General features: G+C 44.5%; 4 protein-coding genes across 8 annotated transcripts in view; 3 read left to right on the top strand and 1 right to left on the bottom strand.

Annotated features, from left to right (window-relative positions):
- Positions 1–19,495, top strand: part of grid2ipa (glutamate receptor, ionotropic, delta 2 (Grid2) interacting protein, a) — a gene marked incomplete at both ends in the record, with an annotated part of 30,110 nt that extends 10,615 nt beyond the window's left edge. Inside the window, 19 exons of the mRNA XM_079747098.1 lie at positions 3,833–4,114; positions 5,140–5,225; positions 5,683–5,752; positions 10,334–10,666; positions 11,137–11,291; positions 11,431–11,586; positions 12,120–12,226; positions 12,558–12,705; positions 12,885–13,216; positions 13,489–15,972; positions 16,082–16,181; positions 16,273–16,362; positions 16,470–16,666; positions 17,044–17,199; positions 17,556–17,642; positions 18,004–18,133; positions 18,295–18,413; positions 19,016–19,180; positions 19,415–19,495. Of these exons, the coding sequence (XP_079603224.1) occupies positions 3,833–4,114; positions 5,140–5,225; positions 5,683–5,752; positions 10,334–10,666; positions 11,137–11,291; positions 11,431–11,586; positions 12,120–12,226; positions 12,558–12,705; positions 12,885–13,216; positions 13,489–15,972; positions 16,082–16,181; positions 16,273–16,362; positions 16,470–16,666; positions 17,044–17,199; positions 17,556–17,642; positions 18,004–18,133; positions 18,295–18,413; positions 19,016–19,180; positions 19,415–19,495 (5,278 nt within the window). The remainder of the gene's footprint in view (positions 1–3,832; positions 4,115–5,139; positions 5,226–5,682; positions 5,753–10,333; positions 10,667–11,136; positions 11,292–11,430; positions 11,587–12,119; positions 12,227–12,557; positions 12,706–12,884; positions 13,217–13,488; positions 15,973–16,081; positions 16,182–16,272; positions 16,363–16,469; positions 16,667–17,043; positions 17,200–17,555; positions 17,643–18,003; positions 18,134–18,294; positions 18,414–19,015; positions 19,181–19,414) is intronic.
- A 2,609-nt stretch (positions 19,496–22,104) lies between these two features.
- slc5a11 (solute carrier family 5 member 11) lies at positions 22,105–31,345 on the top strand (the record flags this gene model as incomplete). The annotated part of the gene is made up of 15 exons (XM_079745965.1): positions 22,105–22,227; positions 22,631–22,702; positions 22,882–22,986; positions 23,375–23,434; positions 23,663–23,767; positions 23,919–24,024; positions 24,331–24,411; positions 24,890–25,095; positions 25,483–25,618; positions 25,892–25,999; positions 26,312–26,462; positions 27,851–28,019; positions 28,877–29,092; positions 30,020–30,200; positions 31,104–31,345. 15 exons carry the CDS (start codon positions 22,105–22,107, stop codon positions 31,343–31,345), a joined length of 2,061 nt encoding a protein of 686 aa, XP_079602091.1.
- A 1,602-nt stretch (positions 31,346–32,947) lies between these two features.
- arhgap17b (Rho GTPase activating protein 17b) lies at positions 32,948–61,017 on the bottom strand. 5 transcript variants are annotated; one of them, XM_079745810.1, is made up of 21 exons: positions 60,620–61,017; positions 56,987–57,026; positions 49,937–50,041; positions 49,150–49,226; positions 47,499–47,610; positions 47,118–47,194; positions 46,641–46,743; positions 46,107–46,175; positions 45,924–46,005; positions 44,810–44,937; positions 42,636–42,747; positions 41,707–41,788; positions 41,450–41,530; positions 40,688–40,801; positions 40,236–40,327; positions 39,797–39,938; positions 38,559–38,864; positions 37,586–37,710; positions 36,319–36,756; positions 35,296–35,330; positions 34,025–34,165 (listed from the first exon to the last, which is right to left on the bottom strand). In XM_079745810.1, the coding sequence occupies exons 1-20, from the start codon at positions 60,670–60,672 to the stop codon at positions 35,323–35,325; spliced, it is 2,346 nt and encodes a 781-aa protein (XP_079601936.1). In that variant the 5' UTR covers positions 60,673–61,017; the 3' UTR covers positions 34,025–34,165; positions 35,296–35,322. The 5 variants fall into 5 exon arrangements, with proteins under 5 accessions (XP_079601935.1, XP_079601939.1, XP_079601936.1 ...); XM_079745812.1 differs by having other exon boundaries at positions 36,361–36,756; XM_079745809.1 differs by lacking the exon at positions 35,296–35,330 and having other exon boundaries at positions 32,948–34,165.
- Positions 61,018–64,554: 3,537 nt separating this feature from the next.
- Positions 64,555–68,129, top strand: LOC307082921 (aquaporin-8-like; the record flags this gene model as incomplete). The annotated part of the gene is made up of 5 exons (XM_079746667.1): positions 64,555–64,835; positions 65,358–65,484; positions 66,180–66,394; positions 67,206–67,340; positions 68,087–68,129. The coding sequence occupies 5 exons, from the start codon at positions 64,555–64,557 to the stop codon at positions 68,127–68,129; spliced, it is 801 nt and encodes a 266-aa protein (XP_079602793.1).
- Between the last annotated feature and the right edge of the window lie 3,655 nt (positions 68,130–71,784).

Raw genomic sequence — 71,784 nt, 5'->3', positions numbered from 1 at the left:
GAAATTTCAATCAATATCAATTGAGCTTTTCAAGACTATCCCTAAATTCTGCTTGTGTCTTCTATGTGAACGAAAGTACATTGAAGCTCTTATTTAGCTCTTCTCTCCCTGCTTTCCTTTTAATTATAACACACTTCCTGTTCATAACAACTGTAATCTAGCATCATGGTTATAGCTGGCATTTCGCAGCTGATGTTGGGACTTCTAACGTTCTTCTAACGAGAATGTTGGCTCCTTTAACGAGTTTCCAGGCTGTACCAACGAGAATGATGGTTCCTTTAATGAGTTTTGTTGTTATTCAGGCCTCTCTGTGTGTCGTGTCCCTGATCCAGCCCTGCTCCTCCCTTGAATCTAATTATAGCATCCTACCGGCCTCCTTCTAATCGAGGTCACCCCAAGTCCTACATCCTACATTCAACAAAGTTTCTTGGTTGAATCGACTTTCTTTTTTGCTCATTCATGTTTGCCGAGAGCCGGTCATGGTGACCAGACGTTCAAGGGTCTTGGTGAATGCAGGATACAATGACATTGAAAAGAGCAAATGTTTGGAATGTAATCGAAGCTCGTCGCTGACGTCCTGTAAATATTGATGAATAAATAAGAAATAAAGCAAATGTAAGTATTTCATTTTGAGAAATTGTTCATCTTCTACTGAGCTAAGCGGAACAGCTGTGGTGGGAATTGAGGGTACATTTAAAAGTGCTGTGGCCTACATTGAACTCAAATCAGCCAAATATCTTCGTAATATCTTTACACTTGGTATGTGACCCTGGCCTAGAAAGATTTCTAGTTCAAACCCTCTATCTCTCTTGTTATTCATCTGGTTCTTTCCTCTTTTATGGCTCTATTTTTTTCACCCTTTGTACAGTCTCTCTCTCTCTCGCTGTCTTTATCATTATTGATGTACCTTTCAGTAAATTCATTCATTCACACTCACCATTATGCCCCTAATGTTTCAATACGTAGTAAGCTAGATATGCAGCTTGTAATTGCTGTATAGTGTTTGTCCTGTGGGTGGCAACGTAGAGCAGACCCTTATATCTTTTATGAATTATTATTATTATTATTATTATTATTATTATTAATATTATTATTAATAATAATAATAATAATAATAATAATAATAATAATATTAATAATAAATAAAATATCAGGTTTTTTCTGAGGTTTACTAAAAGAAAAGTACCTTAGATGATTAAATATCATAGCCGGAAGGAATGTACATAAGGGTGCAATACAGATCATGTATAATAATAGTACATATCAATTTTATATGATAACATTGAAGTATGAATGTCCTTATTCTTGTAAATACAGATTCAGGTTCATACACATTGCTCTGCGACTAAGAGAGTAGTATCTTCTTGCTTAAGTATTTGTACGTATATATGTGTTTGAGACACAATACCCTTAAGCTAAGAGCACATTTTCTGCATTGATTATAAGTGTGTAAGCCAAGGCCTCCATTTGCTTACTAAATTCTGAAGAACCACTCCCAAGGTAGCTGCTGAGCGACAGTTCTCTTTGAATAACTGGTTCTCTTGATAACTCTTTTTGACAAGTTTCAATCGGTTTCCTGTCTTTTAAAATGGGATTTGAATCGGTACCTACTAATTGACAGCACCAGAAGATTACCACAAGTACAACTATTGCATTCCAACTATGTAAAAGTCTGTAAAACATTATGGGAATAGTTCATGGGAATAGTTCACGTATTACTACAGGCCACCATGAGTCTGTGCACATATTCAGTATGCACCAATGTTTGCAACTCGCCCAAACCCATGAAAACATGGGAATGCAAATAAAGACAAGGAAACAGCTTTAGAGACAGCCTCATAATTCCTATCTTAATTAGAATCCTCTCCGTTATGAATCCTGATGAGAAAGATCTTGTGATTTAGTGCTCAGTAGTAGCATTGGAGCAGGCTTCAAGTCAAGCCGTTTTACAGGCATCAGTGTCAGTCATCCATAATCACCTGCACAGCCCCTGTATCACTGCCAGAGTTTTTCAGCCAGCCAGCCGGTGTGAAGTCATACTCCCACCGGTGAGGATATGAGCTGAGCCTCTACATCAGAGGGATGATGAAACAGCCCAAGAGATATTGTCTCAGAAAAACAGATGAAAAGAAAGACAGAGGGTGGTGCAGAAAATATGTGATTGTCGCATTGTTTTGAGGGGAAAAGCACTCTTGCCGATATGTTGGAGGAATATATGCAAGATAATGGAACAGTGTAGGGTTTAAAGGACAGCATTAAAGACCATTAAATGACAGCATTGAAGACAGTCATTGCATTTTGAAACAACCACTTTGTCCCTGCATTTCTGTCACTCACAATGATAACAACAACAACATTTTCCCATCCTAACAGAGAATATTCTCTCATGTGTGCATGTGTGAGCGTGTGTATGTTCGTTTGTGTGTGTATTTGTGTTTGTGTGTGTGTGTGTGTTTGTGTGCGTGCAGGCATGTGTGTGAGACACACACCTGCATGAGAGAGAAACCGTGCATGTGTGTGACAGAAAGAGATAATGGTGCACTGGGTGCGTGCATGGATTTCTGTACAGAGAACAATGAGTAAGATATGTAACTAGAAGTAGTGTCCTATATTAAGGGAAGAGAAGCTGGGAGCTGGGAGGGGAGAGAAGGACGGAGGGAGGTGGGAGGGACGGAGGGATGCAGGAAGAGAGAGGGAGAGAGGAATATAGTAGAGAGTGAGGAAGGAGTGATCATACGAGAGATAGTTTACGTAGGAGGGGTTGGGCACTGATGTTTTCTCCAAGTGGTGGCAGAAGGACTGTGTGCTTTCCTGGCTGTGAGGATCCGGACCTTTACCTTTACATGGACAACAGAATTCTACTCATCTGATGACAAGCTCCTCAGATCTCACACACGCATGCACGCACACACACACTGAGACACCGCGAAGGTGCACAGAGCACTGAAATATTCACACACATGCATGCTTACGTACTCCAAGGCACATGCCTACGCCCAACACACACACACACATGTGCTTGTCACCACACACACCACGCACACACACTTGCAAACAAGGCCTTGTGTGGCGATCCCATGAGGATATCATGAACAGGAGCTATTTTTGAACCAATGATGTGGATTTTACAGCTGGACAAAGACGCACTGTGAAAATGGAAGAAGCTTTTATTTTTCATCTTTATTCTTAAGAAGACAAGAACACTCTCAGAGATTAGTTCAGTTACCGGATTTGGGATTGGCACCGGACAATTGGGAAGGATTGTTTCTAAAATATTTTTTCCAGTTCAGTATTGTTTTCATTTTCTGGTCAATAGTGTCAATTGCACAACCATCAGGTTTGAATTAGCTGCTAATATTTGTTGGTAATATAAGTTGTAAAATTAGCTGATAATAATAGCTGGTGATATTGACTGGTGATAAAGGTTGGTAATATTGGTTGGTAACATTTGTTGGTAATGTTGGTCGGTTATATTAGTAAGAGACAACTTTGAGAGAGTATTATTGAGTGGCTCCACCCAGGCTCCTGTGCTGCACGGTGCAGTGGACCTGATTTGTTTCATAATCGGCCTGACAGGAATTCTTTCCAAGCAGGATGTATGCGTTACTTACATCTTCTTGTCAGGATTGTCGCAGTGCAAGAGACCTCACTCAGGAATTAGTTGGTCAATATTGAGAAGAGCCCCCTTCTCTTCGAGCCTCTCTCCTACACCCTGAACCTCTGAGCTGCTCCTGGGTTGATCTGACCTCTTCCCCGCGCGGGGTCAAGGGGTCGAGACCTTCACTGTCCTCACTGTGTGACACTTAGCGTCCATGTCCGCTATGTTCGCCAGGATCTTCATTCCCAAGAAGCACCGGGAGCGCTTCGACGACGTCGTGTCCCAGAGTCTGATGAGCCGCATCAAGGGGCGGAGCTTCAGCGACCCCAGCCGCAACCGCCTTCGCCGCAGCCGCAGCGAAGACCACCCGGAGCGCCTGCTGGTGTCCACGCGTGCCAGCTCTGTGCCACGCACACACGCCGAGGAAGGAGTCTTGCCCACCCGCGGCATGCGGAAGACCACCTCGCTCATCGCCGGGCATTCCGCCGGGGGCCCCATGGCGACCACCAGCTGCAGGTCAGTGACCTCCGACCGATAATTGATTGGATTGGGGTTGTTGAGAGATACTTCAAGTTTCTTGATTCTGTGTTTGTGTGTGTGTGTGTGTGCATGGGCTTGCGTGCGTGTGTGTGTGCGTGGGCGTGTGTTTGTGTGCGTGGGTGTTTATTTGTGTGACTTCTTGTATATGTGTATCACTGTTAACACAAAACCCTCCCTCCCCCATACACATATATACAGCACAAGTTAATTATATAAAGACAAAAAAAACTAAAAGTTCATCAGATGTGTCAACTCTGTGGTGTTTATAGGAATAAAAATGTAAAAAATTAGCAACAAACAACAAATGGCAAAAATAACCTACTTGTAAGGTGTCCAAAAACATATTGAAGTGCGGTAGTTGAGGTGAACCTTCCATGGTCCAAGTCAACTCTCCTACCAATTTCTTTGAAATTGGCTTTAGTTCGCTTGAGTTGCTAATGAGTGGCCTCATGTCTTTATGAATAAGTAGAGTAAGGATATATTGCCTTCTGGGGATAAGCTGGCCATATTTAAAAAGGGCTCTCTGCATGCAGAATTGGGGTTTTAAAGTCATCTGCACAACAGGGCATACCGTCTGTGGTCTGCAAATTGGAGTCCCGTTGTTTCGGGAAGGTCTGGTAAAGCTTCCTAATAAAGCAAATAGATCCCTGTTAGCTTATGTAATTACCGAACTAAAAGCATATAGAAATCATGGTGTAAAATATCTCCTCCTTATCATACCACCACTCTCACTAGTCCAACAAGGGTGCAAACTTGTGCAAAGTGTCAGCAAATCTGAGAACGGTATTGACTTTCTATGGTAACCACATTCCGCCCATCATTTTATGACTTGCAGAGGTATAGTATAAATATATAAATGATCCTTGCTATACACTCAATATTACAAGCATTAATAAGTGTTAAGTGCTCTCTCTCTATATATATATTTCTCTCTCTCTCCCTCTCACTCACTCGCTGTCTCTCACTCAATCTCCTCCTCCCCCCCACCCCCCCACCCCCAGGACAGTGAGGGTGTGCAAGGGCAACATGAGCTTTGGCTTTACACTCCGAGGCCATGCTCCTGTCTGGATTGACTCAGTCATCCCCGGTAAGCTAACGGTAATAGTGACCCCGTAGCAATACATTTGTGTGGCCAGAAAGGAGCACGGCTTTGCTCTAACTATGTGTGTTGTTGCGCTGTCGTCATGCAATAGATTGATGATGTGATGGGACAACAGGAGGAGTCTTATCATTATGCAAGTGGCTTAGAGAAAGCAAATGACCTGGTATCTGTAGCTGGCAACTGGGCAAGGAGGTAGGGGATAGGATAGTCCAGTTGTGTTTGGGGTGTATCACTCCTAGCCGAAAGGTCCTAGGAAGTCGTTTTGGATAAAAGCATATGCTCTATAGTTAATAGATAACGTGAGTCAATTAGTGGCTAGGCTTTTCCAATCCTAGCTGAACGATACCGGGTTCGATCCCCCATATCTGCAGCCTCACCTGTAGGTGTCGTTCAGCAAGATAACCCCTATTCTCTCTCTCTCTCTCTCTCTCTCTCTCTGCAGGCAGCCCAGCTGACAAGGCGGGTCTCAAACCGGGGGACCGCATTCTGTTTCTGAACGGACTGGACATGAGGTGGGGCTGCTCTCCTAACCCTCAATAAACAACAACCCCCTTTAGGCATCCTTGAGCAAGATGCCTAGCCCCTTCCTGCTTCTTGACATGTAGCTGTAATTAGTGTAGGACACATTTGAAAGAAGTGTCTGCGTAAACGGATAAACACGCACACACACATACAAACATATTCAGCCACTTATCTGGGGTCGGGTAACGGGGGCAGCATCTCTAGCAGGAGACCCCCGACTTCCCTTTCCCGGGTCACATTGACCAGCTTTGACGGGGAATCCCGAGGCGTTCCTAGGCCAGGCTGGAGACATAATCTCTCCACCTAGACCACCATAACAGACTCCTGTCTAGGCAAAGGAGCAGCAGCTCTACTCTGAGTTCCTCACTGATGGCTGAGCTTCTCACCCTATCTCTCAAAGCTTGGCCTTCCGGCTCAGTTCTCTTTTCTTCCCGATGGTGCAGAAAAGCGATTGCAATACTGCCCCTGCTACTCAGATTCTCATGCTAATCTCACATCCCATCGCAGCCCGACTCGTGAACAAGACCCAGAGGTACTTGAACTCCTTCACTTCGGGTAAAGAGTCATTCCCTACCCGGAGTAGGCAATTCACCGGTTTCCGGCTGAGAGTCATGGCCTTAGAATTAGAGATGCTAATCCTCATCCCAGCCGCCTAACACTTGGCTGCGAACCAATCCAGTGAGTGCTGAAGGTCACAGGCCGATGCTGCCATCAGGACCACATCATCTGCAAAAAGCAGTGATGAGATCTCCAGCACATCAAACTGCCCCTCCCCACCATGACTACGCCTCGATATCATGTCCATGAATATCACAAATGGGATTGCTGACAAAGCGCAGCCCTGGTGGAGGAGTAAATAGACTTACTGCCGAGAACGTGTACCCCCTGCAGCGCTCGCTTTGGGGGTACAGAGATTGGATGGCCCTGAGAAGTGACCGCCTCACCCCATACACCCACAGTATCTCATGGGGGACCCAGTCATGCGCCTTCTCCAAATCCACAATACTCATGTAGACTTGATGGGCATACTCCCGGGCCCCCTTGCGAGAGTGAAGAGCCGGTCCGTGGTTCCACATCCGGGGCGGAATCCGCATTGTTCCTCTTCAATCTGACGTTCGACTATCGGCCGAACCCTCCTTTCCACCACCTTGGAGTAGGCTTTTTCCAGGGAGACTGAGTAGTGTGATACCCCTATAATTGGCACACACACTCTGGTTTACCTTTTTGAACACGGGAGCGACCACCCCGGTTTGCCACGCCTTTGGCACTGTCCCAGACTCTCATGCAATGTCGAAGAGTCGTGTCAACCAAGACAGTCCCTTCACACCCAGAGCTTTCAGCATTTCTGTCCGGACCTCATCAATCCTTGGGGCTTTGCCGTTGTGGAGTTGTTTGACTACAGTGACTTCCCCCAGGGGAATTGAGGAAGAACCCCAGATCTGATTCTACAATAGAGGGCGTGTTAGTCGGATTACCTCCTCCACCGCCCGACTACCTCCTCAGTTGAGGTCAACAAGTCCCATCCTTACTATACACAGCTGGGATGGCTCCCCGTTTCCCCCCCCTGAGGGGCTAAACAGTTTTCCAGAAGCACCCGCTGCTTTGCCTCAGGAGCCTCAAGAGTCCTCTGGACTCTGGAGTCAACTTCCCCCATCCCCTGATCCAACCGACCACCAGATGGTGGTCGGTTGGATCAGGACACTATTCACCCGTTTTGGACACTATTCACCCGAGTGTCCAAAACATGCAGCCTCAGATCGGATGATACGATCACGAAATCCATCATCGATCTTGGTCCTAGGGTGCTCTGGTACCAGGTACACTTATGAGCATCCTTATGTTCGAACATGGTGTTTGTTATAGACAATCAATGACAAGCACCGAAGTCCAATAACAAACTACGCTTTTGTCGGGCTGTGCCCAGCCGGGCTCCGTGGCAAACCCGGCCACCAGGTGTTCGCCGAAGAGCCCTCGGTCCGGGCCTGGCTCCGGACGCGGGCCCCGGGCTTCCTCCGGGCAGGGTTTTTTTGGATCTTCCATGGGGTCTTTGTGAACCATTCTTAGTCTGGCCCCTCACCTGAGACCACTCTGCCATTGTAGACCCCACCAGGAGCACCAGGCTCCAGACAACACAGGCCTCAGGTTCACAGGGACACACAAACCTCTCCACCACGATAACGTGATGGTTTCCGGAGAGGCGGATAAACACTAACATAGCAAATAGTCCCAGCAGAGACAATGTTGGAATAGAGCACAATTTGTACCATTTGCACCTGTGTGCTACATATCTTACTTTTGAGATCCATCTCAAACAATGGCTCATGGCGAAGCAGAACTTGGTAACACCAAGTAAGGTACTTCTAATAAAGGTTCATTAATTAACCATGAATTAACATTCGTCAATGCAGCAATAAGCATTATTATATAACAGTAGCATAGGGGTTAAGTTTAGGGTAAGTGGGAAACAGAGGCAGCTGGTGGTTTTTAAAGCGAGGGAGGAAGGACTGCGCACTTGGTTGCCATTGGCCTGCTTGCACTTTTAGTGGCGTATGTTGGCATAAGTATGTGAGACTCAAGTTTCAGTGTGTTTTGGTCAACTACAAAATAGCAGGGAGGAATAATTTGTGAATAAAATGTATACAAATCCACCAGTGGTTGTGTATTGTGTATTGCATTGTACTTTGAAAGCTGGTGGGCAACATGTCTTGGACTACAAGGGCAGAAGGAGAGGATGCAAAGCCAATTAGTCAAATCAGGCATACTCTTGATTTGTAAAACTAAATAAAAACATCTGGGCCTACCATAGGGCCTTTTTTTGCCCTCAATGACTGAAGCTATTGGTTGTAATTTGGCTATGTTTGACACAAGACCAAGATATTTATAAAGTGATTTCAGAATAACGACACGTGTAGCTCCACGTTTTCGCCACCCTTTCAGACGGCTTGGTAACCCAAGGGAGGAGTGTCAAAAAAATATGTAGGCTAAGCGCGTTTATTTCGGGACCTTGCCCAACTTTTGGCGTTTGAAACGCCAATATAATGGCGCGTTTCCAGTGGAGGGTGCGGGTCGGTTCAGTTCGCAAAGGTGCGGCACGGATCGCGTTTCCACCGCCAAAAGTGGGCGTGACCAGAACTGAGCCGTATTGAGCCGTACTCGTCTCGCAGTACTCCTCCGTTGGGGTACTGAGACGCCTGAAAGGGTGCCGGCAAATTCGAGCTACGCAAGCCGTCCGTTGATTGGTCGACAGAATCGCACTTCCGTGTGACAGGGGAATAATAACAAACAAACACATTACCTGCAAGGTATTTCTGGACAACGGCTAAAGCTTAGTTTATTGAAGAAAATGTTACGCAGAAGTTTGCCGTCCTTCTAGGACGGCCTAAATTGTTGCTATTTGTTCATTGTGCGTGTTCTTCTTTTTCCTTGGATTTTTTAGCAAGCTACACTGTTTCAGGCTGCTATGAGATCAAAATCCCGCCCTAGGATAAGGGTACTGTCGCCGGTGGAAATGCGAGCCGTAACTGAGTTGGGCTTTACTGCACCCTCACTACTGGGCTGAGGCGTGCTGGGTCCGAAGCGTACCCGCCGGTGGAAAAGCGACATAAGCGAACCGAGCTGCACCAAACTGCACCGCTCGGCGGAAATGGAACAGAGCCGCACTGTACCGCAACGAACAGTAGCGCACCGCTCGGTGGAAACGAGGCATATACGACTGAGCGCTGGGTTCCTTGGTTCTCGTAGCCTAGACTTGAGGGGATAACCCCTCCCTCCGGGCTGCTCCAAAGCCAGGGCTCCTGCTTATTGGTTCATTTCGCCGGCAGGGCTCCAGCCTATTCTTGAATAGCGATGACGCGATCCAGATCCCTTAGCCAGTCACACCCACTCTCTTCCATTGAATCCCATGTTATTCACCAGCCTCCAACACTTTTGTTATTCTCAACAATGTTAAGGAGGATCTTCCTCTCTCTCCTCACTGGAGAAGCCTCCACTGGTGGGATATGGTTAGGGTTAGGATTAGGGTTAGGGGTTAACCCACTAGCACTATTATATAATGATTACATTTAAACCTTTGTTATCATGAACACTATTACCTTAGTTAACATGAACACCATAAGTCATCATGAACACCATGTTTGTGTTTTTACCCTCATTGAAAAGTGGTAAGATGATCTGTGATCACTTCTATCCTGATAATTTGTGCAATGTTTTAGTTCTTTCTACTTATGTATTTCTATATTGGTATTTGCACATTGTCACTGTTGATGTTTCTGTTTTTGTTTTTAACGCATATACTGAGATGATTCATGTAATTTCACAGGTGATGTTGAGTCTCAGAGAAGGCAGTGTGTGAGAGCATCTGAGTGTATGCGTGGGTACATGTCTGTTTGGGCGTCTTTGAGCGTGGACCAAAGTATGCATATTCAAGGGTTGGTCTCCTTGCTTGTTCTCGTGTACATATACAAAAGTGGGTTAAAAACAAATGACCTGGCTTTGTATGTCCCTGCATGTGTGTGTGTGTGTGTGTGTGCGTGGGCGTGCGTGCGTGCGTGCGTGTGTTGTGTCCCTTGTAGGACGTGTTCCCACGAGAAGGTGGTGTCCATGCTGCAGGGCAGTGGGGCCATGCCGTCGCTGGTAGTGGAGGACGGCCCGGCCTCCTTCTCCCTGGTAGAGCAGCAGGAGCTGGTGGGAGGAGGAGGAGGAGGAGGAGGAGGAATCAGTGGGGGGGGTCCACCCATGGAGGGCTCCCGCTCCCCGGTGTTGAGCTCCCTGCAGTGGGTTGCTGACATTCTGCCTCCCAGCATCAGAGTCCACGGGCGCACCTTTGGCCAGCAGTTGGAGCACCTGCTGACCATCCAGGAGAGGTACACTATCTGCAAGGCCCTGGAGAACTTCTTCCAGCACAGGTGAGACCCGGCGGCAGGCGCTGGGGGATTGGGTGTAGAAATGTTTAGATGGAAACGGTGTTGACTGCTGCCTGTAGCTAAGAGACGTCACCATCGCAGCTACATTGAAGAGGCCAAGATTGGCTTGTTGACAAAGTGAGTGGTATAACATTAACAATTCCCCAATCAAGCAATTCTGCAGTTTTCGTCAAGGGCTCATTTACGTTGAGTAAAAAAAAGTATAATAATAATGATAAGATTCATATGAATGTAAAAGTGACGCAAAGAGAAAATGCAAAAACAAAAAGGGTCCTGATCTTAAGTCAAGATGAAAACATTGTTAGCATTCGATATGTCCTAGTTATTCCACTATCTTTCCTATCGGCTCTTTCCCTGTATTAGTTTATTTATGTATCTATCTATCTAGTCTCTTTCCGATATTTGTAATTCATGACATTGTTGTCCTCTTCCTGCTGTTTCCCCGTCAGCAGGAACGTTGACACCCTGATCGTGGACGTGTTCCCGGTGCTGGACACCCCGGCCAAACAGGTGATCTGGCAGTTCATCTACCAGCTGCTGACCTACGAGGAGCAGGAGCACTGCCAGAGCAAGATCACGCGCTTCCTCGGGTTCAAAGCCTCCGCAGGTGTGTGTGTGTGTGTGCATGTGTGCGTATGTGTATGTGCATAGACTTGACCTGACTTGACAACATCTTCAGTTTGACTGGCCTTGTTCACTTTGGGTTTCACCAACACCCCCCCCCCCCCCCCCAATGTGTTTTCCAGTTCCCCCTCCACCGCCCCCCCCTCCCCTAGAGCATGATGGGGCCCCTGAGCCCCACCGGCGGAGCAGCTCCATGAGGGTGACCGGCACCACGTACCGCAGCAGCGTCAGGGGCCGCAGCTCTGACGACCTGGTCATAGGCACCCATCTGGGGATGGGTACGAGAGCCTTGAGGGCCGGGACCAGTTGGGGACGTTATCTTTGATGTTCAGCATCTTCTTCATTTTCATCATCATCATCATCATCATCATCATCATCATCATCATCATCATCATCATCATCACCATCATCATCATCATTATAATTGTTGCCGTCATTGTCTTCATGATTGTCATTCTCACAATTGTTTCACAAATCCCCACAGTTAAAGTTATGTATTATGTATTGCTTTAACTCTTATTAATTAACGTTGTGAGCTTTTGTTATTTTGATTGGTTATTGATGTTTGTCCCTGAATTGGATTAAAACTGAATTGTTAGGCTTTTATCAAATCCCATTACATGGGCATTTATTACCACTAGAAAGGAGGTTACCAATGTTTGATTGCATTACAAGCTTATATTGAATATGAAACATTTCTTCGATTCCTGCTTTTCACTAGTTCTTATCAATTAGCCACTTAGTCCCTTAAACACAGATCATTTGGATCATTATCACGGGTGACTGACTAAGATGTGGTTGTATGTCCAAGGTTACCGTGGAGAGCCAGTGCTGGAGACGGGGATGAGGCTGGCTCCGGGGGAGAGACAGTCAGGGGACGGCACCTCCCTGCCTGAGACCCCCAACAACCTCACCAATGTACTTCCCAAGAAAAAAAGGCCATTAACAAAGAAACGCAAAAAATACGTAGATAGACAGACTAGAAGACGTAACCTTTTTAAACACTCCTGTAACCATAAGAGGGCAGAATCGTGTAGTGGCTTGGGTGTTCGACTCCCATCCGAAAGGAACTGGGTTCGATCCCCAAGTTTGACAAGCTACTTGTAAGCTTCCTTGACCAAGATGGCTCACCCCCTACCTGCTCCTTATCGCCTGTATCTGAATTTACTGTAAGACATTTCTCGTTTAAAAGCATCTGCTTACTGAATTAATAATAAAGCGGTACACTTTTCCCCATTGCTCTGCAAAGCTGTCAGCAGTGTACGCAGAGCTGGAGAACATGTATTCGTCCAAGAGGTCCAAGTCCCTGAAGAACCGCCCTCCCCCAGCCCAGGACAGCCTTCTCGAGGTGGAGCCCATCTCGCGCACCACCTCCCCCACCATGCTCGCCAGCACAGGTGGACAACTCACACCTCACCCGTCCATACACCTGGACTGTGACATTTCAGTGTTTCAGGAAAGGGGCAATGGCTCATAAGACGGACTACATTTAAAGTGATGTCACTTTGTGAATCACAAGTTCAAACTCCTATTATTAATCCCTATTAATCATCCCTATCATTTTGTTTCTTTGCAGGCGGTCGTAAGGGACCCCCACCGCCCACGTCATGGCCAGAACCAATGCCCAGTCCCCCGGATGCACCGTTCTACAGCTCCGGGCTGCCCGCCCAGATCAGTGCTGAGTCGAACCCTTACGTCAGCCTGGACAGCCCCCTGCCCTCGCCGCCCAACCCCCCAGATTACCCCCCAAGCCCTGTGGGGCATCGCAGCAGCAAGCGGCGCTACACCTTCTCCAAGCCGCCCCGGTCGGAAGACACCGATCGCTTCCTGGACGCCCTCAGCGAGCAGCTGGGACAGAGGGTGGCCATCGTCGACGACTTCCTGAGTCCTGAGAATGACTACGAAGAGGTAGGCTGGCATGGCCCTGGAGCAACCCATCCAAATGCTAGTTGAGCTTAGTTTTTTTGCTTCGGAAGATGACAGACTCACTGATCATCAATTGACGTAAGTAAGTAGTGTCACGATTATTAATACAAAGATGTGTGCAATCCTTCCTGTAAAGATGGTAACCATGATACAGCATAGTTCCTAAATTGCTTTCGGAGTATGTCACGTGTTATGTTTTGGAATGAGGCTATCTGCGGTGTAGCTGATAATAATCTGATTGTTGGTAATGCCAGGATGTTGTCCAGATGAGCTTTCCGGACGAAGAGGACGAAGAGGACGATGAAGATGACCTGGGAGAGGACGACGAGGAGAGCGGGGGCTTTGTGGCCCCGGAGCTCAGCAGCGCGAGTGACGTGCAGAGCAGCAGTGCAGAGGAGGAGAACGCCTCCTCCCTCACCTATTCCTCCTCCTCCGACCACATCCCGCCTCCGCCCATGACCCCTCCCCCCCCTCCGCCCATCCAGTTCAATGACACACCACCTCCGGCGCCTCCCTCTGCCCCGACTGCAGCCCGGCCACCTCCTCCGCCTCCTCCTCCTCCGCCTCCTCCTCCGCAGCAGCAGCAGCAGCAGCAGCTATTGATCTACAGCCCCGATCACTCCCCCAGAGTCTATGTGCCCATGCGCCGCAAGTCTGGGCCCCCTCCTCCACCTCCACCCAGGAGCAATCTGCCACCCAAGCGGCAGTCCCTTCACAAAGTCCTGCCTGCCAGAGAAGACGTACAGGTCCGTGCCACCATACAGGAGCTCAAGGCCTTCCAGGAACAGCAGGCCTACCGGGAGAGACAGGCCTACGAGGAGCAGCAAGCGACCCAGGAGCGAGAGGCCTACAAGGAACAGAAAGCCTATGAGGAGCAACAACTGTACCAGGAACAGCAGGCCTACCAGGAGAGGCAGGCCTACCAGGAGAGACAGGCTTACAAAGAGAGACAGGCCTACGAAGAGCAAAAGGCCTATGAGGAGCAGAAGGCCTACGAAGAGCAGAAGGCCTACGAAGAGCAGAAGGCCTACGAAGAGCAGAAGGCCTACGAAGAGCAGAAAGTCTATGAAGAGCAACAGGCCTATGAGGAGCAGAAGGCCTACGATGAACAGAGGGCTTACGAAGAGCAGAAAGCCCTCCAAGCCAAACAGATCTATCAGGAGCTCCAAGAACGACAGGCGTACGAGGAGCAGAAGGCCTACCAGGAGCAGAAAGCTTTCAAGGAGCGCCAGGCCTACCATGAGCAGCAAGCCTACCAACAAGAGCAGCAGCAACTGCAGCAAATCTATCAGAGCCACCAGTCGCTCCCTGCCCAGCATTCACCCCACTCGCCACATCCCCTCCAGCAGCTTCACCAATCCCTGCCCCCTCTTCCTTCTCCCGACTCCAACCGAACCCGCGCTAATCACCCTCTGTACCAGATGCAACAGGCACAGCAGCAGCAACAGCACCAGCACCAGCAGCAGCAACAAGCCCAGCAGAGCCACCCCCACCGGCGCCAGTCCCGGTCAGCGCCATCACCCCACCAGCCCTCATCCCAACAAACGGCCCACCCAGGTCAACAGGGTCACTACATCGAAGGCGTCTACCAAAGCCGCAAAAGTCTAAAGGCCCAGGCCCACCATGCGTCGGCTGAGATGCTCAACCAGATGCACCAAGCCCAGGCTCAAGCCCTCCACTCGTCCGCTGAAATGATCCACCACATGCAGCAGGCGCAAACGCGCCACGCCTCCAACGAGATGCTGAATCAAATGCACAAGGCCCAGGCCCACCTCTCTTCGTCTGAGTTCCTTCACCACCAAGCCCACCAGATGCACCAGGAGCAGCCTCACCACTCATCTACGGAGCTCCTCAGCCAGGTTCACCGACTGAGTCAGAGGCAGCCGCACCATGCCTCAAGCGAGCTGCTTCATCAGCTGCACAAAGTCCAAGCACATCATTCCTCCACAGAGCTGCTCCACCAGGCCCATCAGATGCAGCAAGCCAAGCCCCACCACTCCTCTGCTGAACTGCTGCATCAAACCCAGCATGACCCTGCCTCCCTGCCGGTCCAGTTCACCCGAGAGAGCTCGTCTCACCAGAGCCGAAGGAGCCTAAAGGGGCACCATCAGGTCCAGGCGTCGCCCCAAGGCAGACACCCGGAGCATCAAATCCATCACCCGCAGCCCAGCAAACCCTCTCCCCAGAGACCCCACTCCATCCAGCAGACCCACCACCATTCCCCTTCCCCTCAGATCCACCACATCCATCACATGACCCCTCAGCCCCCTCCCCAGGACTACCAGCCCCAGATCCACCTGATCCACCCCCCACAAGGTCAGCCGGCCCACAGGCCCCAGCCACTCCTCTCCACCTTCCAGCCGCTACAGCCTCACCAGACCACACCCTCTACCTTCCAGGCCTTGCCCCAGCACCCTCAACCCCAACAGGCCCAACCTCCAAGCCAAGCTACCCGCCCGCAGTCCCAGCCCGCCCACCACCTGCTCCAGTGTCAGCCCCCATTGCAGCCCCACCACAAGCAGTCCCAGGGCCAGGTCCAGCCACAATCCCTGCCACACTCTCTGTCGGACCCGCCGAAACACCCGGAGCCTCCTCTGCCGCCGCCTCCTCTGCCTCCACCCTGCTCACCTCCTCCCCTGCCCAGGCCTCCCTTGTCCAGGATGGACTCTCATCACATGAGCGTGAAGAGGCTGCGCTGGGAGCAGGTGGAGAACTCAGAGGGCACTATCTGGGGAGAGGTGAGGAGGGGGATGGGGGGGATGAGGGGGATGGGGGGGATGTGACTGAGGAAAACAAAATCGGAAAAAGGAATAGATCAGATTCGATTTTGCATTTGTTTTTTTCTAGTTTGGGGCCAATTCGGACTACGACAAGCTGAATGACATGGTGAAATACCTGGATTTAGAATTGCATTTTGGGACGCAAAAGAGCCAAGGTTCGTGCCACTGTACGTGAGTTTGTGCACAGAATCCTTTAAATGCAATGCAGTGCGCTAGCCCATTTGATTACACTGTTCCCACTGTTTTCCATGTGTTTAGTGTCGGTTCCAGAGCCATTGCTTCAACCAGAGACGTTCAAAAAGAAAGACGTTATTGAAATCCTCTCCCATAAAAAAGCCCACAATGCCTGTAAGCAGCGCGCATTAACAAAGGCACCACCTATTGTCCAAATCTCCTTGTATTGTTCAAGAAAATGTTGTACTTGTGCGTGACCTTTGACCTTACCTGTCCTCCAGCCATCCTTATAGCTCACCTGAAGCTGTCACCGGGGGAGCTTCGTAAGGTGCTCATGACCATGGCCTCTGACAGGCTGGAGTCTGCGCACATCAAGCAGCTGCTGCTGTACGCCCCAGACGCCGGGGAGGTGAAGCAGTATGAGCAGTACCACCAGGACCCCAGCAAGCTCAGCGAGCCTGACCAGTTCGTATTGCAGGTAGAGATCATATCGTAACATGTGATTTGTTTGTAATGCTAGTGTAGTGGCTAGGGCCAACGTGTTCAATTCCCTGCAAAAAATTGTCCAAAATGTTGTAATTACACACAAATGCAGGTACAGGCAGATCGTTTAAGAGTAGTACGCTTTGTGGAACATGTTATCTGAGGGTTTTTTTATGTGTTGACTGATTGGAATGCCTGATAACTGTTGGTCTGTGAGCTAACCATTGAGATAAGTGTTGGGATAACTGTTGAGCTAACTGTTGGGCTAACAAGCTAAATGTTTAGCTCACTGTTGGCTAACTTTTGGGATAAACGTTAGGCTATCCCCTTGGATAACTGTTAAGCTAAGTGTTTGCTAATCTCCTCCTCCAGATGTTGTTGGTTCCCGAGTATAAGACGCGTCTCCAGAGCCTCCACTTCAAGTGTTCCCTGCAGGAGAAGACAGATGAGCTTCGAGGAGGCTTTGACTGTATCTACAAGGCCTCGCTGGAGCTCAAGACTAGCAAGAAGCTAGCCAAGATACTGGAGGTCTGTTAGTGTTTTGAGATAAACTATTGCATTTAGCGTTGGGAATTGATGCGGAAAGGTATTTCCGCAATAAAGCAGATTTTACGACATGATGCAGTTAAGATAAGATAGGAAAATGCTGACAATGTGCTTGTCAGCAAACCTGTGTCTAAACATATATAATCAGTCTGATATTCTTCCATTTTAAGTCCCATTCCTTCATTGAATTACCCCAACTTCAACAGCCACTCTAAGTAGAAAATAAGTCATTCTTATAGTCTAAAAATAAAAGTCTAATAATATTCACTATGAATGTCATTTGTATTCAGCTTAATTCCAGACTCACAAATTTCTTCTTCCCTCCTGTGCTTTTATAGTTTGTGTTGGCAATGGGCAACTACTTGAACAATGGTCAACCAAAGACCAACAAGACCACAGGCTTCAAGATCAACTTCCTCACAGAGGTGCAATATAAGCCATCCATTACTCAAATGAATTACTAAATATTGTTTTGTTATATATCAACAGGGTGCGATTTGCCGGTGGGGATGGTGGGGATTATCCCCCCCTCTGGTTTACACGTCCTACCCTCTGCTCAATTATTTTTATCCTCGGTGGGGATAAAAATTATCCCCCCCACCCAAAGTATTTTCACCATTACATCGTAATAATTAACAACCAAAATACACAGGGTCCGTCTTCATTTTGAAACATTTTAAAATGTTTCTCAAAATTATCCCCCCCTCTGCTTTTTTCACAAATCGCACCCTGTATATCAAAATATATGAAATATACTAACTTGAGTATTAACCATGTCCTTTGTAGCTTAGCACCACCAAAACAGTTGATGGGAAGTCAACATTTCTGCACATCCTGGTCAGGTCTCTGTGCCAACATTTTCCTGACGTGCTGGACTTCTCCAAAGACCTAACCATGATTCCACTGGCAGCCAAAGGTACATTAGGGATAGGATTTTATCACCTATATCATTGCACATTTCACACACACACACACACACACACACACACACACACACACACACACACACACACACACACACACACACACACACACACACACACAAACATGATATCACGCCCAAGTGTTTGTCCACAGTGAACCAGAGGGCAATCACGTCGGATATGAACGACCTCCACACAACCATACAGGAGACCAGAGCCGCCTGCCAGAAGATGCCTGCTACTTCTGAGGACCGCTTTGCCGTCGTCATGAGTGTATCCTTTAAATAGAAGAGAAACAGAATTATCTGGATCCTTATTATATGAGGATGGTTGTTTAAGCATATTTATTACATCTGAACCAATGAACAGATATCCTCTTCTTTAGCGGAAGCATACATAAACACTATACACTTTCTGCTGTAGTCACTTTTTAATATGCTTTATTGTAAGTGATTTACAGTGCATTATTCTTTAGCAGTCTGAAGCATACATGAACACCATAGACTTTCTGCTATTCATATTAATTTAATATGCAATCAAAAGCGATTTACAGTTAATTTTTTCATTAATTAAGGGACAGGCAGGGGGATACAGTCATCTAGCCTGGATCAGGATGAGGTAGGTAGGCTATGGACATTCAAATGCATAACCTTTTGGCCATTATTCTAACCATTGAAATATCCACTAGTGTCACTAGAGGCAAGATAGCTCCGTGTAACAAATCCTCATCAGGTTCGCTTTAAAACCACAGCAGGGATACAGAAAAAGGATATCTAACTCAGACATCAATAACTGTAAAAAGAAAAAAAACACAACACAAAGAAATAAAGCAAAAGAAATGTCCAAACGGGGCGATCCTTGACTGGAGCGTGCAGAACTTCCTGGAGAACAGCCACCCGGCCATGCAGTCTCTGGAGTCTCTGCAGCAGAGGTCCATGGAGGAGTTCGCCCGCACCTCCTCCTACTTTGGGGAGGACAGCAAGGCCACCAACACAGAGGTCTTCTTTGGCATCTTCAGCGAGTTCCTGAGCAAGTTTGAGGTGAATCCAATGAAAAAACTGAAAATATATTTTTCTTATTATAAAAAAATCTGGTAAAAAAACTTCTATATTGCCATTTATTAATTTATTCATTCTTGTAGGTTTAGTTATCATCATTGGGGAACTGCTTCATTCATTCTTTCATTCATTCGTTTGTGTAGTGCTGAGCTGCTTTGCTTTTAGGGATATTTGGATAATGGCTGAATAACAAACCTGTCAATGTTCTTTCCACAGAGAGCTTTAAGTGATCAACAGACCGGGGAAATCCCGAAGAGTCCCAGAAGCCCACGGATGGCCTCGCCGTTGGCCTGGTAACATGTACACACACACACACACACACACACACATATAAATACATGAACAAATTACTGCACACTAACACACAGAAATGTGCATGCACAAACACACAGACACACATACGCACACATTAAACATACGCATACACACAAACACACACACACACACACACACACACACACGCAAACACATTTATATACACACACACACACACACACACACACACACACACACACACACACACACACACACACAAATGTAAATGCACAGCTACACATAAACACGCTCAAATAAATACACACACGTTTGTACATGCGGCTGTAAGTCACCTTTATGAACTTTGGAGTGAAGTGGCTGGATGAAATCGGAATGACTCAAACTGTGTTGTTTCATAGAATATAATATGGAATTGTGTTCTCTATGCTTACAGTGTTTTTCCTTCAAAACAAAGCCTTGGTTGAAGACGATTTGCTAACTAGAGTATAAGATACCTAAAAAGGTATCTTGTTTATTATGTGACTGTGTCTGTATTTTTATACAGTGTCAATCTTTTTTTTCTGTCTTTGCTTTGCCACCAAAACATTTGGTGATTGACCTTCTATTTGGTAATAGAAACATTGTCAAAGAAATTCATGAACATCTATTACATAGAGATATGAAGCATAGTTGTTTTTGTGAAATTATTCAAAAAATGTATCAATTAATATATATTGCTATAAGAAATGTAATATAACCAAGTTAGTTAATGTTTCTTTGAAAGAAACCACAAACGGCCATATTTCTTAAAGTAAGTAAGGCGCCCACCACACTGAATGTAATAACATTTATTTATTAAGAGTGTATTTTCAATATATTTATGGTCAACACCTGATGGCAGCTTTCTGAAAGAAAATGCCACTGTGTCTTTATGTTGCCATTTTCCATATGAAGACCTTTCAGGCCATTTGTGTAAGGCACTTACTAGAAGCCTGTACAAACGCTTTCACTACCAGATCTCTTAAGCTCTGTACATATAATGATGTGAAGAGCCAAACAAATCAAAATCATTTCAGAGATTTGCGGCTTGTATAAAACCTGTACAATATTTTGAGGACTCCTCGAGAGAGGTTTTTTTTAGACCTTAGGAAGGGCATTGTGCAATGTTTTGCTCTGTAAGATGTTGAATGTGCAATATACAAATGTTTGAAAGCTGTCTGTGCTGAGGAAATGTTTTCTTATACAGTGTAACTCATTGTATAGTATTGAAATCCTTGACATAAGTACACTTTGTTATCATGGAGTAAATATCAACATGCCAAGACTTTTTAATCCAGCCAAATATTGTCAGTTGATAATTTAGTCTCATTGAAATAAGTAACATTAGTCTTTTAACTCAGTGTGACAAATGCTGTAAGCTAAATAACTTCTATACGTTAGTAGATTCTGAATACTTTAGGAGAACACTTTGAGCACTTATTTTTCACAAACTTTAAATGCTGTACAATCAGTTGAAAGCAACAATAAAATACAGAGAAAAAAAAAGTATGGCACATGTCCTACAGTACATTACATGGATCGCTTCTGCCTATGTCCCCTAATTGTTAAGAACAATTTATATGAACTACTTTGATAATTAGCATAATAATACAACTTCATTGTCTTATAATTAACTCCATAAAGATTAAGGATGTATTTTGTATTGGGGGAAAGCTGAAAACATATAACAACATGCAAAGGGCAATGAATTAAACTTGTTGTCTGCCTAACTCTTTGGTATTGATTGTTTGTTTGTATTTTGTAAAAATTCCGGCGCTTGTCAACCATGGACTTTTCTGCTGGCTTTACTTTTCATGTATTCATCAACAATCAGCAACATATAGTAAGTAAAAACAAAATGTGGATGAATGCGCACAGAACCCAACATGAGGGATGTGTGACAGATCTCTAAATGGGTATGTTATTCAGTACACAACGTCGCCGCATTGTTTTAGTCAGGTTCATAAGAGGGCCAACACAGCGTTGATGTCACCAACGCTTGAGTTAACCAATATTACTTTTCATCTTCAACACATGTTAATGAGTCTCCTACATTTCAACCAGATAGTGTCACGTTATCTAGCAAGACAGAAGTGGAGTTTGCTCCCTGAGCCGGCTGGCGCTCACCCTTCAGAAGGGCACGACAACCCTACGGTTAAAGGTGGACATTGTTTGTGTCGGGGGCGGTCGTGCGCACCATACTCTGGTCATATGATACTCTTGAATCGGTCTGAGGTGAGAACCCACTGATGGCCACCGTGACAAACTCTAGGATTCATACGAGGATCACCAGGACACACAAGAACATAACCAGGACACAATGGCGCTGAAATCCGGTGTGCTTGCGGTAGGTTGGTTCTCATTGTTCTTGAGTCGGGAATGTATGTCAATGATAAATTTCTGTTATGGATTCACGTTTAGTTTGATGAACTTTAGATGTTTATTTCCCATGTCGTTTTATTCTTCCATCAGGGTCCCATGTGTGTGTGGAGTGTATGCTATCAATGATGTATTGTAATGTTTTCATTCAAGTTCAAGTTAATGGCTTCTGTTTAGATTTCTACCCAACAATCCTATTCACATACCTTGATGTTACTTTGACCTTTTAGCAGATGGAGAAGACGTTTCGGACCAGCATGGCACCCCCGTTGCCAGGAGACCAGGCCACACTGGAGACGGCAGACGTAGTGGTACTGGTGCTCTACTTTGTGTTGGTGATGGCCGTAGGACTTTGGGTTAGTATGGTATTTAATTAAAGTTATCTTGCGTCGCATCACTCATTTAATTAGTATGAAGCAGTCCCACATGGCAGAATTTATATAACGATATATATATATTGTAAGTTTGAAGTCTGAGATTAGACAAGCTAAAATATGTAATAACATTAACGAACCGCATGGAACCGGTGGCATAACGGAGACTTATCAGAAGGGCTTTCTCAACTGCTTTCCATCTCATATCGAAGAGATGACTCTGTGGTTACAGGCTGTCCCGTAGCATTAGAACATATGAAGTACATGTTTTCACAGGTCCTTACATTGCTTATCACATTTGTAATTGCACTGTAACAAGGACACTGTTATTGGGTTACCAATGTTATAGTAGTTTGATTCAGACGTGTTTCTTTGTTATCTCCAGTCCATGTGGAGGACCAAACGCAGTACAGTGGATGGGTACTTCCTCGCAGGGAAGAACATGACATGGTGGCCTGTAAGTCTATTGCACTATTTGTTCATCCACTATTCATGTGGGGTTTAAAACCAGCTATATAAGTACATGAGCACCCCTCTGGAACAGCATGGGGGCCGAACCGGGGCCGAACCTGGGCAAAGTAAAAAAAAGAAAATCAAATACATAGATGAATGACTTTTATTTTTAATATTTTCCAGGTCGGTGCGTCTCTGTTCGCTAGCAACGTCGGCAGTGGCCACTTCATAGGGCTAGCTGGCTCTGGGGCCGCGGCTGGCATTGCTGCCATCGCGTACGAGTGGAACGTAAGCAGAGCTCTCTCACAGAAGGAGCGCTAAGATGGAAAGTGTTGCGAAGTGTCACATTTGGTCATTGTTACCTGTCGAGTACGACAGGATGTCATGCCTGGACTGTTGACTACAAGATAATGTAGATGCTGGTGGTTGTGTCCATGGCAGGGTATGGGGTATGTTTATGGTGGTTTCTGTTGTTGTTTCTATGGCAGGGTACAGGCACATTTATGGTTCTATTTTCTGTAGTTAAAGTTGTTTCCATGTCAGGGTATGGGGTATGTTGATGGTTGTTGTTGTTATGGGGTATGTTGATGGTTGTTGTTGTTGTTGTTGTTGTTGTTTCCGTGGTAGGACAGGGGTATGTTGATAGTTGTTGGTGTTGTTGTTGTGTCTATGACAGGGCATGCTGATGGTGTTGCTGCTGGGATGGCTCTTTCTGCCCATATATATCTCCTCCGGGGTAAGATATGGACACATCACAAACACATATACAGTACAGCTGAACATATGCACAAATACAACACACACACACACACACACACACACACACACACACACACACACACACACACACACACACACACACACTAATTTCAGATCATGCACTAACCTAGAGAGATCCACATCTGCAGATACAATTTAAATTTGTATCTTATATTATTAATCATTTGACCCTATTCCTCCCAAGGTGACAACCATGCCAGAATATCTGCAGAAGAGATTCGGTGGCAAGAGAATACAGTTATTCATATCCATCTTATATTTATTCATTTATATCTTCACTAAGATATCAGTAAGAAGATTTCCAAACTCTTTTTCAAAGAATCCAGAATATGTCTGATTTTATGAACTGGAAATACATGATCTTTTGTGTGAGTGTGTGTCTGTTTGTGTGCGTGTGTGTGTTTGTGTGCATACCTGTGCGTGTGTCTGTGTGTGTTCAGGTGGACATGTATGCCGGGGCAGTGTTCATCCAGAGGGCACTGCAGTGGAACCTCTACTTAGCTGTGGGGGTGCTGCTGTGCATCACCGCTATCTACACTATAGCAGGTAACAACCCACTCTCTCTCTCTCTCTCTCTCTCTCTCTCTCTCTCTCTCGCTCTCTCTCTCGCTCTCGCTCTCGCTCTCTCTCTCTACCTTTCTCTCTCTCAGGGGCAGAAGAAGAAGATTTTTTTTGCACATTTTAAATTATAAATTACTAAATAGTTCTCTCTCTCTCTATGGATAGTGCGCACTATCCATCTGTCTATCGGGCTATCCATCTGTATATCGTCTCCTTGATATTGTAAGGAATTCCTTTGCGTTCCTATATTGGATAGGAAAATCAACCCGATGTGTGTCTCTGTCCTCCAAGGTGGTCTGGCTGCTGTTATCTACACTGATGCTGTCCAGACATGCATCATGCTGGCCGGGGCTTTGGCCCTCATGGTTTTCAGTATGTAAAAACTAGATTCTAATTGAACTCTTTAGCCTTCTAATAATCTTGAACAATTGTACTATTTTAAATCCTTTCTTTCTTGCTTTACCGTTGTATGGCTGTCCATTTGGACACCTATGCACCCCTAACCATGCCTGGAAGCAGCCCTCCCCTCCCTCAAAGGGAGGGCAGTGACTACTGCCACTTAGTGGCGGTAGTGGCAGTAGTCACAGAGTCGAATTGTTTCGATTTTTCGTTTGAAGTTATTTTTATTTTAAACGTGGTAATGTGTAGTAAATAGTAAAATTGTAATTTAGAAAAAGAGGACTTTGAACAGCATTTTCTGCAGGAAATGTATTTTCACCCCTTAATTTAGGCTAGTCAAGCTTGCTAATAAAATCGACTTGACTTGACTTCCAGCCATTGTCAAGTCAAGTCGATTTCCTGACTCCCTGACTTCCTTGTTCTCCTCCTCTTCCTCATCCTCTTCCGCCAGGTTTTGCCGAGGTGGGTGGATGGGAAGCGCTTCTGCAGGGCTACCGCAATGCCATCCCCTCGGTCAGGGTCGCCAACTCTACCTGTGGTCTCCCCCGCGACGATGCCTTCCACCTGTTCAGGGACCCGTTGACCTCTGACCTGCCCTGGCCGGGCATCTTCATCGGCATGTCCATCCCCTCCATGTGGTACTGGTGCTCGGATCAGGTAAGCGGAGAACGGAAACCTTCACGGTCTGCCTTCTTCCTTGTATTCCGGGAACAGCTAGGATGTTGTGCTTCCATCATATCTCCCTTCTTCCTATGATTGGATTCTATTGATTGCAGCACTCTTTCAGTTTAGTGTATGACAATGCATCTGAATTCACAGTGAGTGACATTGGATGAAGTCCTGACGACCTACTGCATAGTAAATGGTGTAAAGGATGGATTATGGGGAACAGACATGGCGTATTATTCATGTTTTATATTATTGTATATATAATACTTAATGATTTGGGTTTGAGTTGAGTTGATTTGCCGTTTCATGAACGGCTGAGCTGTATGCTTCAATGTAGAAAAAGTTGCACGCTGAGTAAGGTCTTCTTGCGTGCAGGTGATTGTTCAGCGTTCCTTGGCTGCTAAGACCCTGAGCCACGCCAAGGGGGGCTCCCTGCTGGCAGCCTACCTGAAGATCCTCCCCTTCTTCATCATGCTGCTGCCTGGCATGATCAGCAGGATCCTGTATCCTGGTACAGCATTAACACACCCTGGCACTCAGCAATGACACTATCATACTGTATGTACTGTAGGGTATTTTGCACCCTATCCACGTTCTTGTGTACAGAGTATTGGTACATCCATAGTGTGTGGATCTATACTTCTGTACTGGAAGCTCTGTGCTCTGAAGGTTATGAGAGACGGACGGCAGGTCAAAGTTAAGTTAAGGGCCGTTAACAATCGGTGCGTGAATGTGTTGGTTGGGGATGATTGTGAGGGTGTGTGACTACGGCTGCTGTGTGCAGATGAGGTGGCGTGCGGAGACCCCGAGGTGTGCACCCAGGTGTGTGGGAACCCAGTGGGATGCTCAGACATAGCATACCCCAAGCTGGTCATGGACCTCCTGCCCTCAGGTGAGAGAACTGCTGCAAGCGCCATCTACTCTCTCTGAGTCTCTGTCTCTGTCTTGGTCTCTCTCTCTCTGTCTCTCTCGCTCTCTCCCCCGCTCTTTCTCTGCGTCTCGATTGGGTGTCTATTGATGTACTTACATATATTTGTGTGTTTGTTTGTGTGTGTGTGTGTGTGCATGCATGTCGGTACTGTATGTAGGTACCTATGTTTTACGTGTAACATCGCAATGTACGTGCGTGTGTGAACGAGTGCGTGTGTATAATTGACCTTGTGTGTATTTTAACGGCTGTGATCATGTGCGTGCTCCCTGGCAGGCCTGCGGGGGCTGATGATGGCTGTGATGATCGCGGCGCTCATGTCCTCGTTGACGTCCATCTTCAACAGCTCCAGCACCATCTTCACCATGGACCTGTGGCGCTACTCGCGGCCGCGCTCCTCTGAATGGGAGCTCATGATCGTGGGCAGGTCAGCCTCGCTCACCAGACATCCGATTTCTACCCCACGTCTGGGGGTCATTCAGCTTTGTTTCGCCTTATATATGTTTTGAAGCAATAAGGGGGCTGCAGGAAGATATCTGTAAGCGCTTAATGGAGAAACTCGGACCGCAATAGTAAACAGTAAAAAAAAACTGTTGAAAAAAAGAACTGCTGAAACCTTACATCTACACCATATAGACCATTGTAGAAACACATATTAAAATCCCCTTCTGGCCCAGGCTCTGTGCCGTCTCCCCCAGAAGTTCTACTATAACATTAAAGGACTGCTGGATCTGAGATTATGGGCAGGTAAACACAAACACAAACACATACACACACACACACACACACACGCATACACACACACACAAACACACACATATAATTCCCTGCTTGTAGGGACACTGAAGCAGTGGTGGAGGATAGCTTAGACAACTTATTATATGGGTATGATATGTTTCGTGGTCAGGGTGTTGGACTCCCTGCCATAATGTTCTGCGTTCGAACCCCAAAGCCTGACGACAGTCTACCTGTTGGCCCCTCTGAGCACAATGCCTAGGCCATACTTGCTCACTTATAACATTATATGTCACCTGTGAGTTACTATAGTTAAAGTATCGTAAGTAGTCGTCGTGACTCGTCGTAATTACAATGAAACTCAAGACATTAACTCCCTAGTAAGGTTCCCAAATGTACTCTCAAACCCCTGTCTAGGGTGGGATAGAGCTAACGTGCTAAGACGTGTTAATGTTATTAGTTGGGACACAGATTCCTCCCTCAGTACCAGTAAGATGCCCTGGATGGCTTGGCCCAGAGTTGATTCTAATTTGCTAATACCCTCTTATAAGACGCTGCTTCCTCTTCCAGAGTCCCTCATCAGATAGTGGTAACATAGACACACACACACACACATATACACACACACACACACACACACACACACACACACACACACACACACACACACACACACACACATACACACACACACACACACACACACCACCACCCCCAAGTCCAATATACTGTGTTGAACTAGCAGTCGAACAATATGATGCTGGCTTGCTACCAGGTTTAATGTGTGTGTGTGTGTGTGTGTGTGTGTGTGTGTCTCTCTCTGTGTACATGTATGTGGTGTGTGCATGCATGCGTGTGTGTGTGTGTGTGTGTGTGTGTGTGTGTATATATGTATGTGGTGCGTGCATGTGTGTGTGTGTGTGCATGCATTCATGCGTGTGTGTGTCTCTCTCTGTGTACATGTATGTGGTGTGTGCATGCATGCGTGTGTGTGTGTGTGTGTGTGTGTGTGTGTGTGTGTGTGTGTGTGTGTGTGTGTGTGCGTGCGTGCGTGCGTGCGTGTGTGTGTGTGTGTGTCAGGGTGTTTGTGCTGGTGCTGGTGGTGCTGTCGGTGCTCTGGATCCCGGTGGTGCAGGCCAGCCAGGGAGGGCAGCTCTTCATCTACATCCAGTCCATCAGCACCTACCTGCAGCCCCCCGTCGCCATGGTCTTCATCCTGGGCTGCTTCTGGAAGAGGACCAATGAGAAGGTAGCATGTGTGTTCTGGTGTTGAACTACAGACTTTGTTATTAAATGTGGTTTTGGTTTTAAAACGGGCGAAATAATGTCGCTAGCAAAACATCGGATACCAGATTATAAACTAGCTGTGAGGTTAACACGTGACGGATTATTCTTGTGAAGAACATACATCTCTCGGAAACTATTTTGGGAGAAGTGTTACCGCAGACGTGTATATATATGTGCATAATTATTGTTTCACCTCTTTTTGAAGCCCCTTCAGGAACCTAGAAAGAATTGTTTTTGAAGTCATCAAACATCTGAAGTTGAATATATTTGTGTGTATGTGTGTCATTGTGTGTCTGTGTCTTTATGTCTGGGTGTGCCTGCATTCAGTTATTATCTGTATTTTCAGTTAGTTAGACAAATTTGTTATTCCACCTACTTATCTTCTAACCTCCCTCCCCCTCTCTCCTCCCTCCCTCTCTCCTCCCTCCCTCCCTCCCTCCCTCTCTCCTCCCTCCCTCCCTCCCTCCCTCCCTCTCTCTTCCCTCCCTCCCTCCCTCCCTCCCTCCCCCCCTCCCTCCCTCCCTCCCTCCCCCCCTCCCTCCCTCCCCCCTCTCTCCTCCCTCCCTCTCTCCTCCCTCTCTTCTCCCTCCCCCCTCTCTCCTCCCTCCCTCCCTCCCTCTCTCCTCCCTCTCTTCTCCCTCCCTCCCTCTCTCTTCCCTCCCTCCCTCCCTCCCTCTCTCCTCCCTCCCTCCCTCCCTCCCTCCCCCCCTCCCTCCCTCCCTCTCTCCTCCCTCCCTCCCTCCCCCCCCCCTCCCTCCCTCCTCCCTCCCTCCCTCTCTCCTCCCTCTCTCCTCCCCCCCTCCCTCCCTCCCTCCCCAGGGGGCTTTCTGGGGCCTAGCGGTGGGCCTGCTGGTGGGCTGTGTGCGCATGGTGCTTGACTTTGTGTACCCCAGCCCTCTGTGCTCCCAGGAGGACAGCCGGCCGGCGGTGGTGAAGGACGTCCACTACCTCTACTTCTCCACCATGCTCTCCTTCCTCACCCTGCTGCTGGTGGTCTCCATCAGCCTAGCCACGGAGAAACCCCGCCTAGAACAGGTTAGTGCCACCAATCAGACCGCCACCGACAGTCTGGTCACCTATCACTAATCCTCAAGTTTAATGTTGTTAGCGAAGAACTAACGAAACAACAACAATAACTATCTTAATACCCTAACTGAAATAAAGAAAAAACCTAGTCTTTACAAAATGGCGACGACCAAATGAAACTGTATATTGTGTATGCCAAACTAACTAAAATACATTTGCTTCTTCTAATTGTTTTGTGCTCCCCGTATAAGTTCACACTTTACTTGAGTTTATATTGCACACTTCATTTTCTAACCATTTCGAATCTCACCTTAGAAAAATACCCAATATTACAAAAAAGACTACAACTAAAATAAAAAAGAAAAGAAATACAAATGAAAAAAAGCTATAAAAGCCTCACTACTTCTGTTGATTATAGAGTGGATGGGACACCGTGATGGTGCTGGGAGAGGTGTTAGAGGGCCCTAGGGGGGCTCATTCCCAATACCCCTGGAGAAGGTCAAAGATTTTGTCCTTTGGGAAAGCACCTCTCATGAGATGTCAGAGGTTCTGATTCCTAAATATACGTAGCAATCCCTGGCTCTTCAACACCCACGCACATACTTACAGAGTAAAGAGCTTTGAAAAGGCATATCTAAATGCAATTCGAGTTGAGATTTTTCTAAACCTCAGTGTGATATTTAATTTGGATGCAGAATACCATGATTATGCTGTTTATGATAGGATCATTAATTTAAGCACCATTTTATGGACTTTTAAGCATTGATCCATCCCCATCCCATAACATTGATGACTCTCTTTCTATGTCATGAAGAGATGGTAAAAGAAAGTGTGTCAGGGTTTTCTAAATGGAGGCGAGAAGACAATGGAAGAACCTTTCTGCCAAAGTTGTTTTCAATGGATTGTGTGTCGTGTTTGTTTTGTTCGGTTTGCCAGGTGAGCCGTCTCACCTGGTTCACCAGGTACGACCAGGTGGAAACGCGCCCGGGAGAGCAGGTATTCACGGTGGAGGCGGGTATGGAGACACGGGGTAAGGAGATGGAGGTGGACCCCAGGGAGGAGCATCCCGTAGAGAGTAGCCCTCCGCAGGGCAATGGAGTGACACATGAGAGGAAAGGTGGGTCCATCTTCTTCACGTCCCGCACTGTTTATTCAGAGAAGCAAAAGCTGTGGTGGCGTTGTTAAGTGATTGTCTCACAAATCAGAATTTAGAATAATATCTTAAGTACGACGGCAGATGAGCACAAATCTGGTTGAACGGGGCATTTCACTTTGTTTTGCTTCGTATTTGTTTCGACCAATGGCGTCGCTGTAGGCCGGGATCTGTAAGTGAGTCATTTGTGGATACAAACTTCGGCCAGAACTTAAACGGTACAAAAGTGTCTGTTGAAGGTTCCTAATCAACCCAGGAACACACGGACGGGCCACTGTAGTAATACACTTATCAAATCACCAGCTGAAAGCTTTTTCCACTCGCACAAAAGAGTTTTCTTCGGGAGAATATGTCTGTAACGAAACAGGAAACAGGGCGTAACCCCGCCCCTTGCAGTTTGTGGTTTCCGCCTTAGGCTCTGTGCCGTCTCCTCCCAGGAGTTCTGCTATAGCATAATAGGACTACTGGCTCCCAGATTTAGGGATTATAACCAACATCATAACCAAAGGGGCATGATATGCCTCTTCAGCACTTTTGACATCCAGCCAAACTGCTTGTGATGTCACAGGTGTCGATGTGATGTGTCATGTGGTCACATTCAACACTAACTACTGATATCCAGTCTGATACAGACGACGACGGACTTGTTAATGGTATCGTAACATAGAATAATAAATAGTACCCTTTCCCCACCTAAAGCACTTTCCCAAAGCGCTACATTGTACGGCTCTAGATGCTTGTAATTCATGCAGATTAGTTCCCCCCCATTTCCTGTAGTCTGTTAATGGAAGACGTTGTTGTCTACAACGTATTACTGACCAGGTACTTTCGGTGTCTTTCTGCACCTCCATCTCCTCCTCCGTCCAGACTCTGTGTCCTCCTCTGTGACCAGCGTCCCCAGTCAGTCCCGGCTGTCGTCCGCCCTCTACTGGCTGTGTGGTATGGAGAGGAGGACGCCGGGGGAGACGGCGCCGCCCGCTCCGGTTCCTCCTCTGTCCCAGGACCCCGCCCGCCTCCTGCAGGAGGAGCCACGCATGCGCCATGCCGTCAATTTCAACCTCATCGTGTGCATGTCGGTGACCGTCTTCTTCATTGGCTACTGGGCCTGAACAGAAGACGCTGACCAACCAATCATAAGACCGGTCCAATTTTTTGATAGACAACAACACACATGGGGTGGCCATTCATTAATTTCAGTCATTATTTATTAACAAGTTTTATTATTACGTTTTGTATGTAAAATGACGGGTTGACTTATTTTTGGGAGTCACTGTGTCTGTAAATGTGTCCAATTCTATTGAGATCTAGATTTTAAATTGCTTCATGTTTCCTGTGAATAACTGTTGTCTTTCGCCTTAAAGTGTGTTAAATTTCAACCAGCTCGTGGCAAAAAATAACCTGGACATATCTGAAATCAATGCTGAACAATGATTTCAATATAAATGTCATCCTACAACTAGTATATAAAATCTAAATATATATGCTGGCAAGCCCGAACCTCACCCTATTTTATTATCCGTACTATAGACACTCCCCAAACCCCTCCCACTCCCGCCACACAGTTGCACAGCCAGGTAGAGTGAACGCAACACTTAGGGCCCTATCTTGCATCCTGCGCAATTTACTTTCTACATGTGTCGTTGCTAGTTTGCAACTGGCGCAGAGCGTTCTTTTCCCTCCACCGCCACGCGCCTGTAAATTAGGGAATGATCTTGCGCCTCTAGGGGCGTTTGGGCGAAAGGAGGAGGCATGTTCTGCCGCAAACGTTCCCTGGTGCTATTTTGCAGTTTCAGAAAACAATTGCGCTACAAACCAGGAAATACCTGGTTTAAAGTCAGTGGCGCGTTGTTCAGAGGCTATTTTAAGGGCACATGCATAATGTTGCTTGTGCACCTCGCGCATACCCTTTGCTTCTCTCATCTACCTAGCCACACATTCTTGGTAAATTATTTGGGAAAGAACAGCTGATACAGCGGTAATAAGTTGTACTTTTAAATCAATGCATCTGCAAACACCGTACAGCAAACACATATTTTCTTGACACAGACATCGTGTACAAGCCCATAACTGTTAGGATTGATGAGTATTTGATCGTGAGAAAACATTGTTTTACCGCGAGTGAGTGTTAAAATGAATTAATGAAAGCGGGCGAGTGTGTGTGCGTCCATCTGTTTAAACACACGCAAACTAAACACGTAACGCATAATACAGTCCATGGCAATGTGGACACATGTTGCACACACATGCACACATGCTCATGGCTCTTAAAGCGGATGGGAGATGGCAATCTCATTGGTTTATTGCACGTTACGCCCAAACCACACCTACGGGTAATTAGGCTACTTCAGACCAACCCTTTTTAGAAATGCGCCGGGCGCAGGAGTCATTTATGCGCCGGTAAAATAGCAACATCGCCATAGAACCGCCCACAAAGCTACTTGCGCTTGGAGCTTCTCACTTGCGTTTCAGACCGTTAAAATAGGGCCCTTAGTTTTTTAAATTCTGAAAGTCTCCCGCCCACTAAATTGGAAGGGCTCAAACATAGATATTGCGACTTGAACTTATTCATTTCATGAAAATAAAAAATATATTATGTATTTCACACTTCCTGGACAAAATGAAAAGTAACATCCCTGAAACCTGACATTTGCCTTGCCTTTCAGCAGCATGAAGCGTCCATAATAAATATAATGATTTTTTAAATACACATGTTGACCCACTTGGCATTTATTGATATAGGAAATGATCAGGAGTGACGCCAAAGATTATAGAAAAAGACCCCAGAAACATTCATTTAACAAAGACAAAAAATAAAATAGAGCTAGAGCAACATGTTAAAATAAAGCAGTAAAAGATGCATTGTTTTAATGAAAAAAAGATATTTTGTACAAAGAAATAAACTTTACTAATCCCTTTAACACACAGTGGCACAACTCTGTAAATGTTTTAGACTTACAGATCTGGAACTTGGTTTTGGTCACAAAATACTTATTTAAGAAAAAGGTAAAAAAACAATACCAAAAAAACAAGATAGGTCAACACCTTGGTATTGATGGAAGACGATTATCAGACCGAGGCCATTATTGCCATTATTTTTAATATATTGCACTCTTTGTGGCCTAAGTATTTGGTTATTAGCTATAAAACGAAGGAAAATCTAATAATTTCAACATTCTTTTCTTTTGGCCCTTTTCAACCATATTCATGACCATGAAATTGAACAATAGGTCCAATAAGTTCATGTGTTCTATACATACATATACAAATTGCAAAACCTAAGGCAATATCGACAATTCTTTCAAAAACATACAGATTCACAATTGACATTCCTGCAACAATTTCAAACACAGAATTGCAGATTACAAAATAGCGAAAATATAGGGAATGTCTGCATTTTGCATAGCCATAGTATGAGGAAAAATCAACTCAGAGAAAATGGGAGTGATAATGAATGTGCTCTGAAAGATTAGGGAGTATAGAGTCCAGGTTATACCGTTCCAGTCTTAAAGTATAAAATAATACAAAACCTTGTCATAAGCAAGACTGATCCCATGTTATCAGACATGAACTTGATACAGGAGGTTATATGGTTTAGTCTCAGTTCAAGCTGTCAGAAGAGGGCCGCTGTGTGTGTTGTTGTTTTCTATACTATAGGACCTCCAGTCGGCTGGTTTTAAGGCGGTGTGCTTGTTTCTGAGTGATCTCTGCAAGCTGATTGGAGAAGAAAATCTTTTGTCCGGTCAGTGTGAATGGTGACCTCCAGGCCGCTCCTCACATGATGGTGCTCTCCAATTCGTCCTCAGGATCTGCTTGGGGGACTGGGGACGGGGAGGGCTCCTCACCAGCAGAGCTCTCCTCCGGTTGGTCCACAGCAACCACAGGAATCAGGGCTCGTCCAATCGGCTTGATGATGGGGCTTGCCTCTTTGCCTTGCAGCCAAGAGAAGAAAAGTAAGCAGCAGAAGGAGCTTCCGTGATAGCCCCTGTTTTATCTTATCCCCCAAAAGACCTTAGGCACACACACAACAGGAAACGCACAACCTAAATACTTGAAAGCACACGCCCTAAAAACACCTACCTCCAACATTGGGAACACACAGATATAGATATATATATATATATATGTGTGTTATTAAGTATAACAGATTTCCAATTCAACTAAATTTCTAACAGGTGGTTTGAACAGTGTCTATAGTGTTCCTAATCTCATCATGTTATACATCTTCAGATTTGAGGGAAGCAGGTCTGTAAGGAATAAGTAAGATTCACTCACTAATAACACTACATGACTTCATAGTGAATCAAGTCATTTACCTGGGTTAGGATTAAAAACACTCAAGTATGCCAGTGTTTTTATGGTAGATACACGTTAATGAGCAGGTATAGGGTAAGCATAGTTGCTAACGGAGCCTACAGGTAGAGTCATCCAACCAATTTTATACCGTTGATGAATGGCACCCTAAAAGCTCTTTATGGTTCCACGTTCATGCAACGCAAGGGGGTTACGGACCCCTTATGTCCTTGCGGACCCTCCTTGCATCCACCGCAAGGGCCGGACGTGAGCCTCCCAAAAATCGTAACCTTCCGTTGAGGCGACGGAGCAGCAAGGGCTGTGATTGGTCCGCTAACTAAAACCCGTCGCAGAACCACAAACGTTCAGGACTGCTTTGAAGTGTCTGCGTTATTGCGTTGCGGGAACGTGGGATGATAAAAAAGCCTTAACCATCCTGCGTAACACAGCGGAGTTGTATACTCTGAACCGACAACCAAAAAACAAAGTTTTTGGGTTAAGGGTTAATAAGCAAACAGGTGTTAGCATCCAATAGCAATTCAACAGGAACCGGCACAAACAAGGGGTAGGGACCACATGCATGCTAATGTTAAAAAGCACAGGTTGATAGAGAGGCTCATGCCAGCGTGGATGCAAAATATACATATATTATGTATATATCACACACACACACACACACACACACACACACACACACACACACACACACACACACACACACACACACACAGGTGGGGCTTCAGGACCAATCAGCCAATCAAACTCTTACCATCGCTGCCTTTCAGATCTCAGCAGCTCAGACATCTGCAATATTTACACATATTTCCCATCATGCATCAGATCACCACATGACAAGATTATCAAGAGAGCGAGAGAGAGTGTGTGTAGAAGAGAGAAGGCAGTGGAACCACGAGCCAGACAGAGTGCCAGCCTACATAAGCCCAGTGGAAATCCGTTCATAGTCATTAACACAGTTGAAAACCACAGGAAAAATCCTCAGCTTGTGACTTCAGCAGCCATTAATGTTTAGGTACACAGATGAACAAAAAGGAACAAGTTTAAAGGATTTGGCCGGTTTGTTTGGTCGTAGCATTATCCAATTGCGTGCAGTGATATTTTCAGATGCATGCTTGGTGCCGCCCCTTGAGTTGGGCCATTTTCATTACTCGTTGCCAGACCCTACAGCTTTCTAGATGTGGGTCTGGATTTCCAGGCTCCATCTCAACATAGACATAATCAACAATCAACCCGAGGTCTTAGTTAACTGGACATATCCTTTCACTAGACCTGGAAACATTCGGTTTTTGGAACGTTCCGTGAATGATCTCTACGTATGAGCTGCTAGACTGAACTAGGCTTTACAGTGGTTTAGTAAATCACATTTTATACATTTCGCAGCAGCTTTAGTGGCTGCTGTGTCTGCGGTTTTAAACAGCAACATCCCCAAAACCAACAACTTGTGCTTACTGGACATTTTACTTTTTGTTATTTCATCCTCCATTACTACTTCTATTTAATAATATATTGTATTTTCTTAAATAAACCTAGACTATGCATCTTCCCACTGCAGCCAGCAGTAATAAAACTAAAATTGGTGTTTTCACTAAAAATAAATCCCGTGAGCTCACTCCTCAGCCAACCCTCATCAACTGAGAATAAGAATGGCAGAAAAAAACAACATCTTAACCAAAGATGATGAACTGCATAGTGCACGTTAAAGTGAATGAATGCGCTACAATATTCTATATTATTTCCTTGGTTTATCTATGAAGAACAGCCGAGGGCACTCTACCTGTTATGACTTTAGAGGCGGAGTTGAAGAGGCCGTTCTCACCCTCATTGGCCGGCGGCTGTGGGGGCGGCGGCCCGCTTGGCCGGGGGCGGGGCTTCGGGGCCGGCCTGGACGGGCGAGGCAGCGACCCCGAGTGGAAGGAGGGGTGCACCACGGGGTAGGGCTGCGGCCGGTCCAGAGGAGGGGTGCCGGGGGGCGTTGGGGTGCTGGGTGGGGAGCGGTCCGTCTCCCCCCCGCCTCCCGCCACCGGGGGGGCGGGGCTTAGCGGGGGCTGGGGGGGCGGGAGGCCGGGCGCATGGATCTGGGGGCTCTCCTTGCCTGAGTGGCGTTTGGGGGCGATGGGCGGGTGGTAGGCGGAGCCGGGGGTCTGCTGGCTGCCCAACTGCGGCGTAAAGGGGCTGGCCTGCCGGGGAGGGGCTGGGGCTTGCTTCTTGGTACCTATGGGTGGGAGGGGGGGTCAAACGTCACCATGTTGAGATCAGGCCCCGCCCACGTCGAGTTCTACCAGCGTCCGACGCGGAAGGTGACAAACATTGCAGTAGCACCGGGTGGCCACTACGAGGTGGTACCAAGAGGGAGCAATTCTTCGTTAACTCACATGTTTCACAGTCTTATTGATCCTATTTACAGCCTGGTCCAAAAAAAAACATTCTAGTCAGTATGCTTAGTTCATATCTCAATGACAACACTGAGGGGGGTGAATTTATTTTGTAGCAGGCTAGTTTTTATTATATTGTAGGTAAAACGTTATGAATAATTTGGGGCGCGGCCTCTTGAGTGACAGCTAGCCGCTGACTCTCACCCTGACTCGGAGGCTAGTTTTCAGGATTCATTCCGGTGCCAAGATGCCTCGCTCTGCGGTCAACTGTACCAACTGATCGTTTAAAAACTAATGAGCTACGAGCTAATTCGGTGTACGTCACCTAGATGGGCGTATCTCCCTCCCCCTGACGTCACATCAATGCCCTGTTTTGGTTAGAGGAAATGAGGCGGAGTCAAACTATGACAAGACGGCGCCCTCATAAGCCAAGAGAATTGGAAATGGAATACATCCATTTTATATACTATCTCTGGTTGAGATGTAGGAGCGCACAAGATGACGCAAGCTGAGCCGAAAGCTACTTCACTTGTTGCCACAGAGGATGAACAAAAAAAAATCTCACGGTGCATTAATCCATGAATTAACTAGCGGCATTAAAATTCCTTGTTCCTCTAAAATATCTTCACCTTAATTTATAAAGTCAAGTGTGTGTGTGTGTGATCTTACCCCTGCGCATCATGTGTGGACTTGTCCCTCGGGAGCCCCCCTGGGAGTGGGGCGTGCCCACAGTCAGGTGGGGGGCCGATCCATTCCTCTGAGGAGGGGGGGTGGATGTGTTTTCCCGCGCCGGGCTGTGTGGAGGGGGAACACGATATACATGTAGAAGGTCAATCCGTACACACACACACACATACACACACACACACACAGACACACACACACAGACACACACACACACACCTTGTCTCAGTTCACATCAGTGTTGGACACATGCATGCATTGCAATCACAACATTTTGTTTGCCATGAAAGTTACTTTGATGGCGATAACATTGGATTGATGTTATGACACAATGGCGTGACTCTTATCAACATATTGAACACATTAACAAAATATTAACGACATAGTTGAGAGATAGTGTTTATTTGTATGTAACAAACAGGAAAATTTGTATTAGGTAGCATTGTTAAAAAAAATTAGTGAAAAGGGAATTTAAAAAGTACAAATGTAAGATTGTGTGATTTGGTCTTGCATTTGGAAATCATATTTCTGACACGTAAGACAGAGACAGACCGATGATCACGCAGAGGGACAGATGGAGGGACGGGCAGGCAGGCAGACAGACAGATAGGCAGGCAGGTAAAGAAATCTGGAGCATTATCAAACAGAAAATGTGGCCAATCGCCCATTGAAGTGGCTAAGCCTGTAAACAAACCAGTATGTCTTCTCCTGGAACAAGCTGGTAGCGTTTCAACATGGAGAGTTCCTTGATTCAACTCGTCAACTGTCAATATTGGAATAATCAATCTGGGCAATGTGCTTGCGCTGTGAAAACAATGACCGGAGCAGACACGGGACAACATTTTCGTGGCGGGGGTGACGAAACGACAGGTCGCTGGAGCGCTGATTTGGGAGGCGGACAGAGCTGATTGGGCGTTTTTTGGCAAGGTGACGGGATCCCGGGTTTACGTCTCCTTACCTGAACTTCTCAATGCTGGGGCTGGACAAAGGCTGAGGCTGCACTGAGTCTACCTGCACCACATTCCTGTGACTACCCCTTCCTCCACTTTCACCACCACCACCACCACCTCCTCCGTCCACCAGGCAGTGCGGCTCCGCATCAATAGCCAGGGTAGGGCTTTGGACTGGGGCTTGGGGCCGTGTGGGTGAGTCCCCAGCTTCCGGGAGGGGCAGAGTCTGGGACTTGAAGGCGGGTAAGCTAAGATGCTTTCTATTTAGAGTGCCGAGTTTACGCGGGGCGGGCTCCGGTGGTTTGTTACCAGCGCTAAGGAAGACGGAGGGAGGGAGAGCAGAAGGGGAGGACGGGAAGAGAAAATATCAGGAAGTACATAAAACAAACCAGTGAATAGGGAGAAATTGGGAGAAAACGTGAAAGGACCACGTTGTGTGTGTGTCTGGTAGAGAAAGAGTGAGAGACATACACTTTTTACGGTTAAAAGAACTCCCCCTTTCGAGACAACACAAGAAACCACAGTTGTCTTAGAGCCAAAAGAACGTCTGAATGTTTGCATAGAAAGATGAGAGGGAACTAATGGAAGGCAATGTAGGAAGACCCACACAAAACATACAGCCCGCAAGCCACAGTAAAACCTAAGCTTTAATGGAAAGAATAAGAGTTTCACAAGAGTACAGTCACGCTTCGAATGACATCGTAGCACAGAAGAATGACAATGCATCACATTGAAAACCATTCAACTGTCTTCCCCTTTGTTTCATTCCTGTACATTATTAACCTTAAATTAAATAAACACACTTATTGGCTTTGGCAACCGTGCAAAATCAATGTAAAATGTACCTTGATAAAAGGTAGCACATAATGTAGTGCTGAAGCAACACGCATACACACACACAAAAATAAACTATTAGCTTAGTTTCTCAGTAAAAGGAAGAGTGTGTGTCGGTGTGTGTGTGTGTGTGTGTGTGTGTGTGTGTTGGGTTTTATGCCAGAGGTTCATACCAGGGGCCAACACTAGGGGGCTTAAACCAGGCTCTACACCAGGGGCCCCTACATCATGGCCCCTTCAGCCTTCTGCTTTAAAGTTTGGAGCTGGCAGCTCTTCGGTGGGCGTCTCCGTGACCGTGACCGACTCGTCGGCCGCCAAGTAGAGAGCCGACACTGTGGGGCCCCGGGGCCCCTGGGATCGGGAGCGAGACGGCAGGCTGAGGGTGAGGCTGAGGTTTGGGCGGGACAGGTACCTGTCTTTACGGGGGGTGTGGCCGTCACCCTCCTGCCCCCCCATGCTGCCGGGACGTCTCTTCTCCAGGCCGGGAGGGTCCGGCTCGGGGGTGGCCAGGTGGCTGGGCAGGGCGAACATGCCCGACACGTTGAAGTCGACCTCTGGAGGTCACAGGGACCCGAGAGAGACAGCGAGAGAAGAAATTTAGGTTTGGGATAAAGGAAGTCAGGGTTGGTTATTTGGTGTGTAAAAGTGTTGTGAGGTCGTGAGGCTAGATATGGTTACCTGGGAAATAATGAGGTTAAATAAATGAAAATATAATATAAAAATCGAATTGAAGATAAATCCTGCGTGCAGAAGCGTAAATAAATAAAATAATGAAACACACACACACACGCACGCGCACACAAACCCCTTTAAATCAACTACATTTAAAACAATTCTTTACAGGGTTTTACCATCAGGGAAGAACCAGTCTGCATGCTGGATGATGGGCTCTATGATGGCGACCACGTGGAGAGACGTGGCGGCGGCCATCTCTGCCAGGGTCCTGGTCATAAGACAACACACAAGATGGAGCATGAGGAAATTAAAAAGTCTTAATAGATTGAATTAATAAATAGATAGGTAACATTTCGGTCCTTAAACGTGTACCCTCAAGAAAACAAACTCAGTTCTGTGTACATGAATGAGATGTGAGGTAGGGAGGGGGGATAGTGCAAAGGTGGTTAAGGTTTTTGAGAATCCAGGACCAAAGGTATCCGGTATTGATCCCCAACGGCCGCCATTTCCCTGCCTCACCCCTACCTGATCCAGAACGACCTGTATCTGAATTCACAGTGCGTCCGTTGTAAAGGAATAGTGAAGGATGAATGACTAGATAGTAGAAAGCAGTGTGCCGTTTCCATACCCTTCTGTCTTTGGCCAGAGCAGGTTGGGCCCCAGGACGATGGCGATGTTGGGGGGGGTCATCTTGTTCACGTCGCTGTCCTGCGCCAGCTTAGCCAGGAACTTCACCAGGTATCTGCAACACACAATACATACTATGTTACACAAAATGTATACTGTGTAACAGACATTACATACTGTGTACCGCAAGATGAATACTATGCAACTGACAATACACACTGTGTGACTCACACAGTGCGTGCGTGCGTGTGTATCGTTTTAGGCTATCTTGAACCACAGGATACATGATGGACAGTGGTAATTGCCTGCCCCAATCTAAACAGTTTCAAAGGACGTCCAAGTTCTGTGTTAGAAACCATCTGTTGTGTCAGGTTCGTACGCTGTGTCAGGTGCGAATCTGAGATTAGCAAAGAACCATCGTATCTACTATCGTACACAGTGCATATATTGCTATATATCAGGACAATTCTTTACCGCTTATCTAGACATAATTCACACAATATACTTTACTCCATCACATGAGATAGAGACTCTTTCACAATACCTTTATTGTGTAATAGAGACAACATGTGCTTTCATGTCCCAAAATACATAGTGTGCACAATGTGCACATCAGACAATATGTATTATATACTAGCACATGTACTTCATGTAAAATAACGACATGCAATCTAGGGTAGAATCAGGATTAGAAAGGACTGAGATCCAACAGCTAGAACCAAATAGAATATATTAGAATAGAAAGGAGTGGAACAGACTCTACCTGAGGTTGGCCTTGTGTGCATTTGGCATACTGTGACATGTTGACCACAGCGATTGCAGCCTCTTGTCCGGATCCGACACACTTAACACACACACACACAGCAGAGGGTCAGGAATTGTTTTATTACATTACTTTAAGCATACAGAGATTGAGGTAAAATTGTCAAAAGCACATGAATTAATATATATATACATGATATATATGTGCTTGCCAGCTTGGCAAGCTGTCTGTGTCTGTGTGTGTGAGAGTGTGTGTACTTTGAGGCCTGTAACCATTCGTCGTAGAGCCCAAACGTCATCAGAGGTTCCGGAAGCTCCCTGAGGTAGGACTTGAGTGCTCCTGAACACACACACGCACGCACGCACACGCACGCGCGCACACACACACACGCACACACACACACACACACACACACACACACATTTTTTTTAACAAATATGTCCTATATGATCGTCAACATAGTAATCTATGCCATTTCATCACGTTGCTGAAATAAGTACCCAATTTAGATAATAAAGGGGCACCGGTTTGTGCGGACATGTGGAGCTCTGTCTGACCGTGGCGTCGAGCTTTTCGGAAACTATTGTATTATTATTATTGCATACTGCCAGGGTGCGATTTGCCGGTGGGGATGGTGGGGATTATCCCCCCCTCTGGTTTACACGTCCTACCCTCTGCTGAATTATTTTTATCCTTGGTGGGGATAAAAATTATCCCCCCCACTCAAAGTATTTTCACCATTACATCGTAATAATTAACAACCAAAATACACAGGGTCCGTGTTTGAAACATTTTAAAATGTTTCTCAAAATTATCCCCCCCTCTGTTTTTTTCACAAATCCCACCCTGCATACTGCCACTGCACATGCTGCATCGCTACTGTGTGTGGTGCATTTCATATACACCATCGCTCATTATAACTCTCATATACATCACAACGTTGCTGTGGGCCGTGACCATGGCGATAACGTCCCCCTCTTTCCTAGAACTCTCAGCCCAAAATACTTCATTTTTTTTAATCTCATAGTGTCCTCATTCCCAGGGTTCACTTGCTCTTTAAACTTTAATAGTATTATTAAGTACTCATATCAGTACTCTGCGAATACCGAAATGTAAGTACTTGGTAAAAAAAAAAAAATCTGTGCATCCCTAGTTTTCGCAGTGTTGTCATGACAGTGGATCATACCAGCTACTGCGTGGGGGTCTGAGTAGAACTCCTCCAGCTGCGACGTGGAACAATCCAACGCCGCCTTCAGCTTCTTCAGCTTGGATGAACCAGCGGCGATGCGGAAGAGACCCTAGGAAATACAATATATATATATATATATATATATATATATATATATATATATATATATATATATATATTTATTTTCATGCAAATGATTCTCCACTCTTCTTGTTTCCCTTCAAGAGGAACACTTGCACTTTGTATATTCATAGTGTGTGTGGGTTTCTGTGTCAAGAAACAGGAAGTAAATGAGTAAGTTTCACTACGGACCTACCAACTGACTTCATATTTGTGCTACTCTGGTTGTTTCAGGTTCTAACGCAGACTGAGGTCCAGTCCGTAGCATCTAGCAGTGAAGTTACAGATTGCAACCAAATGAATACCCATTCTGAAACCTCCCTAAACCTCCCTAAACCTCCCTTGGCAAAAAAGTAAAAGCATATAGCTTGTAGTCCCTAGGTTATATGAGGCGCACCTGAAAGAGGGTTAACCTTCTCACACTTATAGAACACTTACAATGCCAAGATGTGTGGCGCTTTGCATATAAATATAAATAACATTGCTCATTTTAATGCTCCTACACAACCACAGCACTAAAACAATATTAGAAAATTGTCATGGAACTCTTGCGCCTAAATAACGCCTAAAACATATTCTCTTTTTTGAATAACAAACAGGTCCTCTCTATAGCTGTTTGTCCTTTCTGGGCTACTGTAGAAATATGGCGGTGAAACATGGTGGCCTCCATGGAAGAGCACCTTCTCCCTACATACTGTCGATAGAAAGGCCTCATTCTAGATAACGAAAAAACAATGATTGTTTATTTCATGGAATTATACACTACAAATTAAAACATACCTATGAATATTATAACCCATTTCTGCCTGGTCGGCTCCACTAGATGCAACAAATTCTACACACTACCCCTTTAAATCGTTGGCCTGGCTTCCTCTAAAAAAGCGTCTGAATAATACCATTTTAGGATATCTATTGCTGTGGCTGCATCTTAAAGAGGGTATTAGTGGCTATGGTAATGGCTCACAGATGTGGAGAGGAAATGCAACACCACATACGTAGGGGCGAACACACACACACACACACACACACACACACACACACACACACACACACACACACACACACACACGATGGCCACAATTGGCAAGCCAGCATAAGCGATCGTTACCAACTTCCATTTTTCACTTCAGAATTATTAACCGCAATCATACAATTTAGAGATTTTATTTCGAATCAACCTAGAAATTATCTGCATTAGGGACAAAAATAACCTGTAATTGTTATATATTTTTAGCTGTTTCATAGATTGGCAGAAGATTGTTTGATTACATTTGATTATATATTTGAATTTATTTGATCGTTCATAATTCTGAAAAAAGCCAAAACATTTAGAATCTGTTCATATGCTTATTCATGACATTTTATTAAGTTGAAAGATTAACTTAAAATTGAAACTGTCTCATTAACTCATTAACTGACATGTTAATGCTAGAAAGGCTAATGAGGTTAGCACACCAGATTTCCAGTCCCTGGGCTGTTTTCTGATTGTTTATTAATTGAATAATGAGGCTGATTGTTTTTGTTTGGTGGTGAATTATAGCGTCCCCTGTTGCCAAGGAGGTACTTTACTTTTTTGAGGACTGCTTACCCCCGGTTCTATACATGTACCAACTTTGCCGACCATGAGTTGTTTTCCCAAATGACTCCCATTATAAAAAAATAACTTGAGAACCGGGAACAGTGAAAATTCAACCACTCAGCTATCAACACAAAACTAGTGGGGACTTAAGGGGGAGGTCTTTGATGGGCACACGCAATGTTAGGCCTCTGAGGTTTCCTGAAGCGGACTGGTTGAATAATGACTTCTCATTAGCATAATCATATTTTTGCATAAATCAGCCAAAACCAACAGCCATTTGTAACACAATCAAAAAGAAAATAATGAAGGTTTGACCACGAGTTATAGCGCCCCCTGTAGTCACAGTGGTAACAAATGATTTGAATGAATGTCAAGAAAGAAAATAAGAAACATGATCACAATAGCGTGGCTTGCTTTGCAACAACATTAGATATCATGCTAGGACAACACAATGTAACTCTTCAGTCTCTACCTCCTCCTTCATGCCAGTCTCAAGCAGCATCATGACGCAGGCCTCCAGCGGCAGGGCGATCTCCCTGTGGCTCCTCTCCAGGTGCTCCTCCAGGACTGTGCCAAACGCTGGCTTCTCCATCCACGAGTCTAGCAGGAGAGGGGGAAGGGGAGGGAGACACAACATGGAGGTCAGTTGGCTGTTGGCAGACATTTTGGATTCGCTTTTTGAAGCGACAAAATGTTCAAAACCGACACGCAATTACCGACCTAACATTTTTGATCCTACAATTAAATATTGTAATTTAGATTATATTTAGGGTTTTCTTTGATATAAGATATTTCATGGATAAAAATGATTGTCAGGCAAGACCCATCGATGACTGATGGTTGAGTTAATTACATATATCATAGATTTTTCTATATATGCCGCTCAATGAACAGAAAATATAGGATATTAACCTAGTATAATATACCATGTTAGATCTATTTAATCAAACAGTGGCTGGTCTCTGTGGAGACAGAGCGATTTGTTTTGTCTTGTTACCAAAGGTATTCACATCCGATCATGCAAACAAAGATTGATAAATTGAATGTGTTTGACTGATTCAAAATGTGAATGATGGAGAGAATAATTTTCACCAGTGTGAGTAGTATGATAATGTAATTGACAGAGTTTGCATTTCACTTTTTTGGGAGAATCTTTAATGGTTCTGAAATGCTGCTAGACTAGGCAAAACATAAAACCTGCACACAAACCACTGAGTCCCCCCCCCCCCCAATGCAAAACTTATAGGCTTTTCTTCTAGAAGCCAAGCAATGCAATAGTATCACTCATTTAGTACCCCTGTCCTACAAATAGAATATCCCGCACAAGTTTACGGAAAAATACAGACACAGCACACAATAAAATTAAATGTGTTTTATCATGTTTATCGTGTTTATTCAGGTTTCAGGTTTCTTTGGGGTTACATGCTGAAGTGTGTACCTATCCATATAAATAATTGGTTTCTCAATTCCTAAATACAGATTTTTTTACCGTGTAGTTTGTAGCGTACGTCGATCACCAACAATCAATAATAAATGTACGTTTCATTCGGTATTTATAGTAGGTATTTCTTGCGGGTGATGTTTACCTTGCTGCAGTTTGATGGCAGGGATGGCTGCTTCTAGTACAGCCAAAGATCTCCTGTGGTAGTCTGCTTGGGCCTCCAATAGCTACACACATACACACATGCAACACACACACTAAATAAATGAGATATTCACTCAACAGTTTAGACATGGAGAGGATATGACCTTCATCATGGCAGACTTACCAAGACATAATAACTTGCGTAGTCCCCCTCTTTTGAAGCAAAGCTATACATATCCGCAGAAAGCTGGTCCTGTGTGGCAATAAAAAATACATTTATAAGATAACATCCCTCAGTCTCACAAATCTCTTTCATGTCATCTACATTATCTACTGTGTTATATTCACCAAATTCCTCTTGAAGACAACATCTGACGAGCAAGCAGATTAAATGTCCAAAAGTCATACTGTTGTAAGTCTTATAACCTGATTGGTTGTAAGACTTGACTTCTGATGACAAAGGCTGGCCTGTTCCTACCCTGTTTAGATATGAACCTTATTCACCTGGCATCCTTCTTGGCTCTAAATGCTAGTTGGGTGGGGGGGGAAGGGAATAATGCGACATTCTGCATCCTTCAGTTCCCCCCATCCAGCATTTAGAACCAAGATGGCCGCTATGTGAATAAGGCCCATTGTTCCAACTTAATAAAGAGACCGGAGCTGGGACTATAAAGCCTCTAGGGTTTGACTCAATTTTAATAAATCTGTTAGTATCTACCTTGCATATTTCCACTTTATTAAGAGCCTCATCCATCTCGTCCTTGAGTGAGTCCACCTTTGACGCCATGGCCTGGTTACTGGTTCTTGTCGCCTGGTACCACCTGTGGGTGATTGAACAATTTTAGGCAGGCAGGTAATAAACATAAAGGTTTAAGATTAAATAAAAAATAATAACCTAGCCAGGTGTTTTTATCAGTTAAAAACAATTATTATAGAATAATTATAATGTTATGTTGTCGTTTTCGCTGGCACTGCACATCTGAAAATAAAGGGCAGCCCCTAAATATTAAAACAATCAAAATATCTTTAATTCCTTTTGTGAAATTTATTTTGACACTACCCAAAACAATTGGGTTGTAGTTAAGTACACAGTCGTCCATTTTTTTAAGTAAGATTTGCATTCCTTACAAAAAAGTTTGAAATAGCATCCCTTTTCGATCATATCAAACAGTGTTCGAGCTAGCATCTAGCGTACCTAGCCTTAGCCGAGTCATAGTCCAGAACCAGCTTGCCCAGTTGCTTCCTCATTTTCAGCACGTTTGGAATGTCCACCTTTGGAATAAAAAACAGAGACTCATAAGGTACACTTTCAACACACAACCTGATCCATAATATCTACATTACAATGTTGCCCAAACCGTCAGTACATCTTTTTATAATGAGCAGTTGTACTATGGAGTGATGTGTGCACTGGTATGTTTTTGTGTTATGGTGTGTAGTGGTCTGGTATGGTGTGTGGTAGTGTGTGGTGTTTTTCTTAAGGGGGTTTTATGGGGTGTAGTGGGGTGTTTTGGTGTGTAATGGTGTGTTATGAATGCCATGTGCTGTGTAGTGGTGCTTAGCGGTGTGTTTGTACCTCTGTGAGCTGATTGACAGGTTCCAGGACTTCCCGCTCTAGCGTGACCTCGTGCTGCATAAGTTCCAAGGCAAGCTTGCTCTCTGCCTCCCCACACACATCCATCATCTTACTGCTCAAGCACAAGGACAGAATATAAGCGCACACGCACACACACACACACACACACACAAAACCAATAGTGATTACATACACACAGGACCAAGATAAAGCAATGCAAAACACATACACTAACAACGGAGTAAATCTCTCAAACACAGAAACACACAGAGTCAGTGAGTGAGTGAGTGAGTGGGAAACTGCTGTAGGCTCACATTCCTGAGAAGGACCAACAGTGTAAAGCCAAACACATCTAAGATGTCCTCGAGTCCAACCACTCAAATCAGCTATGATCTGTTCTACTCAGCCTCTTTCCTTTCGATTTACATTAAATATGCTGCATTTTCCATAAGAATTGTGGTAGTGAAAAAGACGGATAGACTAAACCCTCATACAGCCACTAGTCACGTTTCCATCTAAAAGGTGATGCGAATCTTTAGAAAGTTCGCAAAAAAGAAATTCGAATTAGGTGCGTTTCCATCAAGTGGTTGGAGCGAAAAACTACACACATTCCAGGGCTTGTCGTATCCTTTTGATAACATCCTCTCTTAGGTCCTGATATATAGTGGAATTGCATTGTTTTCCATCTAAAATAGCTGTAATGTTTTTTTCCTCGATGAGAGCAAGGAAAGGTTTTACCTCTTCAGTGGTCCACACGTATCTATTATTCACATTGGCCATCTGTTCCATGGAGGTTTTTAAAGGATACATTGTACATATTTATAATTCAAAATTCTTTGCAGCCTTTATACCACAGATACTCTAGGGTCTATAGCATATAACCGCGTTTTCTGATTACAGTTTAATGCATTTTCCACAATGTACCAGCTCTCGTTTTGAAGGCTGAACAGATAATTTGACTGGAATTACTTAGTAGGTGTCCATATATCAGGGATTAATGGACACGGTATAATTAAAGGATATGCAAACATAGACAGCCTATATCATATATATATATATATATATATATATATATATATATATATATATATATATATGATATAGGATGTCTATGCATGCAAACGCTTAAATATATATATAAATATATATTGACGCTACAAGTTGATGTCAGCAGGGTTGCTACGGCCGGTCGTTATGCGGAAATCGGAAGGACCTTGTCAGTCCTGTGTGTTCAATGTTCGCTACGTCACAGCTGTTTCGAAAAGTGTTTCCATCTCCCATTTTGCGCATTTACTCTCTTTCGCATTTCTCAAAAACCACCTAAAGTGAGCGGATAAACTTTTTTGCGAATTAGAGGATTTTTATGCAGATTTTGGTGTTTCCATCACCGTTTACTGATTCAATACTTCAAAATTTGCATAAAATCAGGGGGATGGAAGCGCAGCTAGTGTAGACAACTTATGCTCTTTTCCCTCTCCACAATCATCTTTGTATTTAGAGGATTCAATTTGAATTTTACTATTTTACCCAAGTTTAAAATAGTGTAGCAAATGGCAGTTTTAGGATGAGGGTAAGGTAAGTGAGTCTGCATTCTTTAATACAGCCATGAGCTGAATTATTGAGCAATTTAAGAGAGTTTACTTTTACAGACCCGATCAGACTCTCTTCCCCCAGCTGGCTGCCTCCATCCTGCATGGCCTGGGACAGAGACGTCAGTGGCATCTTTTTCTGCAGGGGGATGAATAGAAAGTGAACGTGAGGCACCAGGTAAAGGTGAAACCGTTTTCAGAGACAGACCCACAACCAACACTTAACCGTGTTCTATGTGCTATAACATTAACCGAGTTGAACAGATGCAATGATCCATGATATAACTGAATAAAAAGGAGTCAAAGAAAGTTAAAACAAATGCTAGGACGCGGCATGGCAATCTCAATGACTGTGTGCATGTTGTCCGTGCGTTCTGGAAAACTCAAAAACACTGACGGCCATGGCTCAATATTTCCACTACGTCTGTTCCTGAGTGACTCAATACTATGCAATACTTAATGAAAGCACAACACTGTGGCAGGATGAAGAAAGTTTAGTAGAGTTAGGGTGTTCGACTTCTATCCACATCAATTCTGAGTTCGATCCCTATGTTCTCAGTCTACCAGTAGGCATCCTTGAGCAAGATGCAACCATCACCTCTGCATTAATGTCAACATGCATCAAAATAGATTCACTTTGAAGCACCTGCTAAATCGTACATTGGAAATAGGTCTTGCTAAACCTAATAATCCTCGGTTAGCCAGCCAGGGTACTCTAATAATACAATGAAAACTAGGGTAATTTAATTCAAAGTTGTCCTCTGCTCTTTTGTGAGTACAGGACAGGACAGTGAGTGAGAGGAGAGAACAGTGCGAGGAAGGTGGAATTCTCCTTCCTCTTATTCTTACGTGTCGTTTATCCGCGTCGGTGCCCAGCTGACCCTGCAGACACATAACCAGCCTCTTGTGTGCGTTGTGCGACACTGTTCGCACCAGCTCCATCCGCCGCTCGATCTGAGGTAAATATGCACACACACACACACACACACACACACACACACAAACACACACACACACACACACACACAAAAACACATGACGATGTCAGGTCAAGATAGGTGAATAAATATATTTGTAGTTGAAGGACTTATAGTATACCTGCACTTTTATAAACTTAGCTTACGAAATTTAGGAAATTTGTGTTTGGTGGATTATTTCTCTGTGGTAACAATGCTTTTTGGCAATAAATCTCATACCGTTGGAAAGCCTGTATAGTTCCCTTTCAAATGGTGCCCCATTTGTAAGGAACATGCACTTGTGGGATGAGCAGCAGAGCTGAGTATGTGGGTTGTGCCCATGAAAAATTTGCCAACTCTTCTCTGCTAATGCCAAACAGCTTATTCTGCCATTGACTCGTTTGGTGTTTGGTGGATTGGATGATTGAAGTTTGAAGAAACAAGACGTATTGGCAATTAAACAATTTATTAATTTCACAAACAGGAGCCTCAGTAGCGTGTGGGAGAACCATACACAGCCACAACAGCCTGGCACCTCCTCCTCATGCTGGTCACCAGCCTGGTCACACACTGCTGTGGGATGGCATCCCATTCTTCAACCAGCATTTGTCGCAAGTCAGCCAACGTGGTTGTGTTGGTCACTCTGGCACGAACAGCACGCCCAAGCTGATCCCACAAGTTTTCAATGGGGTTGAGGTTAGGACTGCTAGCAGGCCATTCCATCCTCTCCACTCCCACATTCTGGAGGTAGTCTCTGATAAACCCCGCCCTGTGGGGGCGAGCGTTGTCATCTTGGAGGATAGGTTGGTCCCAGACTGTGGAGATATGGGATTGCCACTGACTGCAGAATCTCATCTCTATATCTCTCTGCATTGAGATTTCCTCCAATGATGACAAGCCTCGTTTTTCCAGTGAGGGAGATGCCACCCCACACCATCACACTGCCTCCACCAAAAGATGTAATTCTATCGGTGCAGCAATCAGCATAGCGTTCTCCGCATCTTCTCCACACTTTGACCCTACGATCCAACTGCCGTAGCCAGAATCTGGACTCATCCCTGAACATAACGTTCCTCCACATGTTCAGGTTCCAGTGCACGTGTTGCCCACACAAGCGCAAACGGGCCTGACGGTGAAGGGCAGTCATGGCAGGACTCCTGGCAGCCCTATGAGACCGAAGATTGGCTGCGTGTAGTCTGTTCCGGATTGCCTGGGCAGAGAGCCGTCAGCCATATCATCCGGCAAACCTTGACTACAAATCTGTAGAAGACAGCCTATGGAACCTAAGTGCTGACAGGGTGATGAAACGGTCTTCTTGGGCTGTCCTTTTCTTGGGACGCCCACTTCGTGGCCCGTCTTTGACATCCCCCGTTATATGGAACTTGGCCTTCAGTTTGGAGAGGGTACTAGGGCTCACTCCAAATAATGCCGCAACTTGGTTTTGTGGAACACCAGCTTGAAGTTGCCCAATCAGGTGCCAATCAGGAACCTGATTGGCAGCCCCTGGGCATACCAGAAGCTCAAAACAAGTGTCAATAGCAACAGCAAAATAACCTGTTGGTAGTGGCAGTGGCAATGGCAGAAAAGATTTGGCACATTTTTCATGGGCGCAACCCACATACTCATCCCACAAATGAGTATGTGGGATGAGTATGTGGGTGCCTGTTTAGTTCCCATTCGAAAGGGAACTAAACAGGCTTTCCAACGTTATAAGATTTACGGCCAAAAAGCATTAGTACCACAGAGAAATAATCTACCAAACACAAATTTCCTTACTTTTTGTGCTAAGTTTATAAACAAATCTAACCATGAAGCTAAACTTAAGGTTAGGATGCTTGAAGGTTCCATGGAAATTAACTGATCCTGAGCACGGGCAAAAATGCGCACACACAACGCACAGATCTTTGCAAAAACACAGACTTTGCATCAGACTAGTCCGTCTGTTTAATAAGCAGCCACTTCCTCATCCTGTGCAACAGTAAACAATGCTTCTCTGAAGGCATATCCCCACCTGAGCATACTCAACGCAAACACTAAGAATGAGAAACAGGGCCTTTCTACCCATTAGTGCACGGTTCTCTTTAAACACTATCAAAAGAAGAAATAACATCATGAGGCTGGTTGCTAATGTCAAGAGCTGAATGACACAAAACAATATGGGATCTGTGAAACAAAGTGTACATGGGTGTCAAACTATGCAGAGGTACAACTAGGAGAGGACCTCAAGCTCTGTGCTGCACCTGTCAGACTTCAGAGGAAGCATTCCCTTGACAGATGAGGACCTGAGAGGAGCAGCAATGTTAAACATTACTTCCAACTCTCCCGCTCTTCTGCCACGAAACTTATTCCCTTCTTTCCCCCTCTCTCTTTTGGGGTCTTTTATTGTAGCTAATTAATAAATAACAATTATATTCTCTGGTCTTTCCTATTCCTATAGCTACTCTGCACTCTGTATAAATTGTTTTAGTTAGTTAGTAACTCCAAAAATGATGCCATACTCTGAATGCTCTCAGCCTCACATGCAAGTGGTTTCAGATAAAAGCGTCTGCCAAATGACTAAATAGTTCTTCTCCTGCAGCTGGTAGCTTCACCGCCAGCTAGACTCTGGCGTCCTTGCAAACGAACACCATGGCTCCTGCCTTTTGATTCCTTTGTGGACGCGTGGTCCAATCTGACCACGGGTACGATTGGATCCAGGCTCTCGTAAGGCACTCTGAGCTAAGGTGGGTGAGGAGGGGGGGAGGGAAGGAGGAAAGGGACAGAAAGGAAAAGAGCGAGGCCCAGGGGTTTGTGGCTGTGTTTGTATGTCTGCAAACTCGACTCGTGGATACACTGCATGGCTGATTGTCTCAGCCTCTGTGTCTCAGCCTCTGGCCACGGAAACTTTTTTTACGGCCGATCAACGAACATCGATCAAAATCTACATTTCTTTAGGAACGATCGTGCGGAGCGAGTGAATGGAAGCGGTAAGAGTTGCAGTTGAGGTTCCAACAGCATTTTTTTCCTGTGACCCATATACTCCTCCCTAACAGAAAAGAGAGTCATTGGGGAATATAAGGGTCACTAGTAACATGTAGGGTCGATTTATATTAAAATGGGCTTTGTTTGCGCTGCTTTGAAAACAGCGCAGGTAAGGGCCCCATGCTAGCTCCATCATGCAGGCTCGGCCCCTTGACAGCGCCTGTGTGCATCCAAGGATGAGACACGAAGTGTTTGCGCAATGATTTATTACACCAATCACCCACAGTATTGCCCTCCACAGTAGGAAATAAGGGTGACTCACACTAGGCAAAGTTGCCCTGTACCGTACTCAAGTACGATTGCCCCCCGCCCCCTGCTGTGCACTGGCCTGTGCTCACGCTAGGCAATCTGAACTGGGCCCGAGTACGGTTGCCCCTTGTACATACGTCATCACGTCGTAATATGTCATCACCAAGCGTCCGCTGCTTAGTAGAACAACAATGGAGAACAACACGGAACACAATTGGCACCGCAGGGTGGCGTTTTTCTCTTTTTCACCCTGGGACCTTGTTTCAGAAAAGTGCGTCTGCAGGCCCTGAAAATGCCGGGTCAGTCTGGAAGGTGGGCCCAAACGTGCAAGACTACTGAGTTTTTACACAACAATCGTTTCCGTGTGGACAGGCCCTAAGAGCTCCCTTTGAATTTGGCTTTTACCACGGATTCTTGGAAAACATTGAGACAGAAGCGATGTGTCTAATCGCCAGGGGAGGTTTGTCCATGGATGAATATCGTATTGAAGAAACAGATGCAGACTACCGGAGAAGTGAAGTGGAACAAGCTTGCACGCACACAGCTCGTAAATACGCACACACACCCAACCGTGCATGGAAACATGCCCACTAGAGCTGCACCTAGCAATTAATTTCATATTTGATTAATCTAAAAATCATTTTCTATCACTCACTCTACACAATATCCTGAAAAATAGCAGATGCAGAAACACACACGCATGCTTACACTTTCCCTTCCGTTACGCCCCATGTTCCGTTAGTGAGCTTGTTTAAAGCTTTATAGGCTCGTTGGTTCCACGTGTTTCCAGACGACCCCCAGCAGCCAATGAAAAGCCTGGGCTGAGTTCAACTCTGACCCCTGACAACACTAACTATGGAAACTTCCACTGAGTCACAGAGAGCCTGGATGGACGCAGCTCTGTTCGCTGAAGTGCAGCCGCTTTTGACGACTTGAAGGCTGAGTGACTGATTGTCTTGGCTAGGATTTGTGAACTGGCTGACTGTTTAATTTGCTGGCTGACCTCATTGGCTACAAGGGGGCTTGTTGTTGGGTCTGGCCGGCCGGTTGTGATGACTGTGCAGAAAAGATCTCTGGTTTCCAAGGCAGCTGGAACAAGCAAATAAACAACATTGTGTTGTTCTAGGCATGCATCTTATCCCACGTTTCAAACAATGAGTTTCCTTCAGGATATCTGCTTTATATCTGGGTAAGGCCTTGCTTTGTGATAGGATGTGTGATACGTGAATCACCGAAAACTGGAATTTTGGCTGAGAAGGAAGAGGAATTTAAAGGGCCAAATATGGAATAAAACTACTTAAACTGACATTCACAAAAGGTGTGCCCACTAAGCTCTCCCAAAAATAATGCATAAAATCCTTCTTGGCGCGCGCACACGCACACACACACACACACACACACACACACACACACACACACACACACACACACACACACACACACACACACACACACAGACAGACAGACAGACAGACAGACAGACAGACAGACAGACAGACAGACAGACAGACAGACAGACAGACAGACAGACAGACAGACAGACAGACAGACAATCTTTGATGAGATGGCAAGGGAGGTGGAGAAGGGAGGGGCAGTTGCAGCAGAATCAGCACATTCTTGAAATGATTGCGTTTCAACACATCGGTTATCGGAGTCAGGTTCATCAGAGTTTTAAAGGAGTGTGAACTGACGCTGAATAACAGCACAGTGCTCTCTTTTCTTAAGATATGGGCAAAGTTCAATTCTCCAGAGATAAATAGTGCGGGGGGGGGGGGGGGCGAAAGAGAGAGCAAGAGAGAGAGTACAAGATGAAAGAGAAGTGAGAGAGAAACAAAGAGCCATAGGTTTGGCATTCTCTGAATGGGTGGGTCGTTTACTCATTCGTGCTGAGAAAGTGCTTTTGGGACAAAGGTAGAGCTATTTAAGGTGAGCTACTTAACAGGCAAACAGAGTGAGTGAGTGATTTAAACAAGGGTTCACAGTTCAGTGTCGCCTATAATAAATGTGTGACTTTAGTGGCCCTGAAAGTGTGTGTGTGTGTGTGTGTGTGTGTGTGTGTGTGTGTGTGTGTGTGTGTGTGTGTGTGTGTTGTGCGTGCATAACAGATTCGTCACAAGAAGTCAAGCCTGCCTCAAACGGAAAAAAACACTGATGCCCTTTCCCAAATGACCAAATCGTATGAGCTTGTGAGGCCTTGCAGGCGGCAAACCACCAATTGTTTCACCTGCCAGCAATTTCACTCCAGGCCTCCAGATAGCTCTGCTGTCAACATACTAGTGAGATGCAATGTCTGTACCAGAGCTATGCTACCAAAGCTTATCCTTGTACATAATACCAGAGCCTAGCCTAAGACATGCTACCAGAGCCTAGACTAAGATGGGGTCATCCCTATGTTCCCCAGGGCCTATGTTCCCCGGGTGCGAAGGGTTAGGGTCAGGTTTATGGTTAGGTTTAGGGTTAGGGTTAGGGTGAGGGTTAACCCTAAACCTCACCCTAACCCTAACCAATAGGAGGAGAGCCATTCTAACCAATCACAGGCGAATCAGAGGCGAAAAAGGCGGTACTTGCCCCTACCATCCTACGAAAAAATGATTCGCTCACCGGATCCTATGTTTCCTGTCACATACAAAGCGGGGAACATAGGACCCAGGGAACATAGGTACGCTCCCCCTGAGACATGCTACCAGAGCCTAGCCTAAGACATGCTACCAAAGCCTAGCCTAAGACATGCTACAAGTTAGCATGTCTTGGGACTGGAGCTTACAAATTAATTAAAATCTCAGGAAGCACAATAATAGCAACAGCTAAAATGTTAATTATTGTGGATTCAAGGGTAAGAATCATGGAAAACAATATTTGGATCATATTTAGCTCAGGTAGCTCACTTTTACCTTCTTGCGGGTGAGTAGTTAACAGATGAAAAGAGCAGTATTACGAAACATTTCACAGTTACAGTCATCAGTGGCCTACTACTTGGCATGGTTGGGGTTGAGGTGTTGAGGCATTGTGATCAGAATAAGCTTGAAGTCCTCTTCGGCCACCACTTCCCCTTACTGCTTCCACTTTAGTTTGTTCCATCAAATTAAAATCTGGGCTTTGGATGATTCACCAGCAAACACAGATGATCCTTTTGTCAAAATGTGGTACCTGTAACAAACTTAGTAACTGTTGCATTTTGCATCTAGTACTGAGTTATTGTGTTCTTGATTCAATAATTTAAGTTAATCAAGAAACGTGGCCTCTAGGTTTGTGTGATGTGCCAGCATGTGAAAAGTGATCACTTCTGCTTACAGGGTAACTAACAGAAAACTGAAATCACACTTCCACATCCACAAATCACACTTCCTGCCATACGCCAATGAGATCGCTTCGGTATGAATGAAACAGGAAACAAGGCACATGCACATGCACTTGCTTTCAGGCAAATAACTTGGATCACAAAGATGTGTTTAATGTCGAGATGATTGTGGCAGTTTAGATGATTTATGTAAAATCATGACAAGAAACGTTTGCAGTCTCATGCTGCCCATATACACCAAACAAGCTAGAGAGTTGGATGTTTCATCAACATCGTTTAAACCCCATGCGAAATGAATGTAATGCCGGTGGAACCTGATACATGTATGTGTTTGAGCAAACACTAGTGAAGGGAGAGAGAGAATTCCATGTTCACCTGTAGCAGGTCCTCACTCAGCACCTCAGTCTTCTCTGCCCTGCGGAGGGAAACACATCACAAAGGTCAAAGCTTTCTTTAATGCATTTTTATAGGCATGACCTAACAGAAGGAATCCATGGAGGAGGCCTGTGGTGGATGACTAGTAAAATTCCCTCGGATGTAATAATGTTAAAATGAATTCCCGAAGACCAATCTGTAATATTCCAATGAAATGAGTAAGAAAACCCCAAGAAAGGAATGCTACCTAAGTTTGAGAACGGCTTTTGTTGTGTTTCTTGTGTTGTATTGAATTGGTTAGAGTGAAGCGCAGTTAGTAGAGGCTTTTGCAACAAGATGTTCTATATTCTGACCAAACATTTCAAACGTCTCAATATTAGCTGCTAACAGACAGTTTTCTATTTGTTTGGGAGCTGTTCTGTCATGCTAGAAATGTGCCTTCAGCAAGAACTAACTTGCAGAACACATCCAGCTGAGACAACTCTGTAGCCAAGATCAAGGAACAATTCAAAGCCTACTTAACAGTAACCGCTTGAATTATGTCTGATACGTGAAAACAAACCGCCCGTCCTAAACAGTCTATTGGAATAATGATGACGGAAGAGTGAAGACCAAAATAGCTACGAGTCAATTTAGATTGTTTTAGGCAAGCAGCCGTAGTGTTCATGCAAGGAACTCAATATATTCTTCATAAGGGTGAACTCTCACACAAAACACCCACATGAGAACGCGTCGCACACATGGACCCACATACCCACCCATGAGAAATACACACAAATAAACCAACAAACAGCCATCACTGGAGAACCCAAAACACAGTGTTGTTGTCATATCCAGCCTGGTTGTTATGGCGACAGGGGGAGCTATGCGGCTGGCTGGTAAGTGGCGTATTGATGTCGACAACACACAGGCACACATGCTCTCACACACATGTGAACACACACATATGCGCGCACAGACACACCCATCGACTCGCTGTGGGAAAATAGTGTGTAGCCTGGAGTGTTCCACATTCTAGCACAATTCCATCGCTGAGTTACTTTGGGTAACTGGTTGAACACCTCCGATAGGTAGCCGTCCTCCGAAACAGTATGATGTTTGTGTGCTCAACAGTCATCAAACACAGTCTGAGGTCATCAAACACAGTTTGATGACCTCAGACTGTTGAATACACTGACCTCATTGTGTCAAAGCATTTTTCTCAAACATGAACCAAAGTAAAAACATGATTGTGAGGAGAAATTAACTAAACTGGTCAGTTGGTTTTACAGTTACTGTTGACATATTACTGTTACCTCATTGTAGAAATGGAGGCTGTATATCCCAAATCTCTGTAACAAACCGTTTTAGCAATCATATTTTAATCATAATGCACACCAAAATGGTTTGGAACTCCAACACACACACACACACACACACACACAGACACAGACACACACACACACACACACACACACACACACACACACACACACACACACAATTTCTCTGAGGAATTCATTAACTCTCTATTTAAGAGCAGGGGAACCTAACAGCTCCAGCCAGGTCCCAGCCTGGCCCTGCACACACTGGTCTCTCTCACGCCAGCGCCTCCTCACCCCCACCAGCAGAACAGATACCTGGACCAGAGCTCCCTGACTGGGCCGCTACAGGTCTGGGCCATTGTGGCGGTTCCCCTTTATCTAGTCTCACAAAATCAGACTTTAATGTTCGATGGCAGAAGAGCTCAAATCTGTGCAAACAGGACATTTCCCTGTCTTAAAAAGCCTATCTATAAAGCCTATATAAATTGGCAAACACAAACTAGCAGAAGTAATCTGTTAGAGAAAAAGGCCACTGTAAAAGGTTCCAAATCAACACCGGGCAGACTGGCCATTCTAGAATTACACAAATCCCCTTAAGATTCTTCTTCAGTAGAATATCTCCGTAATGAAAGAGGACACAAGGCACAGTTCCGCCCCTGGTAGTTTCTGTTTCCGATCAAGGCTCTATGCAATCTCCCCACAGATGTCATTCTTTAACATAGAAGGACTGCCTGGACCCCAGGATATCTTTTAAACCAGTCATGTGTTGGGGGGTGAACGGGGACGTCATTTGTAGTCATTTAATATAAATAATTCAGCAGACGCTATTACCAAATGCAACTTGGATTTTAACTGCACTGCGTAGCAGCGAGGACTAGTCATCTCGCTCAAGGGATACCTGAAGGGAGTCAAGACATTCGGGTTCAAAACTAGTACTTTTGCCTGGAAGTCAAATACTGTACCGAACCATCCTGGACCCAAGCTATAATAATATTTAAATACTTGTAATCTGTGTTTAATCTGCGATTGTATGTGATGGTGTTTTTAGCTTTGCTAATTCAATGTTTGAGGATCATGAGGATGTGTAAGACAAAATCATTTACACAATCTCCTGTTAAAGGTCAGTTATTCTGGTCTGTCAATGGAAATGCAAAGGCTCTCCTATCAATATTGAATGAGCACTGATTTAGGCGGAGGCCAGAGACGAGCCAAGCTGTCTAACGAAGAATAGGACACCTTCAATACTGAACGCTGGGGAGTCAACACAGACAATAAACACAAAGGCAGAGATGGTTGAATGCAAACAAAAGCTGATGACTAATGTCTATATGTTTACTGTTTATATCACACGTGCATGGCATCATGACTTATATTGTTGTTTATAAGTGACTTTGTTAACAAAATCTCCAATTATAGCCTACGTTATCGATCTACTCAAAATAGTTGTTCTCCACTTATAGGAGTTGTGAAATTGGCCCAGCTAGCCCACAGCTGCCCTAGTGTCAACAGCAGTGCAAAAATGCTTACTGGACAGAACAAATCCCCTTGTTGACATGTACACCTCAACTGGCTCATCAGCATTAGCGGCTACTTGCTGGGGTGGAGCAATTAGCGGAATTTAGAATTGGGTTTATGAATGAGATAATGGATTATTAGTTATTAAGCTCTGTATGTGTGTGTGTGTGTGTGTGTGTGTGTGTGTGAGAGAGAGAGAGAGTGTGTGTGTGTGTGCGCGTGCGTGTGGTTCGGTAGGGTTGGTTAGGATTGGTGTCTGTCGGGTAGGAAGATGTTTGGGGTTTAACGTGGTTCGAGGGACGTGGGTAGACTGCAGTGCGTGGTTGAGTGGGGTGGGGCTGCAATCAACTCGTCCGCTCAGCTGTCATGTATTATCTAGACACTACAAAGCTATGTACAAGTGTGATTCGAGTTATGGACATATCGAGGCAAAGAAATAGATTGCATGTTTTACCTGAAAAATACACATTGTAGCACTCAGCACGAACATAAACAAGTATACTAACTTGAGGAGCGACCGATTCCTCGAATGGTTACAAGCATGTTTTGTGTAGGACTATGCTTCTTCTCTCGTTGTATAGCGTAAGCTATATACATAATTCTAGTAGTTCTAAAAAGTAAACCCAAGTGTGCTGGTACTCTGAATAACTTTTTTACGGAAAAAGTTGACCCAGCCCTGGCTCTGTAATAAGTGACAGCAGGTGAAAAAAGTGCATGGAGAGAATGTTCCACAACTTACTGACGTGAAAATAACAAAAGCCCCGATGCTGGGGGCGCTACAACAATATGCAACAATGTAACCTATTACACATACCTTCCAACAGTCTGGTTGGCGATCAGTTTCATGCGATTAAACTGTTTTTTCATTTTGATGCCGTGCACCGATGTATCCAACAACAAATGAACCAGGTCCTCTTCAGCGTACTTTTGTTCATCCACCGTATATCCAAAAAAGTAATTCTAGGTAGCAGCCATTGTAAGGCAGAAAAAGCTGGGCTTTGACTTACAGCATAACTAACAAAAGCGTTGCTGGAAGCGATCGATTGAAGCCCAATGACATTACCTGGCGGTGCGGAAAATATATTTAAAATGCTAGAATAACAACTTAACAAACTATCGTTTACGTTCGTCCACGTCTCATTTCCACTATTCGAAGAAGTCCAAAACGGTTTTGCAACCGGTGTGTGAGGCTTATAGGAAGAAGGAAGTGCCTTTTTACTTCCCTACTGTAATGCTCCCTGGCCGAACGGTGACATGTGATATCTCAGTTAAAACCAAGCCAGCATGGATTTTACCTTGGTCGGGCCCCACAAGCCCTTGATTATTGTGCAAAAAAAAGCAGCAACGAGCAAGTTCGACAATTCTGGGCTGCGATTAAAATGCAACAAATGTAAAAAGCATATGCTAAATGAAATAATGTCATCTGGTCAGGAACCATATTAGGTGAATTTACTACATTTTAATAACTGGATTTACATTTGATTGTATTTTCAAACAATTGTGGTATTTTATTGTTTAATATTTGTATTACTACTATTGACAACTTTTTATTTTTAGCCGTACGGCATTTTGTGTTCTGCTGCAACCTGCTGGCCACTGCTGCGTCATATAACATACGTGTGGGCGTGAGTTCGTGCGTGTCTATAGGCTATATACTCTTACAACTTTATTTACTAACAATATCAAAGCCTACCATAAATTCGAATATATGTTATACATCTAATTAAAAAAAAGTCTATGTAACCATCTGCAAGATGTATAGCCTCATTGAGTTTAAATGCACTCTATGCCCTATCAAATATGTATAGTTTGTAATGACTATGTTATTAGTATGTAAACTAATATCAATTGTGCATAATAAAGGTATAAAGTACCTGCCATAAAATTTAAATGTTTTGTTTTTGAAACCTTCAGAAAGGTGTGTGTGACCCTGTTGAGACTATCATGCAATACAACAACCAAAGAACAAATAATTCAGCATCAGTGAAGAGAAAGAACTTGACGAGCTTATCCTGTTTGCGCATGCCTCTTAGTGAATAAGGTCCTGCCTCTACCGCTACCTTATCCATCACTTCTGTTTCTCTGAGACAATCTGGGATAATCCCCCCCACCCCCTTATTTTGAACAGTAGTGAGATTCCACCTTCCTTTTCATTGCTCTGTGTTGATAATGCTCTTAGTTTAACCTGCTGTTAAACTGTAGCTGTTTCCGGTCTGGAGATGACCAATACAATAATCCCTCAAGGCCTTATAACAGTCCATTGAAGGTTATTGCAAAGTGGACATACTCATTCACTTAAACAGTGCTTCCCTTTAATCCTCATTCGATGGAGCTGAAGGACAACCGCTTTAGAAATTTATGGGAGTCCAAGTTTGGCTCTTTGGGGTCAGGTAGCCAGAGGACTGTGTGTACCCGGGTTCTGTGTAGTCTCTGTGTTGTTCCAGAGGACTGTGTGTACCCGGGTTCTGTGTAGTCTCTGTGTTGTTCCAAAGGACTGTGTGTACCCGGGTTCTGTGTAGTCTCTGTGTTGAGCCAGAGGACTGTGTGTACCCGGGTTCTGTGTAGTCTCTGTGTTGTTCCAGAGGACTGTGTGTACCCGGGTTCTGTGTAGTCTCTGTGATGAGCCAGAGGACTGTGTGTACCCGGGTTCTGTGTAGTCTTTGTGTTGTTCCAGAGGACTGTGTACCCGGGTTCTGTGTCTCTTTGTTGAGCCAGAGGACTGTGTGTACCCGGGTTCTGTGTAGTCTCTGTGTTGTTCCAGAGGACTGTGTGTACCCGGGTTCTGTGTAGTCTCTGTGTTGAGCCAGAGGACTGTGTGTACCCGGGTTCTGTCAACCTCGGAGAAGGACACAACCATAGGAATGTTTATGCTTTAACAAGGTAAAAAAGCAGATTATTCAATAAAGCAGAAAGAAAGTTATATTAAGTCCTTCAGTGACCCTTATTCGAGGCCATGGCCCACATTGAATTTTTTGGCATTGAATCAAAAAAGGTTCCCCAATCGTTTAAAAAGATAAAACAAAAGTTGACATCAGTAAACTGCCTCTGCAACTATATCACAATAGATACAAATTTTTAAATAAACAGGCCGACGGACTCCTTGTCAAACACAATAATTATTGTTGATAGGTACTTTCACACATACCTGGCTCCTATGGCAGTGGTTTTCAAACTGTGGGTCGCAACCCATCAATTGGCAGCAGCAGGGATCCCGCGGACAGTGGGATGGCCATAATAAAAAAAAAACATTCCTTGTCTTTTTTATCCGATTGGACTGAAAATTGGTTAACTGTTTTGGTTAACAATATTTTATACGTTTTCTAGCAATGAAATTTGCATTTTATATTATAACCTTTGTTCAATCAGTGTATATAATTTTTAGCTTGTAAGTTAATGTAAGATATGTTTAACAAGTTAATTGTGACTAATTACTACTAGTTTTAAGGTTGTTGGCGTAAATGCAATTCATAAAGTAAAACGCAGATGAAAAAGACGTCTAAAATATTCTACATTTGGGTTGTAAGCCCTACAGCCCTTGTAGTGAGGACACTTGTGAGTGAGCTAGAGACCTGGGGTGTCTTTTACTGTATATGTAAGAGTGCTTCAAGGACATACAATAGATTATCAACAGCAAGTGATGCAAAAGGTTGTTGTGAGGTCATCAGAAGATAAAAAACAACATTGAACTTTTTGAGGAAACAATGGCATAAACTACCATTTTGCCATACCAAAACATTTGATTCTAGTCTGTCGTATTTTCCAAAAAGAGAAAGAAATATATAATCCCTGGGTTACTCAAGACATTAACAAAATAAAGTATAACGTAGCAATATGATAACATAGCAATATGATAATATAGCGCAGATAACTACCTAACACAAAGATAATGATTCGAATAACATGCAATCTACATAGTTTCAGCGTTAACAGCGTCCTCAGCAACCCCAATGGCAACGATAGAAAACATTGCATTAACTCGCAAACAAAACATCCTTTCCATTCACTTTTTCATTTAAATTCTGAAACTATCCTCACATATTGTATATCATCACTGAGAATAAACCAGTTTCTTCTTTGCAAATCAGATTTCAAAAAGTACTTACAACTTTTGGGACCACAATTTAAACGGTGCAAAGAGTCTGAATTACTTCTTCTTCTTTCTATCATGTTTCAATTTTAGCAATGCCTCTTTAGGTATATGTACAAACATAAATTGTCAGGTGAACTATTGAAATCTTCAGGTTATCATCGATAATGATTACAACTGAGGATGTTTCTTCACCTTTGGAGTCGATCCCCAACACCTCATAATAGTTAATGTATACATTGGGGGACAGTTCAACAGCCACATATTCTTTATCTTAAAACATTACCTTAATCTTTATGGTCATCTGCTCGTACCCAAGAACCACTAGCTTGTGGTGATAACCTTCTGACACTTTGCTAAGTATCTTTATGTTTTTCTTTATGGTTCAATGAATGGCCATGAAATGCTTAAACAAAAAAAAAAAACTCATGAAAGAAAAATACAAATCCTAAATAATTGAAGATGAAAGAAAAATATATATTCGTCCTGAATAATTTGTCGATATCCGATAATAATGATCCTCCCATGACACCTTCAGAGTCCAGATTGTCCTTCCTGGCTCCACCTTCCCTTATCTCACCCTATCCTCCCCAACCCCCTTCATCATCATGAATGCCCCGCACACACACACGGGCCAGGTTCTGCAGCTCTTGCTCCCCACCATGTCCTCCAAGGATTCAAAGCAGATGGACTCCTACGACCTGGCCGTGCCCGAGGTGCAGGTGGTGCAGCCGCCCGAGAGGGCCGGCGCTGGTGGTAAGTGGCCCCGGGCGTTCCTGCACTTCGGCCAGCCATGTCTGGCCGAGCTCCTGGGCTCCACCTTGTTCATCTTCGCCGGCTGCCTGTCGGTCATGGAGAACACGGAGGGAACGGGGCGGCTGCAGCCGGCCCTGGCGCACGGCCTGGCGCTGGCCGTCGTCATCGCCGTGCTGGGAGAGATTAGGTGGACTGTCTTTCTGTCTCTCTGTCTGTCTGTCTGTCTGTCTGTCTGTCTGTCTGTCTGTCTGTCTGTCTGTCTGTCTTTCTGTCTGTTTGTTCTTTCATCTGTATCTATCTTTTTGCTGTATCTATCTGTCTGTCTCTCTGTTTGTCTCTCTGACTGAATTACTGTCTGTCTGTCTCTGTGTCTATCTAATGTATCTATCTACTCTGTCTATCTCTGTCTGTCCATCTGTCTGCGTCTCCTTCCGGCTATACTTGAACCATCGATCTGCTGTATAAATCTATCGTTGTCTATCCATCTATCTGTCAATATGTCTGTCTTTCTGTCCGTCTATCTACTGGATCTGTCTTCCTACTGTATTTATCTGTCTGCCTATCTATCTGCCTTTCAGTCTGTATGTCTGTGCGTCAACTCCATTGAACTATTTTTCTGTTTCTTCATCTTTGTCTTTATTTGCTGATCTCTGTCTTTCTATCCATCACAGTATGTAATGCCGTATGAACCATGTGTCTGTCCCTGCAGCGGGGGTCACTTCAACCCTGCGGTGTCAGTATCGGTCTTCATGATCGGGGGTCTCAACGTCTACCTTCTGCTGCCCTACATACTGGCCCAGCTCTGTGGGGGCATGATAGGAGCTGGCCTGGCTATGGTAATAGTTGGGGTGACCACTATGTCATAAACTACATAAAAGACATTGAAAAGTGTGTTCTTTGCAGATATAGTGTGCTTAAAACTTTAGACCCAAACCTAATTGGGCCATGATACAGAGACTCAGCTTAGCTTTGACATCCAACGATCTCTGGTGTCAATCTACTGACATAAGCAGAATTCATATTAGACATTTCACATATTAATATAATAATATTTATATAACACCTTTTAAAATTAGTGTGACAAAATGCTAAACAAGGCAAATAAGGTAAGTAGTTAAAGAGCAAAAAAATACAAGGGTTAAAGATTTAAGATATACCGATTTTTTATATATATTAGCCATACATTGAAAATAAGTAATAAGTATTTATTACTTATTTAGTTAGTAACTTATTTAGTAGTTACTTAGTAACTAATTAAAAATGTATTAAAAAGATGCTGTAACATTGCTGTAAAATTCAAATACAGCATCTGTAGACATATAATGTATGTATTACATGCAGCTAATATACACAGAAATGTATAACCCTAGCCTAACCACTTCATTACACATAAACTCTTCTCACAGTATCATTTGTCTATGAATTATTATTACATATAGATACAGGTTTTTAAATTACTAATTTTATTGAAAAGTACTTTAATCATCCCAGAGGTGAAATAGGGACTCTATCACTCCTTCTCCGTGTCTAGACGATCTCTTCGGTGGAGAACTTTGACAACTCTTCTGGAGCAGCATTCAACGTGGTGCAGGGGGAAGGCCAGATCGGCCAGGCCACGGTTGCGGAGGTGGTCATGACCCTGTTTCTCACCATGGTAGTGTGCATGGGGGCCGTTAACAAGCGCACCCACAGCTTTCTGGCTCCTCTCTGCATAGGGCTCACTGTTACTGTGGACATTCTGGCAGGGTGAGTTTCTTATTCAGTCATCATGAACAAAAGAATTACACGTACAGACAATTTTTCAAGTCAAGTCCACGTTATTGGTATTGTCCATAGTCATAGTCTCAAAGCAAGGGCTTCACATGCCACCACACTTCATAACCCTAATATTGTGGGTGCAGAAAATGTATGCACAATACACATTGAAGTACACTTAAAATTAAGTATACTTAATCATTCATATTTTTAATTAAAGGCACTGTAAAGCACTTAGAAATAGAGGCAACTGAGGAGAGGAGATGATCACAAGAAAAGATTGGTCAGCTATTTTAACTCATAGCATAAGCTTCTGGGTTTAAAACCGACAGCGGACATTACATAAATAAGTACGCACTATGTTGTCTGTTTTTGAACGTTTTGGAATATCTTTGAAAAACCGTAATAATAAGTAATGGAAAAGCAAAAGCTATGCCAACAACAAATGATAGGCCAATAGATGCTGTGTGGTCCCTTATGCAACCACACATATTTTCTTCAGAATGTTTAATGCTGCAAGAAATCTTTTATGCTGTGGCAGCCAAACCGACTTCAATACTTGAATTACAGTGAAATGTGTGCTTGTGTGTGTGTTGTGGATTTCTGTCTGTATGAGTGTGCGTGGGTATGTGTGTGTGTGTTTGTTTGGTTCTATGTGTCTGTGAGTGTGTGTGTGTGTGTGGTGTGTGTGTGTGTGTGTGTTTCTGTGTGTGGTGTGTGTGTGTTTGTGGTGTGTGTGTGTGTGTGTGTGTGTGTGTGTGTGTGTGTGTGTTGCTGTCTCTGTTCATGTTTACCCTCATAGAGGTGCAGTTTCAGGGGCTTGTATGAACCCAGCACGGGCATTCGGCCCAGCTGTGATGGCAAACTACTGGAGCTACCACTGGATCTACTGGGTCGGACCCATGGGTGGTGCCCTACTCACCGGCAGCACTATAAGGTGCAGTCCAACCCCCGTCTTCATCCCTCTGTAGGAGGGTGTCACAGGATATCAATGCCTTCATCTTGGTGCTTTCTAACCATTATAAGAGGGATAAATACAACTGCTTGCTTGATTATTCTAAAATGTATGGATGATTTTTGGAAAAATATAAAGATGGCAGGCTTGAACTTACTTTATGGGACTTTACTTAAATCACGTTATTTGAAACACTTATATTGGAGTAATCCGTAGTCCTGGATAGCCAGAAGAGTCTAGTGGTTTTAGTTTGTGTACCTCCTGGCTGAACGGTTGCTGGTTCGTACGCCAACGTCCACTACCTGTAGGCATCCCAGTGCAAAGCGATCAACCCATCAGGGCCCATCCAGATTCCCTCCCTTTGGAGCCAATTCCCTTTAAAATAATCTGCTTGGTTCTTAATTGGTGAATACTACATAACTGTGATCTTTGGTAATATTTCTGAATCCTACTCACAGGGTGTTTTTATGAACTTCAGTATCAGCATGTTTTGTATTTGATTGACTTAAAGAATGATAACATTTACGATTATTGATAAATATGTACTAACCATAAAATATGTTAAAGATAACATATTTTATGCACACACACACACACAAACACACTTTCATACTCTGCGCACATCGCTAATTTTGAGATGTGTAGTCTAAAGTGAATAGTAAGTTGGGTGATTATTTGTATTATAATTATACGTTTGTGACACGTAGTTTGATGTCATCTTTTTTTAGGCTGTTGCTAGGTGACGAGAAGATCCGAGTGCTGCTGAAATAATCAACCTTAATTTTACTGTTTTTACTCTCTTGCATTATTATATAAAATGTACAGCTTCAAATCTGATTTTATTATGACTGATTTTTTTCGAGTACATTTAACACAATCTCTAACCCCAACCATAGGCCTTTATCTGTACCATGTCTTTCTTCTTCATTGTTTTAGGATATATGTATTTGTGTTAAATAAACTTTTTTAAATAAATCAATAACTGCATTTCTTTAATTCCAATTCAGGCTTGACTTCATAGGTAACATTTAAAGACATCAAGATTTGGTCTATTCTAATTTATTTATCATATAGGCCTACTAGGCTAGGCTGCATTAATGATTAGTCAATCATTTCTTATATTGCATCTTTCTAGGTAACTATCACCCGTGAACACATATTTAAAGCTCTATCTCTATGGAAAGATAAGTCGAACTGCTTATGCAAACATTGAGACAGACACAATACATTGGTATCGTATTCTACAGGATATTTGCATGCTAGATCCGGATTTAAAAGCACCTTAGTGGCTGTTTGCTTCACGATCGTACGTTGACATCTATTACTTAATTTACCTTGCGGTCTTTGTTCTCCATAATTGCTATTCAAAGGCAAATCTTTTTTGCTAAATTTATTTTTTTCAGGTAAGTCGGTAAACCAAAGAAGCAATAATCAGCAGAAGCAGCACACAAATTGAAGTGCTAACTAACTTAAGAGCACAATTCATTAATAATTTGTGATCCCATTTCTGAATCCATAAACCTTGAATGGATTGAAATCTCTCTGTACAGTTCAGGGGTGTCTGTCTGTTTGTTAGGCCTACATCTATTTTTGCTCCCTTTCTTCTATATAAATTCTGACTTCTGTACATCTTACGAAACTGATTTCTACACTTACAAAACTGATGACCTGTGGGTCACATAACCAACCTGATCCTTATCTGGTGAGTTTAAACCCTTGAGTTCTGAAAAGGTCAGGTGCCGGAACCCAGAAGCAAGGATATTTGGACATATAAACCTATATGGGCTTCATGATCCCTTTTGTCTCTCTCTATCTCGCTCCCCCAGACTCTGTGTATACAATTGCGGAGGTGAAGAAGTTGGAGATGGATGAAATCCAAGGGATAGCCTACTGGCCGGTAACTTAAATAAGCACGCGGAATGGCGGTGCAACGTCTACGAACGCGAAGGCTAGTTCACCCGCGCTGCCTGGCGGAGCTCGTGGGCACCACGGTTCTTTGCGTTCCGGCGCTCGTGCATGGGCTGGCCGTGGCCGCCATGGTGGCGTGCATGGCGGAGAGTTGAACCATTGGAACCCACCGCGATCAGTTATATAGGTTTATGTTTTAAGTTGAGGTTTTATCAAGTCAAGCTCTTTTTTTCTTATAGGCTACTAAGCTGATTAGATGATGATTTTGTTGCATTGTTTCAGAGGTGCCGTTTTTTTTTTCTCTCAGTGGTTGAGCGTCTACAAGCTGTCAATCTTCAGGAAAAAATTATAACATAGGCCTACCCTAAAACGTGCTTTTATGAGTCACTGTGTGACTTAGTAGTTAAGTTCCCACAGAAGAAAATTTATAATACTATTGTCTTTATTTAGTTATTGTAATTATTACTTTGATTATAAAAATAAATTAAGAATAACAATCCCTCTTACCCCCCCCCCCCCCCTTTCTCTCTCTGTCTCTCTCTGTCTCTCTCTCTCTCTCTCTCCTCCTCCCTTGCTCTCTCTCCCCCCCCCCCCCCCCCCTTTACCCTGGCAGTGGAGATGTGCATGGTGGCGCCCTACCTGCTCAGCCAGCTACTGGGAGGGGTCCTCGGGGCTTCATAGCAAAGGGGAGGTCTTGGATGGCTCCGGCCACATCATGTTTACAAACCATAAACGTTTCAGGGTTTAGGGTTAAAGAGTATACCGTATTATCTTCACCATCTTTACTTCTAATCACCCAATGAATACTTGACGATGTATATACCCGTTGTTCTTCATGATTTGATCTCTGTGACTTCTCAATGACCTCTTCACACGGTGTCACTGATTGGCTTACATTGGCTCCGGAGGCGATGACCTCGGCGGAGAACTATGGCAAGGCCTAGGGCGCGGCTTTCACCCTGCCGCAGTCTGAGGAGCAGCTAGTGGGCGCCCTGTTCGGGGAGAGGCCATGACCTGCCTGGTCGCCATGGTGCTGCTGCTTGGTGCTATCATTGAGTGTATCACTGCTCCGGGTACGAGGACGTCCTGTGATGACACTGTGCTGTTATTACTGTAGGTTCACGCATGGGATTGGAGGAGCATGTGGTGCAGTGATGAGTAGCATGCAGGCCTAATTGAGGTACATCTTAATTGTATTTATTTATATTAATTGTATTAATAATTTTATCAATTTTTTCAAATATAATTTGTATCTATAAAATTGGTTTATTACGGAAAAAAGGTAAGAACCCTAATGTATTTGTTAGTATTATAATTAGTCCTGACATATTTAGCAAAAAATAGGCAGGCTTTTACTTGTAAAATGAGTAATGGAATCAAAGGATGTGCCGTATTAAGCCGTGGGAGGCTCTATAATAAGGCCTGGAAGTTTATGATTTTAACAGGCTGTCATTACCAGTAGGAAGGTGCAATATGTATGAGACATGTAAGCACACATGCACCATGCGTGATGATGAAAAACGTTCAGTTCACAACCCATATGGTCAGAACATTTGGATAGGATGCAATGACCACAACTCCAAACGTCAACACTCAAACTGATTTGATGCTGGAGTTGGTAAAAGCTGCAAACTTGGCACGCCTGTAGGCCTACCAGGTGACTGTGGGACAATATGGGGATAAATTCATAGCAATGTGGCCAAAGACGGCAGAGATACACATTTTAAAGTGAAATATATACACGTCTCCGATTTTAAACAGGTACAACGTTACAAAACCTTACGTCAAAACCTCATAGCCTAGGCGGTCAAATATGGATGCATTGGTTTGAAGTTGCCTTTCTGAACCGCGGCCTCTCTCCAACGCAGGCTGGGCCTTGGTGGTACACACTCAATTCCGCAAACGTCTTACAAGTATTCTTCTTATATTTTTTGTATTGCTATTATTGTTTGACTCTATGATTGTATGTCCAGCGGCGGTGTATCGGTTACCAGTCTGAACCTGGCGAGAGCCTTCGGACCAGCTCTGGTAAGCGAGTACTGGTCGTACCACCGGGTGTTGGTCCCTTCGGAGGGGGGCGGGTGGGCTCGCCACCCCCTTGGTCCCGTAGGTTAAAGCACAGCACACCATCAGGAGAACATCGCCTCTGCACATTATCACATATCTATAGCACTATGTACATTGAATGAGCTGATGATAAATATATATATATTTGAAAAAGATAATAGAGCATATATGGGTCTAGGTGTTAAATAATATATGAGGTATAACGTTTTCGTGCAAATATCTATTGTTTACAGTTCTCAGAGACTGTACAATACAATGTGTGTGTGTGTGTGTGTGTGCGTGTGTGTGTGTGTGTGTGCGTGTGTGTGCGTGTTTGAGTGAGTGTGTGTGTGTGTGTGTGTGTGTGTGTGTTTGTGTGTGTCTGTGTGTGTGTGTGTGTGTGTGTATCTGTATGTGTGTTGCTTGTTGCAGATGCAGTCTTTTGGGATCAGGCTTCTGCTGGGAGACAGAG

The sequence above is a fragment of the Pollachius pollachius genome (assembly GCF_949987615.1).
Source record: "Pollachius pollachius genome assembly, chromosome: 11".
Lineage (NCBI taxonomy): Eukaryota > Metazoa > Chordata > Actinopteri > Gadiformes > Gadidae > Pollachius > Pollachius pollachius.
This window is presented reverse-complemented; position numbering and strand designations above follow the sequence as displayed.

What these genes read in the sequence shown, in the direction of transcription:
- arhgap17b (XM_079745809.1), bottom strand. Translation starts at nt 60,672, where the DNA reads ATGAAAAAACAGTTTAATCGCATGAAACTGATCGCCAACCAGACTGTT. An exon ending in CTGTCAATCAGCTCACAGAG is followed by an intron (nt 47,195 to 47,498) that starts GTACAAACACAC and finishes TTTATTCCAAAG; the next exon opens with GTGGACATTCCAAACGTGCT. An exon ending in CACACCCCCCGTAAAGACAG is followed by an intron (nt 38,865 to 39,796) that starts GTACCTGTCCCG and finishes CGTCTTCCTTAG; the next exon opens with CGCTGGTAACAAACCACCGG.